The sequence below is a fragment of the Equus przewalskii genome, chromosome 32 (assembly GCF_037783145.1).
Source record: "Equus przewalskii isolate Varuska chromosome 32, EquPr2, whole genome shotgun sequence".
Lineage (NCBI taxonomy): Eukaryota > Metazoa > Chordata > Mammalia > Perissodactyla > Equidae > Equus > Equus przewalskii.
The window spans coordinates 25,871,650-25,932,597 of record NC_091862.1 but is presented as its reverse complement, the minus strand read 5'-3'; the positions used below and the strand labels follow the sequence as shown (position 1 = coordinate 25,932,597).

The 60,948-nt window shown below is 41.0% G+C and overlaps 1 protein-coding gene and 1 long non-coding RNA gene across 3 annotated transcripts; both read right to left on the bottom strand.

Moving 5' to 3' along the window:
* Positions 1–241: 241 nt before the first annotated feature.
* On the bottom strand, positions 242–44,143 carry TXLNB (taxilin beta). 2 transcript variants are annotated; one of them, XM_008518389.2, is made up of 10 exons: positions 43,954–44,143; positions 41,259–41,711; positions 33,065–33,156; positions 27,292–27,462; positions 19,876–20,070; positions 17,569–17,688; positions 13,745–13,819; positions 7,545–7,637; positions 4,929–5,024; positions 242–3,687 (listed from the first exon to the last, which is right to left on the bottom strand). In XM_008518389.2, exons 2-10 carry the CDS (start codon positions 41,695–41,697, stop codon positions 2,914–2,916), a joined length of 2,055 nt encoding a protein of 684 aa, XP_008516611.2. In that variant the 5' UTR covers positions 41,698–41,711; positions 43,954–44,143; the 3' UTR covers positions 242–2,913. The 2 variants fall into 2 exon arrangements, with proteins under 2 accessions (XP_008516611.2, XP_070459268.1); XM_070603167.1 differs by lacking the exon at positions 27,292–27,462 and having other exon boundaries at positions 43,954–44,127.
* LOC139080804 (uncharacterized) lies at positions 36,167–39,442 on the bottom strand. Its single transcript, XR_011535600.1, has 2 exons — positions 39,352–39,442; positions 36,167–36,254 (listed from the first exon to the last, which is right to left on the bottom strand). It is a non-coding gene; the product is annotated as an uncharacterized lncRNA (long non-coding RNA).
* Positions 44,144–60,948: the final 16,805 nt, after the last annotated feature.

Sequence of the window (60,948 nt, the reverse complement as noted above, 5' to 3'; positions counted from 1 at the left end):
CTTCTACACCCCCTCCTTACTCCTCAGAGTTTTTCTGAGAGGACACATGGCAGAGAAACCTGTGGAAACAGTCTCATGGGAGCCTGGTCCTGAAGAGAAACATGAGCCCTGTGAACTGTCTGACGGCTCTGGCTCCGCGGAAGAGTCTGGTTTTGCTCTCTCATTAGCTCTGGGCAGTCACCTTCTCTCTCTCTCCCTTACTCCTTCTTTCTCTTTCCCCTACCACACAAACACACCAAGATTTTCAAAGTGTTCACTCCATGTATATTCTACTCAGAGACCAAAAATTCAACCAACAATAAAATCATAGTCTTTGATCGGTATGGTTGAAACAAAGAAGTTAACAGAAGTAAAAAGAAATATAAATGAAAGTTTAAAACCTGAAACCACTGCTAGAGCATTGGAGAAGAGAAGTAACTTTTAATAGATACATAAATTATAGTTATTTAATTTTGAAAATGCCACCCACTCTAGCGTTTCTGGAAAGCAGCCTTGGCATCACTAGAAATAGTTACATGAACTTGATAAAGAACAGAAATGCTTTATTCTTCCAGGTCTTAGGAGTTATTGTTATAATTAGTAAGGCCAAATTCTAACACAAAGAACTATAATAAAACATTCTTTGAATATTAAAATAATTCTTCTAAAGCCTATATTAAGCTTTGCAAATTTCAGGCAAGTTATTGTATCTGAAACTCTGCCTAAGACATACACAGTAGTGAGTAATGTGTTGCTACAAAGCTTTTTGGATGGAAAAAAATGAACTTTGGGTATTAGAATATTTGATTTACTGGATTCCGACTCCTCTCCTGCCTGTTTCTCTTGCTAAACACTCAGACTGAAGCTTCCCTGTGATTATCTAATCTTACTCCATTCTCGGAAGTGTTGCCTCTGTAAACAGTGGAAAGCAGAACTTCCTGGATTGTTATGGTGAATATTTGGCTCTGAATTAAATGAATGTTTAAATCTCGAAGATTTCCAGTAATGTTGAATTTGGCTGGATACCCTGTGATTATAATATTTTAAGCCTTTAAAAACACGCAGGTTCTCAAATAGTGATAAGCCTTTTTCCTGCCTAGCATTTTGTTACTACGTCACTGTCTACTTCAAACAACTGGTGTGCAGTTTTGAGTTGCTGCCCCCAAGCTCTTCGTGCACCTCGGCAGACAGCCACAGGCGATACTGGAGAATGCTTTCCCGGATGAGCAGCAGAGAATCTTGCTTTTACCCATTTTTCTACTTGAGTTCCACTTTCAAGGTGGGCCTGGATTAGATCTGTTTTTCTTTCTTCCCTCCTCCTTCCCTTCTTCTCTCCCTTTCCCTCCCTCCCTCCCTCCCTTCCTTCCTGTTTCCTGGTTGCAATCTCCCCTTAGAGTAATTGATGCTGTCAGGACTCCTAGAGGTTCTTGTCAAGACCTGATAATGTAACACTCCTGCAGACAGCCCCAGGTGTTCCTAGCTTTTGCCTTCTCCTGAATTCTCACCTGTTTTTCAAGTCATTTTGAGTAGGGACCCATTTGTCCTTTGCTTTGTACTTCTGGCTGTAGAGAATTCCTCAAAGCAGAAAATGTGTTGGTGTATAAGTCTCATCATTCATATTGAGACCATGTGTAAATTTCTGTTTTGGAAAAATAATAGCTTTTACTTAGCAGTAATTGAGATGAGGGCTGGGTGTAATTTCCTGCTGCAAAGGAGGGGGCTGGGGAAAAGGAGCAGATGCTTTGAGAATATAGACTGAGGCAGTGACAGCAAGAGGTGGTAGGGACCCTCTGGAGAAAGTGGTGGATGACAGACAAGGAGGGAACTGAAGAGTCTCTGGGCCAAGGAAAGTGCTGTCTCAAGACCTCTGTAGCACAAGAGGCAGGGGGCAAGAGCATAGCCTCTTTCCAGTCTGAGGCCTCTCAGTCCTTGCATGCCCCAGCTCCCTTTTCCACTTCCCACCCTTCCCTTGCAGGAAGCCGCAAGGGGCTCGGTTGCAAGGCAACGGGCTGAGTTGTGTAGGAGAAGCAGCTGGAAGAGGTGAGCTGTCTACAGCTGAGATTGTCCCCTTTCTGTTTAGGGCTTCTGTGGCCATCTTCGTGTCTATGTGCTCAGCACAGACTGCAGTCTAACCCAACCGCTGTTCCGTCATTTGATCAATTGGTTGAAGTTATTGACCTACCATTGGGTTACTTATTTTTGCCTAACATTACATGGCCTAAATACTTGTGTTCTGAACCTATGCTGATTCACTGAGCATTAGCCTACTGTAGTACCAGGGGCAAGTAAGAGATCATTTTTTTGATTAGCATCTAAATATTTTGCATGAGAGAAATCCAAAAAGGGATGAGAGAAATGTATGCATAATGAATATATGTTTGTGTATAAAATATACACATGGGTATATATGTATATATTTACACACATATATTCACGCAATATATATATATATATATACATACACACATACACATATATGTATATATTATGTATATAATGTTTAAGTGGAACCTTGAAATCCATTACTTATTATGGTACTTATTAAATTATATATGAAAATGAATAGAACACCACATTTTCACTAGTCATATATTGTAGTGGAAGTCTTAAAACACCAAATCTTACTGTTGATTAAGAAATTGAATTAAGTACCATCTTACTGGCAAATTAATATAAATTTGCTACTCATATGCTTTGTTACCATTTGGGAAAATTATGCTATCAACCAGTATTAAATAGAAAAGCTCCAAATCAATTATATACTGAGAACAAATAGCAAAGGCTGAATGTGCTCTGCATAACATTTAAAAATGTCTTGATTCTAATTGAGTCTCTTCGATTAGACATCCCTAGCCCTTAATGCCTCTTTCAGAAGACAACCTGTTAGGAAGGATGTGAAGTCAGGGAGAACAGCCCCTGAGGGCGCGATGAGGCTTAGTCCACTCCTTCCAGGTGGCTGTCTGCCCCTGCGGGTAGCTGGGGCCCAGCTGACAGTCCCTCTGCTGCTCCTGCTGCTGCTGGGGGCTGCCTGCTGGCCTCATGATCGCGCACCCCCGCTGGAATTTGCTCACCTGCCCGGGGGGTTGGAGCAGGACCCTGTGCCTCCATGACTTTTAGGGAAGCCTCGACTGGGGACTGGGGTGCCTGACTGGAAGTTCCTGCCTGTAGCTGCTGATCAGCCTGTGCTCCAGCTGGGACATCCTCGCCTTGGGCCTCTGATCCTGACTCTGCAGGGCGATTACTGGCCCTGGAGGGAGATTCTGCCTCACTGCCTCCTTTGGCCTCAGCCTGAGGACTCACCGGAGCCAGGGGACTCTCTGAATGGCATAAAGGGCTCAGAGGAGGCTGTCCCAGCTCCTCGAGGGCCATGTTGCCATCCCCTTGAGGACAGCCAAATTCTGGCTGAAGTTCTTGGGGCTGGTTGAGGGTCGTCTCTGGATGATGAATTATCCTGAAGGCTGCGGCTAGACTTTTCACAGCATCGTGAACTCTGTTGGCTTCCTCGGCATCAGCCTCTTCCCCCATAGAAACAGCAGACTCAGGCTCTTCGTCGGAGCTGTGCTGGCCTTGGTCATCCTTCTCAGGTGTTTTTGCTTCTCGAATTTTTTTGTAGAGTTCATTTCTCTCTTCTTGTAAAGCCCGACAGAGATTCTCTAGCCTCCCGATTTTCATCACGAAACACTCATATTCTTTAGCTCTCAGTGCTTTCTGTGGTTTGAAAATATACACACACAGAAAATGACATGAAAAGCAAAGTCGTCAGGATGCCCTCTGGAGACAAGCAAAACCATTTGTCTGGGAATTTGTCTACCGGGCCCTGGGGCCTGGCCGCAGAGCGGCAGCTGCACAGACACTTGGTCAGGGACTTTACTTCTTTTTTTGTGTTGTGTGTGAGACTCTGGTAGAATTTTAATCACGGTATTCTTTTCTTTAGAAAAGAAAGATGGCAAAGCTTCTCTTTGCTTCAGTCCAGGGTTTCTGAAATCTTAAAGTAGATGAATTTTCTGCTTCTAAGGCTTAGAAAGCGTAAGCAAAAGCTTGTGGCAAAATGAATGAGATGGACTGAGACCTGGCTGCCAACAATGCCTTATCCATTCTTTGGATAAACTGCCATATGCTAATCTAGCAACTGTTTGATTTATGTTGATGAATCATCAGCACATCTCTTTGAAATTGGTTGCAATTTGGGATGAATTGTTAGAACAGTAATTATAACCAGAGAAACTCACCACACACTAATTCATGATGCTGGCTGCTCCAAGTGTTCCGTTCTCCTTTTCTCTAGAAATGTCAGTTTGTGCATGAAATCGTTCCTACTCATCTTACTCCTTCACCCCCACCTTTATGCTGCTCGGTGCCCTTTAAGATTTTTTTTCACTTGTTTACCTGGAAAGACCTCCACCTGTAAGCCTTCTCAGGTCAAGGGCCGTGTATCTTTGCCTTTATGGTCTCAAACCTACTCAGAACCTGTCAGAATATCAGTATTTAAATACCTGTTGGAGGAATTAAACGATGTATCTCCATAACTGTCTATAAAATAGCACAGACCCTGGGTGCTTGGGCCAGTACCTTCTCTCAGGATGTTCAAATCAACTAACGCATTCATTCTGCACCCGTTACAGGCCAGGCCCTGGGAAGTTCAAAGACAAGTCAGAGGCTTATTAGCCTCTCAGGACCTCACAGTCCAGCGGGCATGCTGCTGCTTTGGGGACAGCTTTGGAATTGACAAGGAGGCATGTGGTTTATGGTCACAAAGCTCTTTAAGAGTCTGGACCCACTTTGCAATTACTTTTCTTCAATTATTTTTATTACAATTTCATACATCAGATCCCAGAAAAATTCAGCTCTTTCTCGAAGGTCATCATTTGTGCTATTAGGTTATGGTTATTTTCTAAGGATGAGCACTTTGACTAGACAGGTCAGGCAAGCTGAGGGGCGAGGCTGCTCACCTCTTCAATCATGTCCAGCAGAGCTTTGTTACAGTTCTCGAACCGGGCTTTCCACGTGGCTGTGTCCTTTTCCAGCTTCTTCATTTTCTTAGTCGTCTACAGAAATCAGAGTGTTTTAATATTAATCCTGAGGAGTTAATCTATCAAAGAAGCGATTAGTTCCATATGTGATGTCAAGAAAAGCCCTTTTGTTACCAGCTGCTGAAGCAAACTCAAGTTGGATGTCAAGGACTGAAGACTAGTGAGAGGGTCGCGATTTACTTCTGAATCGTCTGGGTCAGTGGCGAACAGACTTATTTGTACTGGAGCCAATTCAGGAAAAAAGAACCACTTAGGGCCATGCTGTTTTGTTGTTGCTATTTTTTTCATTTAAAATAAAAATAGCTTCATTGGGTCCCAAGAATAAGCTTGCAATTTAGATAATGTACTTTATTGAACAGAAAGGTGTCAGTGAGAAAGGTGGCCTGGCTTTTTAGCCATTCAGGTGCTGGTGATTTCGGGCGCATCTGAGGAGGAGCCCCACGAAGCAGCTTGCTATCGCTGTCCTTACGTTTGTAGAGCGCGGTGGGGCTCACGGAATGTGATGACGCGCGTTATTCACTTCGTCCTCGAGAGAGCCCACAAGGGGCTCTGGTTCTGCTTCCACGTCCGCTGAACAAGCGGGACTGAGGCTCAGAGAAGCTCAGGGAAGCGGCAGGGTGGGCCTGGAGTCGCCACTCGCCACTGAGCGCACCGTGTGCGGCGGCCGCGGGTCCCGGCTGGGGTCGGGTGGGGTGGGGTGGGGTGGGGTGGGGGGCGTGGGGCGGACACTAGTGGGCGAAGTGCAGCCTGTCTTTCTCGAACTGGAGCCTGCCCACGTTCCTGGCGGCGGGCTCTCCTCTCGGCTCAGACGGCGAGCAGCACAGGGCGCGTGATCAGGCAGCAGCCCTGCGGCCCCTGCCGCTTTGTGCCAAGCTGCCTGCCCGAGGCTGGCGCCCTCGGAGGCCGAAGGCTGGCGCTCTGAGGAAGCTAGGTGAGCCTCGAGCAGTTTTTCAATTTGGATCATTTCTTAACCACGGTAGTAGTTTATAAATTTTTTAGGCTCATCAACCCCTTTAAGAATTTGATGAAATCGATGGGACCTCTCTCAGAGAAATGCAAATATGCGTATCAAAGTTTTTTGCTAATTCTCGGATCTACCACTAAAAGTCTGTAAATGAACCCCAGATTAAGAACTCCTGATCTTAATCTTTAAGGTTGATTTCTCTTTAAGATTTGTGGAGAACAGATTGGTGCTCACCCGAGAGGAATGGGTGGGGGAAGGGCGAAAGGGGTAAAGAGGCACGTGGGTATGTGACAGAAAGGGGTAAAGAGGCACGTGGGTATGTGACAGAAAGGGGTAAAGAGGCACGTGGGTATGTGACAGAAAGGGGTAAAGAGGCACGTGGGTATGTGACAGAAAGGGGTAAAGAGGCACGTGGGTATGTGACAGAAAGAGGTAAAGAGGCACGTAGACTTTTGGTGGTGAACACGAAGTAGTCTGAGCAGAAGTCAAATATAATGATGTACACTTGACATTTATATGTTATAAACCAATGTGACCTCAATAAAAATAAATAAATAAAATAAAAAATAGCAAAAAAAGGATTTATTCTATCTTAAAACTATGTAATTTTGAAATAAACACATTTTCCTTCTCTAATATTTATTCCAATCTTAAAACTCTATAATTTAAAAAATTTTAAAAGGTGGATGTAACAAGTGTTGGCCTACTTAAGTTTGCTCACTAGTTGTGAAATTTATCACATTTTTTATGAAAATGTTTTGAAAAAGATGTTTTCTACACTTAAAAATGGTTAATGCCAATGCTTGTTCAGAAACATAATTCTAATGGTGATTTTGTTTTGGGAAAACACTGAATTGAATAAGATTTAAACAATACATCCCACAATGACATTAGCACCTTATATTTATAAAAGAATTTTAAGTTTAAAACTCATTTAAAATATATTAATTATTTGAACTTCACACTCTTGTGAAGTCAGCAAGGGAAACAGCGTCTTGATTTATAGATAAGAAAAATGAAATTGAAGGAAGTTAGGAGAATTGTCCAATGTGACTTGATGATTATGAGCACACCCAGAATTTGAATTTAGGCTTCCATGTTCTCATTCAAGGCTCTGTCAGTTCTGTTATACTACATATCTTCTCATCGAGGAAGAATGCTTTGAAATGGTATTTTCTACTCTAATATTCTACTCTTGCATATTTATATGAAAGCTTTTTTTAATCTTTACAAGATTAGACATTTTTTGATTTTGGTATAAACAACATAATGTTAGAGTGTTTGCTTTTGTCTTTTTTTTTTTAAAAAAAAAGCTATCCATGGAGTAGAAAAAGAAAACATTCTTCCTCAGAGTGAAAATGTATCCTGGTGTTTTTGGGCTTTTCTTAAGATTAATTCCCCAGATACTTACCAATAAAAAAATACAGCCCAAATCTCATTTGCACCTGTAAATGTTTCACTATTTCGTGAAATGCACTGGAACATCTTAGTGAGAGAAAAGTGAACCCAAAGGAGGATCGCCTGTCAAAATAGAAAATGTCAGCATTCCGTGGGGGAGGAGCAACACTCACTTTATCCATTTCCTGTTTGAAAGCGGCAAACACCTCGTTGCTCTTTGTCAGCGTGCTCTGGAACTCCTCAAACCTTCCGGAGTAGAGAGTGAGCTGCAAACATGGGAAAGAGTAGGTCTATGTTTCGGCTGCTTCCAGAACGAAACAACTGGCCATTGTTCATTATTTGAGAAGAAAAATGATTTAGGGAAATTCTCAATACAGTATTAGTAATATGTTAAGTTCTTTTATTTCTCGAGATCACCCTAGGCCAGTGATCAACCTAGTGAGTATGACGGAAGTACTTCTTTAAAGAAAAATGAAATAAGATATGTCATCATCATTTCATTATAACACAACTTTCACCAACAAACATTCACTGAGCTCTGAACATATGCAGGGACTCGATACACAAAAGTGTTCCACATGCAGTGCCTGCTTTTGAGGGCCCTGCACTCCTGATGGGCAGACCATCCCAAAGATGAGCGGGCTACAGGACAGTGCAAACAGTGACAACGTGCCAAGGCAGGTGCCTGATCAGGGAAGCAGGCCAGTGTGAAGGGTGATCACATGATCCATGTTTTTGTGGAGAAGGTGAGCCTTGAACTTGGTCTGGAAGGAAGTGAGAAAGTAGACAAATGAAAAGACGTGATGATAGAAATGTGGGCCAGACATGGGCTAGGGCCACGGCCATCATGCAGCTTGTGCCACTCTGGGCAACTGTCTTCCATTTTAGATATTGTGGTCTTGTATATTTATGAATACAATGTTCTAGTCAATAGCAGTGAAATGTCCCTTTTCATCAGAATAGCTTATTATAGTAATTTTCTACAGATAGAAATAACGAGTCCTGAGGAAGGAATGCCTTTTTCTAATGTGCACAAAGAAGCATCAAATGGGTGAGCAGTGGCAAATGCGTGGCTCACTACAGGCGTCTGCAGAAGAGACTTTGTGCCTCCACACTCGAGGCTCACACGTGGGGCGGGAAGAGGGTGAGACAGGGAAGGAAAGTAAGTGCTTGATTGTTAGTGACAGTAATACAATAATAAAATCTTGCTTTTAAAAATAATTCTAGGATTGTGTGATCTGAGTGAGATTTAATATGGATGGTCCAAGTTAGGAAAGCCTCCATTTTAAAATGAGTCTTTGGTACCTTGACAGTCAGGAGGAGCCCAGGTCCTCCAACGGACACAAGAACTCCTTCGAGCAAAGTTGCAGAATCCAGCAGCAAAGAACCTGACACTGCCCTTGGTGGACGGGGACGGTTGGGTTACAGGCCAGAGGGAAGGCAGCAAGAGGCCAGCAGGGGTACCCGTGGAACTGTGGCCTCAAAAGCAGAGAAGAGGGTGCTGGGCAGAAAGCCAGCAGACTGGAGTGCTCCCGGTCTCCGGCAGGAGGCAGAGGGAGTGTGTGCGAGTCAAACTGAGAAAATTTGCTTCTCTAGAGCGGCTCATTCTCAAATAAGTCAGAACAGCAGAGATAACAGAATGATAACATAAAACTCGTCCATAGGATATAGGCTTTCCAAAGAAGAGTCAAACAACAGCTGGCCATCACTCTGAAATCACTTAGTGCCGCGAGTATGTGACAGAGCTTGGGGCACTCTGGTGGCCTAACATTTGTTTCTCATGATTCCTTGGCATCCAGATTAAAGGAGATTGGGTAAAGAGCTGAGGGAATTTATGGCCAGGAAGGTACCCAGGGTTTTACACACACACAAACAGTGCATAAGACAATACTTACTCTTGTTATGTGCAATGCACTCTTGACATATTCTATTTGTTTCATTTTTTTCAAAGTACTGACTGGGAGCCACTGAACTGATTTCAGGGCCCATGAATAGTTCCAGCCTCAATTTGGGAGGCTCTACCCTAGGTGCGCTCCCGTGGGCCCAGCTGCCTAGACTGCACATGGGCTAGCTCTAGGGTGGGAGCAACTCCAGGCAGCTCACCCTCTCTACCTTCCATCCCTAAATCTGTTCATTTGCATCCGTGGCCAAGTGCTCTTGTTAATTTCTTTTTCTTACTTCCTCCCTTTGTTTTTCCAACTTCCAAGTGATTCCAGCAGAGTTATGTGGGGGTCGCACACTGTGTTTCCCCCGAGCTGGGCCTGCCCAGTGCCTCTGCAGCCCTCTAGCTGCAGACAGGTGGGGTGGGAGTACCCGGCCTTGCTGCGTCCCGAGAGTAAGCAGCCCTACCGCTGCCCTCTGCCCCTTCTCTGGGCAAAACGCTCTTTCTGGGGTATCAGTTGGGCAGACTTTGCTTCCCTTCCCCACTTTTCTCATGGCGTGGAGAAGGCAGACCCTGAGAGCGCCTGCAGTCTCGCTCCTCACCACCTCTTCTGGCCTTTGCCAGTGACAATTTTTTTCCCCTCAACTTTTTTCTTTTCTTAAATTTTTAATTGTGGTAAAATGTACATAACATAAAATTTACATCTTAAGCATTTAAATGTATGGCTCAATAGTGTTAAGTATGTTCACATTGTTGTACAGCCAATCTCCAGAACTTTCTCATGTTGCAAAACTGAAACTCTGTTCCCATTAAACAACTCCCCATTTCCATTTTTAGTGACTGTTTTTAATATTCTGCTTTTCTTCCTATTTGACCTCTTTGTCATGGGTGGCAAGCCTGTGTGGATTACCCTTTTCTCAGGCAACCAGCTTTAACCCTCTCTGCGTACCCTCACTAAAGTGTGTGCTTCCTGTTTACTGCATGGCTGTTTGCTGGCGGGATGTTCCCTCACTCTTATGCTGACGTGATGCATGTTTGGTTTGATGTGTCATATTCTGGCTCTCGCTTTGCTAGTTCAGAGAAGCATGGGACATCCAAACTTGTCCAAAGCATCCCTGCCAGAGGCAGAAACAGGAGCAGACTATTCGAGGGTTAGTACTAACAATTGCCACAACTTTTCACTTTTAAATGGACTGAGTGACATACATATTCTTTTAACAGATCACTGAATTTTAGTCACAAACATTCATCTCACATAGGAAACAGAACTGTGTTTAAGAATTGTCTTAGCAAACTTATGAGATTTGGTTTGAGAAGAAGTCCGATCACAAGAGGAGTCGCCGAGGAATCTCCTCTCATCCTGGGTAGATAAGGTGAGGACTTGGAAGTTTAAAGACTGATGACCCGTTCTCACAATTTACTCACTGATCTTTCCCCTTGGGGAGTCTTTGTGTCTGTGTTGCTGAGTTGTGTTTGTATTGCTGACTTTTCATATCTACCGCCATCTTCATCCTTATCAATCCAATGAACACTCTATTTGTAGTGACAACTGTATCCCGTTGATCATCTCTGACATTTACTCTGTTGCCTTGGTTTGTGTAATTGAAAGCCAGACATCTCTTCCCTAAGTGAGAATCATGCCCCATACTGGCAGGCTGTTGTCTTATGAGTGAAAAGTGACTTCCATCTAGGAAAGCACGATCTGCCCTTCATATTTCTTTTGCTCAGATCATGGAAATGGGGACTAGGCTGCCCCTTCCTGTCACCTCACCCCTTCAGCACTATGCAAAATAATCTGTGATAGATTGTTTTTCAGGGTTTAAAAGTTTTAAAAATATAATTTTGATACTTTTCAAGAGGAACTTGTTTAAACGTTATTATACATAGGGATTTTGGGCCTCTATGTTCTTTTGATGGTTAAGTAATTATTGGAATTTTGAAAGCATCTTGAAGACAAAAGAGACAGACCAAGGAGAATCTTTGCCGAGGGAGCTGCATGCCGCAGAAGAGGAGGCAGGGGGAGGAGAGGGCCAGTGCGCTCGGCTCAGGCTTCATCAGCTCTGGAAGTTCTCCACGTCCACGAACTAGAGCTGAACAGGGTCTTAAGATCATCTTTTACATCAGTTGTTAAACTTTTTTGTAACTAAAGCCTCTTTTTGTGTCATAAATCTCTATATGGACCCTCACCTATGAAATATTAATATTAGCTCATACGCTAATTGTTAGTTTTTCTATTAGTATTATTATCACTAGATTGAGTTTAATTAGGCAATGTTTTTGACTCTCTCATTGATTGCTGTATCTCCAACATCTAGAACCATGCCTAGCACCTAGAGGTGCTTAATCAGTATTGGTTGAGTTATTTATGCTTATGATGGACCAGGCACAGACATAAGTGCTTTGCATACATAGCTTGAACATGAGCTGCATATATTACATATTCATTAGCTCATTTTCCTTTTATAGACATAATCAAACATGTGAATAATTGCCATTCATAGCTGCTGAGCGAGAGCTGATACAATGCCAAAAACAGCTACATTTTAGATGGTAGCTGCTGCCTCACGTGCTGTCACGTTTCGGAAATCCTGAAAAGTAATGGGCCTCCCAAAGGTCGGAGGACTCCAGGTTGGCTCACTGATCATTACAGCATCCATATTTTACAGACAACGACATTTAGGTCCGGGAGGTTTAGGTGAGTTGCACAGTCAGACAACTTCTCAGCAAAAGAGCCAGGAATCTGATCCTTGTCCCTGGACTCAGTCCAGGATTGAGAGATGGATGAGGAACACTGGCAAGTCCAGAACCCCTGCTAGGTGCTTTTTCAAATTTGAGAGGCATAGGCAGGAATTGGATCACCCTTTTATGTTTTATTTCATGGGTCATTAGAAGCCTAGATTCTGATGCCAGCTGAATGACTCACTCTCAGCCCAGAGTCTAATGGTATTAATGTAATCTCCTCAAGCCCTTTATCTTCATGGAGTGTAGAGGAGTAGGGATTGCTTGTAACAGATGATGCGCATGATGAGAATAGCTTCAAGCGTTGTCTTTTGTGCCCCTCAAGGCTCTGTCCTGTGATGGGGCAGAGACAGAGCTGGAAGCCCTGACTTGATTCTCTGGACTCCCCGCGGAGAGGCTGCACCTCCTTTCTCCTGCCTGCTCCTGGTTGGGGAGCCCCTACTGCTGACATCAGCCCCACACCATGATGTGGTGGGGTCCCTGACAGCCTAAAGGAAGACCTTGAGTTTGTAACTCGAGCCTAGTCTTTCAACTCTGGTTCCTTTGATTCTATTAATGGTAAAATATATTTTGGTTCTAATTTCTATGTAGTTAGTATTTTAAATCTATTTTGTATATTATCTCACCAGGAAAAACAATTCGTGGTTGCATTTGGTGCACACAAGGAAAAGGATGCTTTAGGAAAGTTGGATATCAAAATGTTATCTGTGTTTTTATCTATGCAGTGGTAGAATTTGTGATTTTAAGTTTCTTATTTTCCTTATTTGCTTTTTTATGAACAAGTATTCATTGAACTTGTTCATTCATACAATGAACAAGTAGTTTTTTTTTATAATGAGCAAGTATTCAGCAGTCAGCACATAAACATTTACACGTGAATTATGCAGATCTTAGTTAGTGTAGCTGCGCAGCTCTGAAGGCTTCCAGTTGCCTCACCTTCTGTGGATTTGCTCTCACTTTACGGTCCCTTTAGCCTCGGGCAGCAGGGGAGCTATAGCTCCTCAGTGGCCCTCCAGTGGCAGAACGACTGTCCTGAAATCTGACCGGGCAGTTTGCCAGGAGGGCAGAGCCCCAGGGGCACGGGAAAGACCCATAGGCCTGGCTTTCCTCCAGAGTCAGCTGTTGCTATTTTTGAGTCTGAATTGTTGTTATTTTTGAGTCTAAAATATGAATTTGTAGTCCAGTCAAAACACACACATGACGTCACAAGGCCAAATCAAAATGGCTCCTGATTTGTCTGCCATTTCCAGTCATTCGCCACTGACAAGGCCCACCTCTGCTAGCACAAAAACTTGGGCACTGACTCTATTTTTCTAATTTCCTTTTATTATGAATAGTATCAGACTTGTAAGGGCATTTTCAATGTTGACAGTTGTAGATAGTGCGTCTGAAAAGATTACCTTTTATTCTTATCTTACTAGGGTGATGGGGGAGGAGAGAGAGAGGATGTACGACCTGATAGGCGGGAACCTGGACACCAGCTTATGCTGGTTGACCGTCTTGGCGCCCTCACTTGTATGTCAACAAACCTTTTTACTGGAGGTTATTGGTGCAGAGCATTTATTTTTCTTAGATATAATATTATGTTTTCATTTTTACTTAAAAATAATAAATATGGAGTTATTCTTCATTTCCAGCTCCTGTTCCCCCTCCCCTGCCACGTGTAAGGCCTTGTGCAGGCTCCCTTTGGCTCACAGCCTCTTACTTGGGAACAGCAAGGCAAGCCCCCCGTGCACTGTGGCCCCGCTTCACCTGAGCCTGCAGGACTGTCTCCTGTTCCTTCAGCACTTTGGCCTGAAGCTTCCACTCTGCCGCCTGGTTCAGCAGCTGTGAGAGAGACAATGCGTGGAAAGACAGTCAGATTGCCTTGTAAATTGCCATTTGGTTGTAACTTATATATAAACTTAATAACTTGCTAGTTAACCCCCTTAAGTAATTTTTTGGGAACTTTGTAAAGAATCTAAGAAAGCTAAGAAAATGACTAGTCTTAAAAGTTGGATTCTCAACTAAATATTAGGGTTCTAATGGAAAAAAAAAGGGAAAAATAGTCTCCAACTCAAGCATAAAATCACACAAAATTCAACCTCCCACCAAATTCTGGAATCTTCTCTAGCAATCCTGACCAACATCATTTGGCTTCTGCTTGAACAGTTCCACAACATCCCCACCTGGGACATTGTTGTGAGCAGCTGTTCCTTTATGGCAAACCCAAAGTTTTTCTCCTCGACCACTGTGCTCCACCCTTAGTATGCATCAGAATCTCCTAAGGATCATGTAAAAATGCAGATCCCTCTCAGAGACTATGAGCTGGAAAGTACAGGTTGTGTGGACTCTGTACTTATAGCAAATACCAAGAATGGTTTGGATATTGGTGGCCGTGGTTTACATTTTGAGAAACACTGGCTTAGAAATTTGACCTATTGTTCTGAATCTTGTGTAAGGTTTACAAGATGAGCCTCATCCCTCTTCCAGAAGGCAGCCCTTCAAGTACAACCAAGGCCTTCATATCAAACATGAGCAGAACTCGGAGCTGATGGGTTAAATTGAAAACGTTGTTTTAGGCATAAAAATGACACACACATTCGTAAAACACACCATTTTAACTTAAAAATGTATGTTCATTTATTTATCAATTTTGATGTAGGGCTGTGGTCTCTGTTTGGGTATGTCTGGATCTTTTGATTGGAATTCAGAGTTTTTTTTTGTTTTGTTTTGTTTTTTTGGTGAGCAAGATTGTCCCTGAGCTAACATCTGTGCCCATCTTCCTCTATTTTGTATGTGGGACGCCTCCACAGTGTGGCTTGATAAGCAATGCATAGGTCTGTGTCAGGAATCTGAACTTGTGAACCCCGGGACACTGAAGCAGAGCATGTGAACTTAACCACTATGCCACCTGGCTGGACCCCAGAGCTTTATTTTGTTTTTACAAAAATCATATCCATAATGTGCCATACAAGGATTTATAATATTTTTTCTTTTTTAAACAATTGTGCTAGAACCTAAAGATATTTCTGAAGTTGCCTGATTGGATAATTCTCTAGAGTTTTACAACTGTCTCAGTCTTCTACAGCTACTCATATGGAGTTTGAAAATTGCTTTTTGCTATTTGCTTGCATTTAGTCTTTCAAAGCATTAAGCGTAGTTTTCCTAGAAACATCTTTCTTTCCACACTGACTTCATCAGTTTATGTGTAATTCTGTTGATGTACATGATACAAAAACCAGGACAACTGCAGAGAAGAGGCTTTCGGGCCGAGGGCTGATTCTTGGTCTGCTCCATCTGACTTAGCTGGGCCACCCTGTGTAGACATTCCTGAGGGGCTGACTGACACAGTAGTCAGAGTGCTGGGTGTCAGTGCGTCTACAGAGAGAAAGGCTGACAGCCTTGGGTAATGTGGCTGGTCAGTCAGGTGGCTGTCAGTTAAGAAGTTTCTGTTGTATTCGAAGATAGGCTGATTTAAATTTCTTTTCTTTTTGTTTATCCCCTTTGTAAAAAAACGTCCATGAGGTCCATGCAGTACTTTTGTAATCAGAACAAAAAAACAATAAAATCATTCTTTTTAAAAACTTGAAGGCATCTTTTTTTCTTATCCAAGTTTATATTTTTCCCGTGGCTTGATCCCTCCATTTGTAAAATGGGTTCTCTCTGTTCTTTGATGCCTCCCAGTGAGAGGGAAGATCAATTCTTATGGAAGTGCAGTTGACTCAGAGTATGAGGGGTCTGGGGCAGCTACGAGCAGAAGACGGGCAGCGCCCCCCTGGCCGTCTGAGCAGTGTGCGGGCAGTATCCCTGGCCCTTGCTTCCCCTCGCAGGCTGAGGAGCCCTGCCTGATGGGTGGTCCCCAATCAACAGGGAGGCATGTGGCTGCCTCTTCTGTTTGGGTGAAGAAGCCCCCCAGCTCTAACTTGATATTTCATCACTTTCAAAAAGAAGCATCAAACCAACAGCAGAATATCTATTTTCTAGGATTCTGAATAATTAAATGCTTCTTTTCTTCCTCTGAGAGCTAGGTTGTAGATGGATTTAAAAATTAATCTTTTTATTAAGAGCACATGGACTTCTGACTTGAAATTATCCAATGTCCATCAGGTTATGTTCTCTAAAATTCATGCTTTTGTTGCTACTTTTGAAAATGGAAGTTATTTTTAAATCACTATTCTAACAAATTAAAGTAATTGTAGTCTGATTTTGGGTAAATGCAAAGCTTGTGATCAAATGTTAAATGGCCAAATTTGAATAATCCATCCATTGACTGTGTCTTAAATCTCTCTCCCCAGCAACAGACACACACTTGCACCGTGGCCCTGAAACTGGCCTCTGAGTGCGCTGTCCTCTCACAGGGCCGGGCGCAGGGTCCAGGCCCACAGGGATGTGGAGTTGTGTTGGAAGTGTGACCAGCACATCCTGGTCACTCAGCAGCATACGACCTTATACAAGGTGCATGTCCTCTTTGAGCCTCAATTCTCTCCTCTGGACAATGACCCCACAGCTGTTTTGCAGCGTTTGGGGTTGACGTACGAGATGTCAGTAAAAGCCACCACTCAGCTTCTTAAACTAAAGACTCAGGAGTTGTGCTGACTCCTCCCTGTCCTCACTGTTGCCATCTTCAGTTCAGAGCCGTGCCTGTTGGTTTCACATCAAAAACATAATTTTTTGTCCATGTCCAGCTCTCCTTCTCCACTGCCACCTCCCTCAGCCAAGCCGTCCCCACACCCACTGAGACTGCTTCAGGGGCCTCCCCACCACTCTCTCCTCGCTCCCTTGCCCTTCTTGAGCTCATTTTCCACCCAGGGGCCAAATCCATCTGTTACAGATACAAAGCACATCGTGTCACTTCCTTTGCTAAAACTACCCAGTACTTTCCCATTGTATTTAAAGTCCAAACTACTTTCCAAGCCTGCAGAGTTACACAGTTTGGCCGTCTCAGCCTCTCCAACTTCATTTTGACCCTTCCTCCCACTGGGTCAATGTGTTCTTGCTTCCTCGACCTTTTCCTATTTCTGGAGGATGCCAAGCTGGTGCCAGCATTGGGCCTTTGTCACTGCTGCAGACACTGCTGCTGGAGACCGCTTCCCTGGGTCCTTCTGTCAGGCAGGGCTAGGCTCCAGCATCCTCCTCCAGGAGGCCATCCTGTGATCCAGTCTAAAGTAGGGCCCCTCCTGCTGCCTCTTCTCAGTTCCTCCTCATTTCCCCAGGAGCACTAATCATTATCTGAAGTTATCGTCCCTCATTTGTTTGCTATTTATAGCCTATCGCTGCCCAGTTAGATTCTAGTCTGCACGCTGAGACGTGGCCTTCTGGGTCTTGTCCACATCTGTCCCTCAGCATCTAAGATGGTGTTTAGCATATGACAGGTGCTTGAAAAAGATTTGTTGAATGGATGCGTGACCATTTTATGTACAAGATAGTGTAGGTACAGTGCCTCCTACTGGGCTGGCCAACTTAGTTCTCCAGGGAAGCTCAGGCTCCCTCTCCATCGGTCTAGTGCTCTAGGACCATTATCAAAAATAACTTTCTCAGTGGCTCTCAGACCCCAAGGCAGACCAGACAAATACACAGATTCAAACGATAAATACATATTCCTTTTCTTGTTTGTGTCGCTCCTCTGCTTCCTGCATCATTTCTTGCGCCTGCTCCAGCTTCGCGTCCACCAGCTTCTGCTGTAGTTCTCTGTGTTTAAATATTTTGTCCAGATGCTGAGGAAAAAATAAAGGGCACACATCAGGCTTGACTTATCGGTGCTGAAAATGTAAAATCAAGAAGTGATATTCACACAACCACGAATTCTTCAGGTTTTAAGAAGGAAAAAAAGAGGGGAATTAATGCATTGACATTATTTATAGTTTTACGCAAAAGCCATAAACTGGCGAAGGCCCTGGCAGGTTGCCCCACACAAAGATGGCTGCCGTGGGTGGCGCTGCCCCCGCTCAGCAGTGTGCACTCCAGAGGAGCGGCGCTCTCTCTAAATCTGGTGACTGTGAGGCACGCTACAGAGATGGGCGGCACAGCGGTACTCACACTTGCTTTTTGGCTCTTTCTATGAGTAAAAAACCGCTTTTAATCGCAACATTAATACGATTTATTGTGAATTCTCCTCTACATTCTTGCCTCAAGGGTTGTGAGGAAGTTCTGGGCACCAGCATGTGGCTCCGGGTCTGGGACTGGGTGGGGAGCCCCCTGCTTTCAACTCTGTTGCTCTAGGGGGCAAGATGAGGCCAAAGGTCGTGTCACAGATGAACTGATACACACACGTGCTACTGCTGCCCGCAGGCCTTTTGACCTCTCTGCTGCTTGGTGAAGAGAAGCTTCTAACTCTGCCTCGCGTGGAGAATTTCTTGGTCATCAGAAGTCTCATTGGCAAGAGGACACATGGGACTCTCTCCCTGGGCCTCACCTACAGCTGATCCCAGGAGCGGCCAGCTGATCTAAGCTGTCTGAGGTCTCTCTGGAGAGTGTGTGTATTTCCTTTCAGCTCCTTCCCCTTTGCTTTCACTCGAGCCTCTACTCTGGGGCAGAGCTGATCCCATAGGAGATGGACGCAGCATGGCTTCTGTTTGCTGTGAGGAGTCTCCTGATTCGCCTAACGGCTGCTGCCATGGTGCTGGCTCAGTTTTTTCTCGATAAAACGTCAGCATGTGGCCAACAGAGTCACTTTGACTATATTATGGTACATTTTAAGGCAGAGGTTTAAAATGTGGGTGGGATGGGGAAAGGAATATGATATATTAAAATCCTGAGGGGGCATCTGGAGTCTTAAAAACATATTAAATATTAAAAGATAATTTTGGAATAATAAACGATTCTTATAGTCCCTCTAAAGTAAACTATTGAAAGCAAAACCCTTTTGGCTTTCATGCCTGTGGATAAGAGATTTAATTTTGTGGCCTCTGCTTCCCATCTATAAAATGTGGATAATGTTGTTTTCTAGTGCATAAGATTTTTGAGACTCTTGAACGACGTATTGTATATAAAGTATAGTCTTAGCACATTGTCTGGCACAAACCAAGCACTGAATAAACAATGCCATTACTGTTACAATTATTACACTATTAATACCGTTATTAAATTGTGGGGTATATAGAATACAGACCCATAATTTAGATGACGTGGTGCTTCTCAAGAGGAAGTGTGTGAGATACTTTTTGGCTCTAAAGCGAGAGTTTTATAAGGGCTGAGAAAGACTGTTTTCAAGGATAACTGTGCTCTTGCCTACCACTTTCTTTTTTTATTATAGTTTTCTTTTTATTGAGGTCATGTTGGTTTATAACATTGTGTAAATTTCAGTCTATATTGTTATATTTCAGCTTCTGTATAGAGTACATTGTGTTCACCACCAACAGTCTAGTTTTTCCATCTGTCACCATACACATGTGCCCCTTTCCCCCTTTGCCCTCCCTCCACCCCCTCCCCTCAGGTAACTATCAATCTGTTCTCCTTACCTATGTGTTTGTTTGTTTGTCTTCAACATGTAAGTGAAATCATACAGTAACTGTCTTTTTCTGTCTGAATTATTTCACTTAGCACAATACCCTCAAGGTCCATCCATGTTGTGGCAAATGGTACAGTTTTGTCTTTTTATGGCTGAGTAGTGTTCCATTGTGTATATATACCACATCTTCTTTATCCTTTCATCCGTTGAGGTGCACTTTCTATTTATTGCCTTTGTTTTGCAGTGATTCCAGTTTGAAGAAATCTCATATGACTTCCAGCCAGGTATTTTCTAATACGTGTGTTTTTATTTTGGTTAGTAAAAGAAATCCAATCCTAAATATGAAGCGTGTGAGAGGGCTCGCCACATCTTCCTTATTAGCCAAGTCCCCACCTTCACAGCCCAGATCTGGACCTACTTACAGCGCCTCTACGTGGTTTGGTCTGGTTCTCACCTCCTCTCTGAGCTCGTACTGATCAATGATGCTTTTCAGTTTCTCTGCAAGCTCTGTGTTCTCCTGACACAGCTTCATATTTCGCTCACTCTGCTGCTCAATCTGGGCCTGGATATCCGTCAGGGTGCTCTGGAAATGATTTGTGATCTCCTTCCTTTTCTCCTCCTCCTCACGTGCCCGCTGAAGGGTTTCCTCCTGTGGATGAAAAGCAAAATATTTTGTGATGCCGGTTTGCGTGCACTCTTGGTTTATAGAACGCAGGGTTAGGTCGGTGAGAGGTGAGGAGTGTACAGGGTAAGGAAGATGTTCTCCTCAATTGTCCAGAGTTAACGTTGCTGAGCCCCCAAATAAATGTATGAGCAAAGGTTTCAGCTGTGAATACACAGCCACTCTGAGCAGGTGCAGTGAGGACCTTGAATTTGATAGTTGGTGACGAATAGGCTTGTTTTAAAGATGACGGGACTCCTGCTTAGTGAATGAACTGCAGTGATCTCTAACAAACGTGCTATGGCACAATTCTGATCTTTGGCTGTGGCCTGGAGAAAAGGCCGCGCGGTTTACTGATTGATGAGACAGAGCATGTGTTCCCTTGGTTTGGTAAAGAAAGAAGAACTATAGATCTTTATTCCTCTATCAAAATTATGGCATATTAACCACACAATTGTATTATCTAAGTTTAGTAAATATAAGTGATCACAATATAAACTTTTTCTTAATAAGAAAAAACTTTCATCCAAGAGCTTAAAAAGGAAACTAGTTGTAGATTAATTACAGTAATTAAAGAATGTGACAGGAAACCTTTGAAAATAAGGGGGATATTTTATTTCTGAAAGAACGGTCATCCCACATGTCACATAGGGTTATGGAAATGTTAAATGCAAATTCTGAATCTGAAAGCAGTAGTGAGTTTCTAATCTTCTTTAACTCTAAAATGAAATGTCTAATGTTTCTCTCTTCCACTTTGTTAATATTCAGAGTTGGAAATTAACTTTCATGCCATTTCTGTTCTATTTTCTCCTAAATCAGAACTCTCCATTCACTGCTAGCTACTAACAATGTATCTAAATTTTCCCCATATCCTGATTGATGGTTGTTGGCTTTGTGATTATTCCTTTCATTCTTTTGGAATAAAAGGGTTTAATATTGCTACATCATACCAAAGATAGAAACACTGCTGACAAGTGATACAGACATTTTAGGATTCCTTTCAGTTCTGACTAATTGTTATTATGAAAGCTTGCTTCATTGTTGGCAAGTAAAATTATATGGCATTTAGTTGCCTACCATGATCAAATTATGTAACAGGATTTTTAAAAAGACATAATGATTTAAACAGAAGAAATTGTGCAAATCTTTATTATGATGGTAGAATAATGTGATCAAAATAAAAACTGATGCTGAAAATATATGCTGTGGAAATATTTTAATTTATCAATAGATGTCCTCTTTCCTCTACAATATTAACATATTTTCTAACTTCCGATATCAGAATCATAATTTATTCATGGTATAAACATTCATTGAGTGACAATTTCTTAGGGATGTTATAGAAGATATTTGCACTTCCTAATCCGAGGAAATTAACTGAGAGGTCATTTCCCTGAACTTTGTCTGCTAACACTTTTATATGTATTTTACTAAAAATGATTATGACCATCTACGTGCCACTGAATATACACGTGATGGTGACCGTGTCCTTACTGCTCCTGATTCGCTCAGAAGTCAGCAGCTTCCTAGGTGTAGAACCACAGATCACGGCCCGAATGCCGTTTGCATTTAGACTGTTCCCCCTGTCAGTGAGCTTCCTGCTGGCAACTGGCTACAGAAAGAAGTCCCGGATGTATTAAACGCATGTGAAACCATCACAGCACCCAATCCTGGCCCACAAAATGGCATCTTGCATTTTACGTTACGTTGTTTCTCAATGAAAGAAAGATAAATCCAGCAAAATCTTATAAAACTTGTGTCTATTGATAAAGAATTTAGAATGATTTGGATGGTGTCTGAGATAAAATTTTCTTTATCAAGTGTATTATTCAAAGTGAAAATTAATAATGCCAATAATTGAAGGACTAAGTCTGAAATAACTAAGAAAACAAACTTTGTAAGCATCATTGTGCATATTAGAACTGGTGCCTGGCACATAACCCATAGGTGCCTGGTAAGTGTGTATTTAGTGAATCAATGGCTTGTTAACTTACATAGAAACATATAAGTAACTTGGACTGCGTAATTCCTATAGTCCCTTCCACATCAAAATTCTGTGATATTCTGATAACAGATCATACTCACCCCTTTATTAAAATCATGTTTCCTGAGACACTTACCCATTTCTTACTGGGCAGTTGTTTTTCAGTATAATTTGAAGCTCAGATTTATTGCTTCAAATATATGTAGTATTTTGTTGAAATAAGCCCATGTCTCAGACTTTCACTGGTCTTTTTCTAAATTATCCTAAATTGTGAGGTTTTGTGGGATTTTTTTGACTTATTGATGAATAAATTTTAATAAAGAATAGTAAAGGTTAAAATTTATGGTAGTGGAAAGGGTCTGGGTATGCATTCTCTTCCTCTATCTTCCCCAGCTCCTGGCACGTGGATTTTTGAATCAGATTCACTTATGCTGTTTCACTAGCGTGGCCAAGGAAGCTCATGCCACAGCGACCCTTCTATAGATAACAGCTGTAAACTCGGACAAAATGCAAGAAACAGCTAATTAAAGGCATTAGAGAGTCAACAAAATCAGGCAGATTTTGGAGGGAAGTTGACACCTGTAAAAAGGAATAGTATGTTGTAAGTTTCCCATTTTGTATAGCTTTTAGCTTGAGGGGAGGCTGCAATTGGCAGCTGCACAGGATGGTTAAAACTCTCATAGAAAACCTACCATCTTTCTGATCCAAAGAATAAAAGTACAGAGTTCTGGGCAACTATAGTTACTGGAAGGTGAGGGGAGATTCCCGGGAAAGAGAATCGAAGCGAGAGAGAGCCCTAAATTCTGTGAATAAACTGCCCAAATCTTTGGCTGACCCTGAACCACACATGTGCAAGGCAGACTCAAAGCAACTTAGCTAAGGAAAAAAGAAAGAAACTGAGATTTGAGCTGCTGCCCAAAAGAGATTTGGTAGTTTGGTTCTAACCAAGTTAACTGCCTTCCAAAGAAAAAAAGAATCAACATTTTTCAAGGAGTATCTTACAATCCATGTTCTCCACAACACAACATCCAGGATACAACCTGCAATGACTTGACACGAACAAGAAAATGTGACCCATTCTCAAAAGAAAAGACTATCAGAGAAGGCCTATTCCATAATGACCCAGGAGTGCAGTTATCAGAAAAGAATTTTAAAACTGGTATTATAACTATGCTCATTGATATAGAGGAAAATACTATCTCAATGAATGAAAAGATAGGGAAATCTCAGGAGAGAAAAACAGTCTGTAAATAAGAATCAAATGGAAATTCTGGAGTTAAAAGTTACAAAATATGAAATTTAAAAATCACTGGATGGACTTAGAATAGAGATGACAGAGGAAAGAGTCAGTGAATGTGATAACAAACTAATAAAATTATCTAATCTGAAGATAGAAGAGAGAAAGGATTGGTGAAGAACATGGAGAGAGACTCAGGACCTGTGAGACAACATCAAAGGTCTAACACAAATAGAGTTAGAATCTCAGAAGGAAAGGAGAGAGAGAGACTGGGACAGAAAAAATATTTGAAGAAATAATGGCGGAAACTCCCCCAAATTTGGTGAAAGACATAAATTACAGATAAGGGAAACTCAGCAAATGCCCAAGAAGAATAAATAGGAAGAAAACCGCATCTGGGCATAAAGCAGTCAAAGTTCTAAAAACCAAAGACCAATAGATAAATGACATATCACATATAAGGGGACAACAATTCAAATTATTCTTGATTTTCGTCAGAAATTATAGAGGCCAGAATATAGAATCTATAAAAGACTGAGAGAAAGAAAGAAAAGAAAAAAACCCCTTGTTAACCCAGAATTCTATATCCAGTGAATATAGTCTTCAATAATAAAAGCAAAAGAAAGACATTTTTTTTTAAAGATTGGCACCTGAGCTAACAACTGTTGCCAATCTTCTTCTTCTTTTCTTTTTTTTGAGGAAGATTAGCCCTGAGCTAACATCTGCTGCCAATCCTCCTCTTTTTGCTGAGCAAGACTGGCCCTGAGCTAGCATCCATGCCCATCTTCCTCTACTCTATATGTGGGACGCCTGCCACAGCATGGCTTGTCAAGTGGTGCCATGTCCGCACCCAGGATCCGAAGCAGCAAAGCCCAGGTCCCTGAAGTGGAACGTGGGAACTTAACTGCTGCACCGCCAGGCTGGCCCCAAGAAAGACATTTTAAAGATGAAAAGAAAATAAGATAATTGATTTCCAGCAGACTTGTAGTATAAGAAATGCTGAAGGAAGTTCTTCAGGCTGAAGGGAATGAGACAAAACAGAAAAACTTGAAGCTTCTGAAGGAATAAAATACATCAGAAACGGTAAATATCTGGGTAAATAAAAACAGTTTTTGCATTTAATTTTTAAAGAAACAGATGATTGTTTAAAGTAAAAATTATAACAAAATTATATATATATAATATATATTATATAATTATATATATTATATATATTATATAAAATATATAAAATTATATATAAAAAATTATAACGTTGTCTCACGGGCCTTATAAATGTACATAAAGGTAATACTCATCACAGTTACAGGTTAGAGGAGGGGGAAGTAAATGGACCTATTTAGTTGCAATGCTTCAATATATTATGTGAAATTACGTGAAAGTATTAACTCCAGGTGGACTATGAAAAGTTAAGAATGTATGCAGTAATCACAGAGCAACCACTATAAAGGCAAAGAGGTACAGTTAAAAATCCAACAGAGAAATTAAAATAGAATTTTAAAGGCATTCAAATAATCCAAAGGAAGTCAGGAAAAGAACAAAGGAACAGAAAACAGAGTGACAAATAGTAAATAAACAATAAAATGGTAGACATATATCCAACCACACTAATAATTACATGATATGTTAATAGACTCGTGCTCTAATTGAGAGGCAGATACAGTGAGAGAAAGTAAGCAAGGTCCAACTCTACACTGTCTCTAAGAGATGCAGTTTAATATAAAGACCCAGGTTGAAAATAAGTGGATGGAAAGAGATGTACCATGCAAACAATGAGAGTAAGAAAACGGGAGTGGCTATATTGACTTCATATAATGTAGACATCATGATAAAGATTATTACTGAAGAACCTTTCATAGTGATAAAAAAGTCTTCATCAAGGAGACATAACAATCATAAATGTGTATATACCTAATACCATTGCTTCAAAGTACATGAAGCAAAAATTGACATGATTAAAAGGAGAAGTAGACAATTCCATAATTATACTAGGAGGTTTTTAACACCCATTCCTCAGCAATTGATAGAGCAATCAGACAGAAATTTAGTAAAGACATAAATGCTCTAGAGCTAATTGTTACTTGCACGACATTACATCTATCATCTGAAGAACACACATTTTTTCCAAGTACCATGTATGTTCATTAAGATAGACCATATATGATGGGCTATAAAAATTAAACAAAACTTCTTGAGGCCAGCCTGGTGGCATAGCGGGTGGCACAGCGGTTAAGTTCGCGTGCTCCACTTTGGTGGACTGGTACAGACCTAGTACCACTTATCAAGCCACGCTGTGGCAGGGGTCCCACATATAAAATAGAGGAAGATGGGCGCAGATGTTAGCTCAGCAGGAGGAGGAAGATTGTCCACGGATGTTAGCTCAGGGCTAATCTTCCTCAAAAAAAAAAAAAAAATTAAACAAAACTTCCAAACAATCCACAAGTCAAAGAAAAAATCAGAAGGAAAATTAGAAAATATTTTGAATGTAAATCCTGATTTTGATACTTAAAATATGCATGACCTTGGACAACAGATTTTGGATTGCTGAGTCTCAGTTTCTTCACCAATAAAATGGAGATATTGATCCTCACAGGGTTGTTGTGAAGATTAAATAAGATAACGTGTAAAGCAGGTAGCACAACTCCTGGAATAATAAGGATTCTTAATTCCAATGTTCCTAACTGTAAACCAGGACTGAGGGTGTGTGGCTCTATCTACAGGGTCTCCTGCCACTGCCATCATTCGGTCCCTGAATGAGACCCAAAGAGGCCCAGACACACCCTCCCACTCCTTAAATCTCTTTGTTGATATATCTGTTGACTTAATTTCTAGCTCTTTACTATACACACTCCTGAAAGCCAGCAGATTTATAGAAACATAGAACCTATTATTGAATATGTACCTTGAGCTGAGGAGGACGCTTCCATCCCAGACCCCATCTGACCTGGGTTTTCATTGTCCCTAGTGCAAAGGCTGAAGAGATGCCAGAAGCTCATCTCCTACAACTCACAGTTTGAGAGTTGGGGTTCACCACACTGGCCTCCCACTCCCAGACATCAAAACCAATTCTGGAATGTGAGGAGCCACTGTCCTCTTGTATTTTTCTTCTTAACTCCATTGTACAAGCTCAGCAATGATCAAAATCTCTCTATTTCTTAAAGTATCGCCTTTTAAACAGATGTAATAACTATCTCGCAGGAATATTGGTGTCTAATTAATTCTTATTTGTTGAAAGCTTTAAGATCTCCAACTGGAAAAGGGATTGTAGACACATGCAGAATTATCTCGGAGAACTCGGCATCTTGCTTCCTTGAATGGAGCTAATGTCTGCGTGTAGTTGAATTAGCCACACTGCTAGAGGCTCATGCTGTGATTGATGAAGCCCACGCAGACTGCGTGAAGAGATCAGTCTATTATTTTTAGATTGAATAATTACATCTGAGGAGCCTCAGTGTTTTTCCAGTAGTTTCTTTTTTCAGCTGACTATTGACATTTTGGCTCTTAATCTTGCTTTATTATGTCAATTAGTTTTGTGTCATTTTATTTCATGTCATGCAGATTTCATTTTCATACAAAAAATCTTGAACTTTTCCAAGTTTGTAATTTAAAGAATAGAACAAAGGCTTACCTTAAAAACAAAACAAGACAAACTCAACGTAAGAAAAAGTGGGAGGAGAGGGGGCGGCACACATTTTCCCGAGGGCCTACTCTGTGCCAGGTACTACTATCTCGCACCTTACATATGTGACCTCATTTAATTTTTCCCAGACCACCCAGTGAAGTCGCAACAGTCTCCATTTTACGGAGGAAACAGGCTTGGGAGGTAAAACAATTTACTGATGGTCGCAAGTGAGCACACGGCAGGGCTAGTATTTGAACCCAAGTCTCTGTGATTCTAAAATTCATGTTCTTCCCATGGTTAGCAGAAGCTTGTGTCTATGCAGCATGCAAGAAAGTGTGTTCTGCGGACACCTGTGCTGACACATACCTTCAGAGTCTTGTTGTGTCTCTGCAGCTCCCGGCACAGACTCTCCAGCTTGCTTCGGGCGAGGACAGCTCTGCTGTGTTCGCCTTGTAACTGGTCCTTTTCTTTCTGGATTTGTGCCTGTTTCTTTTGTAAGAGTTTTAGCTTCTTTTGCTCAGTGCGATGTTCATCCAGCTAGAGGTGAGGGTGCAAAGAGGAAGGAAATGGCAGGACTCCCTTTTGAGTTGACAGAAAAGGAGCAAAAGAGGAAATGCCTCAAGTTGCTCTCGGTTGTTTGGAAAAGTTCTGCTCTTATGACTGTCCCTCTGGAATCAAATGAACCCACAAATGTCACCTTTGGAGTAGTTGTAGATACGGTTTTTCAGGCGTAACTTTCATAGGTTTTTCCTCATCATCACTATCATTGTTGCTCTCTTCCTACGTTGGGCTTCTTTTCAGTGGCCTAGAAATAGTTTTATCTTTCTTGAGTCTATTCAGCGATGCCAGTCAATATAGAAAGGCGTGTCTCAGAATGTGTAAACTGCCAGAGTTCCCCATAATGCCTTGCCTTGGGGCAAAGGTCAACAGTGTGTCTGCAGGTTCACAGTTAGTTCTCACAATTTTTACTCAAAACAAGCTTATAGCAACTATTTGTAAAAATAGAAAAGAGAAAGGCAGGCTCCTGGTAAACAGAAGATGAAATCCTCTTTATAATTTTGGGCTTTGGGTGTGGGTTGTGAGAAAGGGAGAGGAGAGAAAGTACTATCTAGCATTGATGATTTTTCACCAAAGCTTCAGAATGGCCACTGCACAACTCAGCAGCATGAATGGCAAGTATCTGTAACATGCCTTACGGCCCCCCCACCCCGCAACCTCAGTGCTTTTGGTAAATAAATCATGACACTTGTTTCTGCCAAGCCCAGGTGGGGCCTCTTCTCACCCTCCTCCAGCAGCCACAACTGAAGGATCAGAGACAGCATGGAAAATGAAACCAGTGCACCACTGGACTTTCCATTGTGGGATGCTAAAGTTCTGGGGTAGGGTTGTGTAATAAAATGTATGACATTCAGTTACATTTGAATTTCAAGTAAATAGGGAATGATTTTTTACCAAAGTATATCCAAAATATTGCATGGGACATACTTTTGCCGAAAAAATTTGTTTACTTCAAATGCAAAGTTAATTGGCATTCTGTATTTTTGGTTGCTAAATTTGGCAACATTTTTATGGAATTCTCATCGGGGTGGGAGAGTTTGGGGATCAACCTCCAGAAGCCACCAGAGATGAGCATACACTCGGGCGATGGTCTCAGCCTGTCAATCAGTGTAGCCATGTGCAGCTGGTAGCCCTCTGTCCAGAGCCATTTCCTCACTGGACCCAGTTCCCTGAGTGCCTTCATGGGGTCTAAGTGGGTAGGTACTTGTCCTAATCATGGCCTTATTGGTTCCTGGAGAGGAAGAGCCCTGGGGAGCCCCTGGGTGCTTCTGGACCCCAGGTGTTCCTCGTGCCTCACAGAGCCTGATGCCAGTGGAGACACACACGACAGGGGCCCTGATAAGTGTCTCAGTTTCCCTGTCTTGAAAAAGCATTTATTCTTTCTGAACTAGATGAACAGGACTGTCACACTGTCTTCAGTTCATATCTTATTTTACTCCCTTCCTTTCTCCCTCCTGCCACATTGATATGTCCATTTTATAACGGACACATTATAATATCCTTGCCATATTAAGCTGGGATATTCATACACGATATTCTACTCCTCATACTTATGGGACAATTTTTACTTATTAGTGAGAATTAGCATCAGGAAAAACTAGGCCAATATTACTATAAATATTGATTGAAATTGACATCCTTCTTGAGGTTCAATTGGAAAATCAATATTTTATTATATATTTCTCGTGCTAATCTGCTCGTAGAATAGATGAGGTCCTTTCATTTTGTACCATAGTTAGTAGTTAGTGGTGAAAGTTCTTTGCTTATGTTTGTACTTTAAATGACCTATTGTATTCCCGGATATTTATATACTGTCATTATTGTTACTGCCATTACAGTTTAGACTTTACCTTTTGAAGATTAAATCATGTGTCAGGGTTCCTCAGTCTGAGCACTATTGACGTAATGGGTCAGAGAATTCTATGTCATGGGGGCCTGTCCTGTGCAATCTAGACTGTTTAGCAGCATCCTTGGCCCCTACCCTCTACATGCCAGCAGCACTCCCCAGTTCTGACATCCAAAATATCTCCAGACAGACATTGCCTATGGTCCCATGGTAGGCAAAACTGCCTCTGTTTGGGGAACACTGCCCTCTGTGAGTTTATCTGATCGTCAGGAGGAGGAGATCTAACTTGTGTTTCCCACGTTGGAAGAGATGATTTCTGCTTGCTCATCAACCATTTAAGTCCTAGTTTTACTGCAAGATCATACACGTTTGAAATTTAGCTATGTCTATCTTGCTTTGCTCTAAATAAAAACTCTTAACTCTCTGATAATTTTTTTTTAGAGCGTGGCTCATTTTCTTCCAGTACTTCAGATATATGTGAATGCATATGGAGTTTCTTAATGAATGAGAGCAAGCATATTGCCACTGAATCAACTTCAGTAAAATGCTGGCTTTGTGATTTAGTAATGCACTTAGACATGGTTCTTCTGTACAATTGTAACAGGCATATAGGATTTTCATCTGCAATTTCTGTTGTTCTCGCTTTTTTTTTTGTTATTAAGTTAAAAGAGCAAAACTAATGCCAAGTACAAAGTTAGAATAGTATTAGTGATGTAACTACATAAAAATTGAGTAAATCTGCAAAAACATTTCTTCCAGGTCATTTCTTAGTTTAGTCATGAAGTGTCCTTATTTATTAATGAATACCATAGTAGGCAATCCTACAGGATTCAGAATCTATGAGGATGAGTGAGCACGAGTGGCAGTGACTCACAGCTTTGAATTTGGTGACTTACTCTGTGTTAACACTTTTATTTCAGGCACTTTCTATATTAATATCCAAATCAATGAGCAGGGAAATAGGTTTTAGTCTCCAAGTAAAAGTTTGAAATTCTTCATAATTTTTCCTTTCTGAAGAGGAAATGTAGTGGGGTTTTTTTGGTCAGTTTTCTCCAATTCATTTTTTCTAGAATGATCTTTTGGGCTTTGAAGTTTATTATAGGGCATGATACAAATGCCAAAGTACAGCAAGCAAGGCTTGAATGGAGTAGAATCTTTGGAAAAACACCCTCTGTGGGGCGATTGCTTGGCTGGGAGGTGGAGTAGGTGCAGAGAGTTTCCAGACACCATGGTGAACAGCCCTGGCTCCCAGCAAGACTGGAGAAGGGATCCTGCTCTGATGTACTGCTATGGGGCTGCAGCACCGTGAGTGGCTTCCTTTGCTAGTCTAGAATGCTCCCCAGTCTAGCCAATACAGAATACGGCACGAGAAACTGAACATGAATGGCCTAGGTATGAGTAGATAAGTTGAAGGGGCAAAGAGAAAATGATGTGGAAAATATCAAAAAGAGCAAGAATGGACAGGTGAAAACGGGGGCCATATTTTTGGGAAAAATATTACTTTGACACCTAACATTTTATGGCGTTGAAATTTTCTTACGTGGTTAATAGCCAATATTAAACAAGTTGCAATAAAATTGGTCCACTGATACTTCTTTATAAATTTCTATCATTCTTTGGAAAGCAACATGGTCATTAAAAAAAAAAGCCTTCATTCTGTTTGATTTAGTAATCTTATTTCTGGAACTTTTTCCTAAAATCATAAAAAAGGAGAAGGAACAAATCTAATGTAAGATAATGTTCACTGTAGCAATATTTGGTAAAGCAAACATTGGAAGGAATCTAGACGTCCCCAAATTAGAGAACCAGGAGATACGGCCACTTAATGGAAAATGAAATCACTTTTAGAAAATATAATCATGAAGACTATAAACTGCATGGGAAGATGTCTGCCACACGAGCCAGAAAATCAGACACCGAATTACATGGACCTCACAATGGTAATTCCAACGAAAGGCATCTGTACACATAGCAGAAACTGGAAAGCTGTGTTTTAGACTATGGGACTAGAGACATTTTTACCTGTGTTGTGCATTCAGCATTTTTCTTATACTATCGTGATGTGTTTTATGTGATTAAAAAACAATTTAGAAGTATTGTCAGCAGAGTTAAGCAATCAGCCAGTCACTCAAGGTTTCAGAATTTCTCTGGGTCTGTTGTATGACAATTCAGCATAACAGGAGGCATCAAGATAAAAGAAGAAAGGAAAGAACCAACAGGGATTACAGGATAAAGTCAGAGTGAAAACTACTCCATCAGCAGGGATAAGATGCAACCGGGGACCTGAGGGCTCCTGGGGCCTGAAGCTCATTCAGTTTTGGAGAACTTCTTTTAAAAAACACTAAACAAAAAACAAAATTAAGAAAAGAGAATTATGTCCTGAGCCTCAGAGGGGCCCATGCGAGTGGAAGACCCTGACTCCTAAGTTCCTTTAGCTGCAGGTGACCCTGCCTTCAGGAGCAGGCTGACGACTGCCAGGAGGAGTTGTTGTGCTGTGTGTGTGGACTTAAGCTGCATTCTTCTGTCACTGCTTCTCCAAAAGAAAGAAGTGAAAAAATTTTTTTAAAGAAAGGAAGCAAAAATGTGAGAGAAGTACATTGCCCAGCTCCACTTAGAGGATGCCATGTCTCAGCTGTGGGTCTCATACACCCTGGGGTGGTGCACGGACCTCAGGCCTAGCTCCTTTAGTGAGTTTTCATGAGGTTCATGAAACCAGATATGCTGGCTTCCCTGAACCCTTCTGTTTTTTCCAAGTGGCCCACGGATTCTCTCGTGCCTGGGAGGGCTTCCCTCCGTCCCAGGGGCCCTAAGTGATTGAGAGAGAGACTGTGTGGGGAGGACCTAGCACTGGGCACGAAACAACCGCATCAAAGGCCTTGCCATTTTGGGGGAGGGGAGAAGAATGTAGCTCAAAAAGAAGAGGGAAGGAAGGAAGGAAAGAGAGAAGGAAGGGAGGGAGGAAGGAAGGGAGGAAGGAAGGAAAGAAAGAAGGGAGGGAGGAAGGAAGGGAGGGTGGAAAGGAGGAAAGGAGTGAAGGAGGAAGGAAGGGAGGAAGGTTGGGAGGGAGGGAGGAAGTTGTCAAGATCAAATGAGATTGTGTCACAAGTTGAGGGCTGGGATTAACTCAACGCTCGGCCTTCCTGAGGGGACCCCCTTCAAAACACCTGGGCACAAGAACTGAATGAAAGTTTGCTTTCACATCAAGCGTATTTATCTTTTATTGCAAAGCCAAAAAGAACTTCTAAATATCCACAATTTTTAATTACCTATACTTCTCTTTCGTCCCCAAAATTATACACGTAATCGAAGGTGGAGTAGACTCCAACTCTGTCCTCTTTCTTCCTTTTGCTGTTATTCCTCAGTTTTCTGTCTCATTTTTCCTTTAAAAAAATTCTGCTTTTCTGATTCCAGCTTTGGTTTGTCTGAACTAACCAGCCATGGCCTATAATGATGGACCTGAAAACTAACAGCCTCCTTTCTTGGCTCTAATCAGAACCTGAATATTTCTGACAAAAAGAGCTCTTCAGGGGCCAGCCTGGTGGTGCAGCGGTTAAGTTTGCATGTTCTGCTTTGGCAGCTGGGGTTACGCTGGTGTGGACCTACGCACCACTTGTCAAGCCATGCTGTGGCAGTGTCCCACACATAAAGTAGAGGAAGATGGCTACAGATGTTACCTCAGGGCTAATCTTCCTCAAAAAATAAAAATTAAAAAAAATAGCTAATCAAGGATCTTACCAGTTCAGCATACTTCTTGAATAAAAAATCAAGCTTTTCTTCAGGGGTTTGCAACTTGTTCAGATTTTGCATTAGTAGGTTGGCTTCTTTGCCTTAAAAGAAAACAAAAATCATAAAGATATTTTTGAAAGTAAGTGTTGAACTTGAAGTCAGATTATACGGGCTGGAATCTCAAATTGTCTGCTTGCTAATTACCATCTAACTTTAGCCAAGCCACTTAATCTCTCAGAGCCTCAGATATAATTTTCCTCTCCTCTGAGAAAAGATGACACTTCTCTTACAGAGGAAGTGAGGATTGGCTGAGAAGTCTGGGAAAATGTGTGGTACAGTGTTGGGCTCATGCCAGATTCTCAACAAATGTCTGCTGTGACAGTAGTCCCCAAATTTTCATCCCAAGAATCCATTCTTGTTACTTCCCTCCATAGTCTAAATATTCAAAATAATTGTGAATATTTTGAAAATATGACACATGGAGTTGCCAGAATTCCAGCACAAAGCAGAGAAGCTTGACAGTCTGTCCATCTTTTTGTTTGTTTGTCTGTTTTTTTCTTTTAGTAGCTCTTTCCTCTTTTTGGGGGGGGGGGGGAATAATTCACTTCTGTGTATGAGCCTGTTCCATGAGATTTGGGTGGGAATAACTGATCATATTTCCCACAAGCAGAGACTAAAGTCAGTGTGGAGGGAAGATGGAACCCAGACGCGCAGTGCCTTTGCGACAGGACTCTTCGTGTCTCTGTGGCCAGTCTGGCCTCCAGGGCCCTCCTTTCTCCCATTCCTGCGTTACTGCTCACCTATCTGTGACGACCTCTCTGTCTAATCAGAGTAGGGAGGTCAAGTCACACAGCGAAGCCCATGTTTCCTGATATAAATTTGCTTAAGAATATTAACAATTCTGACAACCTTTATCCCAACAGTCATTGTCCCTTTGCTGGAATATTTGCTTTCATCCTGGAGAGGTAGATATATCACGGAATTAAAGTTGCCATGGAATACAGGCCATAGGACACACTTGGACAGTCATGCCTCGCTTAATGACCAGGAAGCCTTCCAAGAAACTCATGGTTAGATGATTTCGCCATTGTGGGAATATCACTGCGTGCACTTACACAAACCTCAGTGGTACAGCCTACCACACACCTAGGCTGCATGGTACTAATCTTATCGGACCACTATTGTACGTGCTGTCTGTCATTGACCAAAACATCGTTATGCGGCACGTGACTATACTAAAACATGATGCATTATTTATCCGAAATTCAAATTTCGTTTGCTTTCCTGTATTTTTATTTGCCAAATTTGGTGACTCTAATGGCATCAAAGAATTTTAGGTCTAGAAGGAACTTAAAAGAACATCCAGACAACTGGTTAGTTTTATAGATTAGGAATCTAAGGCCCAGAAAAGCACCAAGTTACATAGTTAGCACTGTCAGAGGCAGGCTTGACTCCAAAGTGTGTCTGCTTGCCCGAAACCACTAAGTCCCTCCACTCCCATGCCGAGGAAATCTAGAGAAATCAAAGGAAACTTTTTTGAAAAAAATGACCTCATTCCTAATAGCTGGTGGTGTCTATCTTTGCCCAGGGAGTCAGTTCAGATTAGAGACGTGGCCCAAGACAGGGGAGAAGGTGGGGCCAGCCGTCCCCCTCCAGCTCTCCAAGTGGCCCAGCACGCGGCCTGGAGACTGAGCCTCAGGGCTGCCCCGCGCCCCCGGGCCTGTGCTGCAGCTCTTTCTCCAGCAGCAGGGATGGACGCGCCCCGGTCACCCTTGTCCAGCGTCTGTGGAAGGTGCCACATGAAGACCGCCCTCCTGAGCCAGAGGGTCATCTATTAACGACAATAATTTAAAGACAAGAGATGTACTGCTGATCAGATTTGGGTCAGGACCCAGCACAGAGCTTGGCCCATGGCAAGTGCTCAGTGGATGTTGGTAATAACGGAACAAGACACAGCCGACTGGTGCACACGCCGTCGTGTAAATCAAACGGCTCCCGTCCTGGAGACGGCGCCCGCCCGCGCCCTGTGCTGCGCGCCGTGTCCTTCTCGGCTCTCGGGGGCGGAACCCCGGAGGGAGGCCGGTGGTCTCTTTTCTCCACATGAAGTATCTTCTCTCCTTTTTGTTAACTGTGAGAAGAGGGTTTTTAAAAAACTGTCACTCTCACTGAGGTCTCCTTCTACTCCCATATTCTGTTATTTTGTGTAGATTAACATTCAGGTGCATCAATCTATCCTTCAAAAATGAGTTCCCCTTTCAACAAAAAACCCAAGAAGTTGGAGAAAGGCAGGTGTGGCAGCCATAGATATGTGTCATCAGAGAGCTTAGTTTTTACGCTTCCACTGACTTTGCTGGACTGCAGCGCTGTGTGGGCTTACTGTGGAGGCAGGGAATGGACGAAGAGACTTGCTCATCATCTCAGAAAGGCTGTAATTACAATTCCACGGGAATGGGGCCATTTGGCGACAGTGTCAGACACAAGAGGAAAAATCGACTTCACTGAGGGACGTTTTATTGGGAGAGGATGACCTGCCTTCTTCCTAATGTGTCGTTCTAAAGCAATGTGGTTGTGAGATTAGTCGTAAAGCAAGGGACAGAACTGAAGTCCCGTTAAAGCTGGGGAGGCATGTGGTGGGCACAGGGCACCACTTGGCCAGATGCTCGGTTTGGCCTCTACACGAACGTGGAACCACCTGTGCAGCGAGAGCAACCCTGTGATGCGCGGCTGCGGCCACCGCATAGTTGTCGACTGCGGGGGTGTCGACTATAAAGGAATTATTTTTACGTCAAAGAAATTAAAAACCTTAAGTGAAAACAATGAAATTAGCCACAGAAATGTGGACTACGATTTTTCTTAAACTTTTAGCTTAGCGATAACTTTATAATAAGTTTGGTGAAAAAATATGCAGATTTAATGAGCGTTCCAAACTATGCTTTTTTTCTTCCAAAATTACCTTTTAGAACTTTGGAGCTAAAATTTGGTCGCGGATACACACCTGCCCCTCTCTTCTCCCTTCGTGATTTCCGTGTGTTCTGGCAGAAGCTTACAGCAGGAAAAGATTGTGGATGTTCTGTTTCAAGCATTAGACCCAGATTCATATTTCAGTGTGAATTTTGTTTTCTTTTTTAATAGTTTAAAAATAATAAGTGTGATACAAATAGTTCCTGAGCATCTTTTAAGGGAAATAAGATGCATGTACCTAGAGGATAGGAAGGAGAGCAGAGTTAAATTCACCCTGAACCTGGGTTCTAGAAGTGACCCTGCCATCAACTAGTTCAGTCACTGCTTTTACGGACGTTTAAAACCTCTGGGTTTCAATTTCCCTGTCTATGAAATTAGTAGCTTGATTAAATGTATTCTGAGTTCAGCCCCTGAGATTTGATGATTCCATGACTGAAACAGCTTTAATCACTTTTAGCTTGATTTAGATAACAGCGACAACAAAATTAACATTGTTTGGATGGTATATTTGTCTTCCTAAAATGTTTTGGTCTGCTTTTCGAATTTGTGAAGAGTCCCTGACCCCTCACTGTCCCCTCTCATGGTTGTGGTTTTTGTTTGTTTCTCTTGGTTTTATTGGTTCCATCAGTTTTGAAAATACTATCTGCCCCATATTTTCTAGTTGTATTGTTTTCCAATTGGCTGACATTTTATTTCTCTCGTGTTTTAGTGGCCTTGCTATGTGTATTTGGAACTTTGGCCTCTGACTCTGTTCGGGGTGGATCTGGACTTCTTATTAGGTCGGTTGATGATGTGTTTAAATTACTGGAAATTTCTGGGCTATAACTATACAGAAAACTTTCTTAACAAGAAGATCTTGGAGTCTAATAATGAAGAGATTATTCCAGGGAAAACAAAATAAAGCAAAATCTTATAATGAAAAAGAAAAACATCAGGAAGAGTAGGAGGTTGTTAATGCACCCATTCCTGACTCTGGTCAGAATCGAGTACTAATCATTTTGCTCAAGACATTTTTCTGTTCCCTTCCACCTCCTCTCAACCCTCCTCTCCTTTCAGGATCTGGCCTAAGTTCTAGCTTCCCTAGCAATCTGCTCATGAACCTTTCAGCCTCTGCTGATTCCTCTTTCCCCTGAATTCTTCTGGTCTCTCGCCATCTCTTCCAGAAAGTTTAACACTTGTATCAAAGCAACAGACTATTTCCCTCTCAGGATGAAACTAGGCAAACAGGCTAAAATGGATGAAGCAGACTATCTGGGAAAGTGACCATTCTGAGGCAGATTAAGTAAATGGCTGAAGACATTTCAGAAGACCAATGTCCTACTCAAGGTGGCCCTCAGAGGCAGAACTGAAACTCACCTGTAACTGGAAAGGTGAAACCCCTTAACTGAGCTATAGCAAACACTCCTCAACAATGGGTCGATTGTTTTTATATACCTTCAGTCCTGTAATATTAGTGAGTTCAGGTCTGCCCCTTGCTTCCTTTATAACTAATTTTACAATCACATTAACTTGTTGAGTAACCCTTTCTGCAAACTCTTAAACTCTCTAGGCTTCAATTTCCCTGTCTATAAAATTAGTGGATTGACCAGATGGATTCTGAGCTCAGAATGGACCTGTGGATAGGCTTCATTTTTCTCCAGGCTTTTCAATCAGTTCTCAATCTAAAACTCAGAAGGTATATTACATTTTATCATTGTTTTGTGCTTATGACTATGTGGTGCTTGGGAAGCCCAGAGAATGTTGTCAGAGAAGTGATTAATGAGACACTTGTGAGCCTGGAAGATGGAATGGGAAGCAATGTCAACAGAACGTGTTGTGGTGCCGTCTAACACAGAACCTGTTTTTGTTTCCTTCAGTTCAGATGCAAAGGAGAAAGTGACTCTTTCCCCCAATGTGCTCTGATGTATAATGTGTTGATTGTGGGAGGATGTGTAGCTTCTAAAGGAAACACAGGCCTTGAGTGCCTGGGTTGTAGAGATATTTCCCAAATATTCAAAGAAGTGAAAGAAGGAGATTTTTGGTCCAATAAGTTTTGGAAATGTTATAAACTATGCCCATCACTATTGGAGATTTTCATTGTTGTATATTAAAGGTCAGAGAATTTTGGTAGTGAGGAAACTCTAACATTGTCTGAAATCCCAAACGCCCAAAGTATATACTTTGGAAACTTTTGGGTTAGAGGGTCAGAATATTTCAGCATCTCAAAAATACCAGTAAAGCAACTATTATCGTGTAAATGTACAAACAATTAAAGACTCATCTTTGATCAAGTGTGTAAACAAAGTCTAAGGATGTATCTTCAGGTACAGGTTGAATGACTTACTAAAATTCTACACAGGTCCATAGAGGTCCTAAAGGAAGACTACAGCTGGTACTTTATATTTTCTCCAAAAGCGTAGAGGAAGCTCTTTCTGAAGCACTGGAACTGTTGCTTCCACAATCTATTTGTGTCAAAATTACCCAGAATGACTTGGCCCCACTCTAGACATAGCAATTCTGAATCTCTGTGTTCAGGAACAGCATTTTTGTCAAATTCTCTATTTGATTCTAATGCATAAAGTTTGAAAATCGTTGGTCTAGACCATGGTACAGTGCCATCTAATTGATAAAGAGCCAAGAAGCCTGCTAAAGTCACTGCAGACAACTGAAATAATATTGTCATATTTAGATTAGACTAAAAATGTTGTTTTGGGCCTGGCCTAGTGGTGTAGTGGTTAAGTTTGCACACTCTGCCTTGGTTGTCTGGGGTTCACAGGTTCAGATCCTGAGCACAGACCTACACACCACGAATCAAGCCATGCTGTGGCAGCATCCCACGTACAAAATAGAGGAAGACTGGCAACCGATGTTAGCTCAGGGCCAGTCTTCCTTACCCCCACCCAAAAAAGTTTTAATTCATAAAGCAGCTGAAATAGTATAGTGGTTAGAAGAATATGGTGATGGAATTCAGAGAATGGCATGGAAGGGCTAACAGCTTACACACATGTAATTAGAGTGGACCCACCTGGGCCTTCTGATGCACAAACATTGGTTCTGATCAAACACATTCAACTGAAATTTGGCAACCTGTAGATAGTGGCAGAACTAGAGCTGTGGAAGTTTTCCTTTCTCTAACATTTCTTTGGTTATTGGTAATAGTAAGGTTAATACAGAAATAATATTTGAGATAACTCAGGGAAGATAGAGTAGAACTCAGACTTGGTCATCTTGAAGTCTACCTCTACTTTCTTCTTATCCATGCCCTCAATACGATACACACAAACGCCTGTTCAGAAGCAGTTCTAGAGTGACAAGCAAAACAACTTTCCTGGTTAGGTACACTTGAAATCACTCACCTCTGCCATGTGGTTTTGTATTGTCTTATGCAAAGTTTAACAATGACGAATGCAAGGGGATATTTCTGAGATGTGTTTGACAGAAATGGAAAAATAGCTCTGTAACACAGGGCAACTTCATTCTCTTTCCCAGAGTTCCAGAACACTGGAATGATTCTAATCTTGCGATTTGGAACTTGGTATTAGCTGGGTTATTTTAATCTTTACACTGGATGGGTCAAGTATGCTATTTGAATGTGCCTTTCAGCCCTTCTTGAAAGCATTGCCAGCAATGGGTTTTAAGCATCATAGTGATGTCCTATGTCAGCACAGACATACTTCTGGATTTACAAATAGCCTGTTACTGGAGTCTGAACCCAGTTCTGACTCCAGTGCCTATGATCCTTCACTCTGCCACACTGTTTTCCAGAAATGAGTAAGACGTGGTCCCTGTCCTTGATAGATTCTTCATCCAGCTTGGGAGGCAGATATATAAATAAACAATTACTGCAGAAAATGTAATGGAGAGCTAAGGAAGGTGATACTTACTCTCCCTGCGCACCTTGGAGAACGTATCACATAGGAGGTGGCATTTGTAGTGAGTCTTTCAGTGAAATTCACCAGGGAAGGCAGACAGGGGGACTTACATGGGCAGTAACATGCTTTCACTTGTAGCTAAAAAATTAACTCTGTCACAGCCATGTTTGATGTTACAGTCCTACGTGTTCTCCCGACAGTTTCCAGTGCCTGTTCCAGCACTTATCCTGTGTAACAACTAGTTTGCATGTCTGTTTCTCTCTCCATACCTAGAGCTCCTTAACCAAGGGTCATGACAACTTATTTATCTTTGTGTGCCTAGCACAGTGCCTGAAAAGACTACGCATTAATGAATATGTTGCTGAACCAAGGAACTAACGAGAGTAAAAATATTTTCTGCAATTTTTGACATTCTGTAATTGATACATTTCTGAAGTTTTGTTAAATAAAAAATACTTTACATAGCAATAGAACGTACTACTAAGTGATCTAATAGATAATCATTCTATATACAGAACCATCCCTATATTTATATTTTGTTTAAATCCAGATTCCACTAGCTTTGCTTTAAACAGTTCCAGTTTCCTTCATCCGCTCATTCATTCATCCTAACAACCAATATTTATTGAACATCTAGCCTCTGCCATCCACCTTCCTGGACACTAGGCATCCAGTGATGTCCAAATACACACAGTCCCTGCTCTGGAGATAAAAGAGCTGGTGGGGAAGACATGCATGAACCAAATAATCACAGAAGTAAATGCACACTCTCAAATACTGATAAATGCTAGGAAGGAAAGATGCATGGTGCAATAGAAACAGAAAACAGGAAGACTATATCTAGGGGTGAGCTAAAAAGGTGCCGTTTGAGCTGTGAGCTGAATGATGAGTTAAGTGCTGGAAGGGCTGAACACGGGAATGGGCAGGAATTTCTAAGTAGAGAAAAAAGGATAGACCCAGGCCCTGTGAAGGATGGAGGATGATGTTCAAAGATCTGAAAGAGAAGGTCAGAATGTCTAGCAACTAGGCAGTGGTGGTGACAGGGGCAGAGCGTTCAGGAAGGGGATGTTGTGGGGTAAAGTGATGGGAGATAAAGCTGGAGAGATGCTTAGGGCCTGGAAGACCATGTGAAGAATTCTGGTCTTTGTCCTAAGAGCTATGGGAAACCACTGAGGACAGAGGGTAGGTGTGTAACATGCTGCAAGTCCACTTTAGCTCTGTCAAGGGGGTGTGTCTGGGGACAAGGACAGTAAGAGAAGATGTAGGGAGATCCTGAAGGAAGCTATTATAGTAATATAAATATGACATGTGGCTTCTAGTAAAGGTTGGAGGAAGTTTCCCTTTTAGGAATAATTCAAAGAAAAGTCATACATTAGAACATAACTACTTGCCTAATCCTTTTAGGATTTTCTTTTCCAATTTTTGCTCTTTATTACTGACAGGCTCTTTGGCTGTGGGTGGCTCTCCAGAAGCCAGGGGTTCTCTCTCTGTCTCTTCAGTGGCCTCCTCAACATCCGCATCCTCGTTGTCAGGTGGTTCTGGGTTCTCAGGCTGCCCCTTGACCTTGGTGGGACCCTCTTTCCCTGCTGGGCCAGCAGCAGACCCGTAGGTGTTGATGATGTCTTCTAGTTGTTGATTCAACTCTTCAGAGATATCATGAGCTGCCTGTTGGCGCTGCACGTCTGCTTCCTCCTCTGGTGGTTGGAGTGAAGTGGAGGAATCCTGATTATCTTGCTTCTCCAGGCCATTTTGACTGGGTAATGATGAACTGTCACCCGGAGGTGTCGACTGGGGTTCCCCCGAGAGCTGCACAGAGTGATGAGTCTCCATACTGGGAGTGGAATCTAGTGGGAAGCACAGTGAGGTTTATGTAGTTAACCCAGTTACACGTAAATGGTAAAGAGATCTCCACATGGATACCTTCCAGTTACAGTTGCTCACAGAGAGCGAATGTACTTCCACAAACCATCAAAATTGCAATTAGGTAAGAACAGTGGAATGCCATTTTTCCAAATCAAGTCATACTGTTAGCATATTTTTGGGTTTGGTTTTTAAATTCCAGTAGTATCTCCTATTATTGACATGAACACAGTAATTCAAGATTTGTTTTTTATGGATGTGTTTGTCATTTTGGTTAGAATGGCCAATTTGTGTTACCATTCTCTTATATAATTGTGTGTCGATTTACAATCATTGGAAGTACATGGATGTATATATTTAAAGTGTTTAAATTTTAAATATTTTGTTTTCAAAGTTAAAACATTTAATGCAAGAACCATTGGATTTACTAAAATCATTCATAACAATAACATTCCTAAACTCTATTTTAATCTATAAATAAAGATTTGATTAATATGAATACGCTGATGTAAATGAATTATTATACTGGCTATAGGAGATACTTTCTTGCTTTTCTGGTATTTTCCTTTTCCCAGATAAGTAACTGTAATTATCAATGAGGAAACGCTATTCTTGAGGTTCAAACTAGCATCATTTTTGGAAGAAGACAGAAAGTGAGGGAAAGTATAAGTTAGTACACAAACTAGTGTAAAAACATAGTGGTGCTCATAATCATAACTCCTTGAACTTAAATAACATATCTTTTGTTCCAATATAAAAACTGACTTTCCTTAGAAAAAAACATATTACAGCTTTCTCTTCTCAGTCAAGAAGCTCTAGGATAACTGAGTTTTCAATAAATAGCAATGTTTAATGAACAGGGAGCGGATGAATGAGGGAAATAGCCCACATATACTGTGGGCTCTTTGGAAATAGGGGGTGAGGCATGAGCTGAGTCAAGGGTTCCAGGGTTTGTGGCTATTATTATCATGTCTAGGGTTGCAAGAGATTTGGTTTGTGCCTGTAAGTTATGGTACATTTTATTTGTAAGTGATATCTAATGATGCTGCTGCTAATTAGCAGCATAAAAATATGACGGGGTCCTCTTAACACACAGGTTTTGATGTTGTGGTGGCATGAAAGCGAAAACAAAAACACACTGTTCTATGTACGGCACAGCTTCCTCCCCCCCGGCCTCAGGCCAGTTGATGTCAACTGCTTGAACGCCAACATGAACAGAAAATTCAACATGTAGACATTGCCACTCACGGCGCTCAGCAAGTACACATTAACTTCTAAGGAAGTACTTTTTTTCTCACTCATTTTAATTCACCAACTTTATTATCAAATGAATCAGTAAACAACTTCTCTTTCTTCATCACTGGAATTTCTTTATCACGACCCCTACTTGTTGGGCTCATTCATCTATATATAACTTATGCCTCCACTGAACTCAGAGAAAGACACATGGCACCTGCTGTCCAGCCAGAAGTTATTTTAAGCTCTTCTAAAAGGAGCCCTGGCATTTAGCACTTCATCTTTAAAAATCAAAGGAAGAGAATACGTTTTAGTGCAAATTGAAACCATAAACATTTACTGGTTAAATCCATATGTGGGTTTTAAAGTGTTAAGGAGGCATCTTAGGATGAAATAAAATCTAAAGTTAACCAAACTTCAAAGCAATGAATTTAAATTGACTGACCAGAGGAGTTTTAGTGTTGTTAGTCTAAATGCCAGTGTTTTATTTGTATTTGATTTATTCTTCATTCATCAGAGGCCATACTCATTGATGTTTTTTCTGTTAATTCCATGGTATCCTTTAAACTCATCTTCCACATTTGCTTTAAAATAGAATAACTGAGTCATTGTAAACCACAGAACAACTCAATTCCTAAAAGTAGCCTCAAGAGAAATCAACAAGAGGAAAAAAATAAAGTCAAAGAACTCTGTTACTTTTAAATAGTCTTATATTAATCGATTTTCTCACAAGAAATTATTTCTAAATTTTATCTTCTACAAACTTTATTGCCTGCCTTTTTTCTCCTCTGAGAGAGAATTTTCCTGTGTGCTGGCTGTCCCAGGAGGTCATCACACAGGTCCCTTCCTGGGCAACGCATTTAATTATAAATAAAACAATGGGAAGTTCTTCAACGGTTCACTGGAAATCTCAAAGTTACAAGTTTTGAATACCACAAACCACACCCAATAGCTTCTCACAGGGCTTGGGGGAGTGTGTGTCACACTTACCAGAAGGCAAGGAGCTAAGCAGAAAGAGAAAGGAGAGGCCAGAGGCGGCAGAAAGCTAGTGAGAGCAGCAGCAACAGCAGGAGACAGGCCCGCAGTTGTGTTCTTACAAGGGAGAGAGACCACACACACCCACACCCACACACACACACACACACACACAGGCTGCAGGAGAGCAGGGAGGGGGTGTGGCAGGGAGAGGAACGTCGTATGACGCATGAGAGAGAAATACTGCCTAGCTTCAGAAGCTGTCTCCTGGGCAAACGTCTGAGAAGGGAGAAGCAGCTGGTGGATCTTATCAGACTCCTCATGTTTTGTCCTTTTAAAAATTTAAACTCTCAGTTCATAGCCCCTTTGCCAGCACAGTTTTTCATCATTGTTCTTCTTTTGGGCAGAGATGGGTTTTTCTTCTTTCTTGGTTCATTTCCAGTGTAGTTTGTGGCTCATCTGCTTTTTTCCCCTTCTTATGCTAACCTAATTGGTGTTAGGTTTCTTATAGGAATCATGGGAAAGGAAAAACAATGGCATAACAAAAAGGAGGTCGTAGAACTACTTTAATTCTTATGTCGTTGTTTGATTTGTTTATAAAATTTGAAATAAAAATTTAGATGGCTATGTAGGCAGTGGGTTTCGTGTCATCTTCACGTCGGTGGTAATCAGCGGGACCTCGATCCCACATCCTACTCAGGGAATTGCGTCCCCATCTCAGGGGATTGCGTCCACATCTCAGGTAAGCCCTGGGGGAGGCAGTCTGCTTTTTCTTTCTTAGTTTGAGGATTTCCAACCATCCAGCTTTTCCACATCTTTTCTACCGTTTTCAAGCTTTCAACTTGCTCCTTGATCCTCCTTAGAAAAAGCACCTCCTCCTCCTTCACCATAAACTGCCTCTTTGTCTTAACCTACATCCATTCCCCTTTTCTTTCTATTTCTGGAGAATGTGCTCCCATACTTTGCAGAGCAGATTCCTCCCTCAGTGTCTACTACCTTGGGACAGGGTGGGCATTGTGACAGCCCCTTGTGGCAGGCAGAATACTGCCACCTGAAAGATTCCCATACCCTAATGCCAGGAGCTGGTGACTATGTGACTTTACATGGTAGAAGAGACTTTGCCAGTGTGTTTAAGTCAGGGATCTCAAGATGAGGGGACTATCCAGAATTATCTGGGCAGGCCCAATGTAATCCCAAGGGTTCTTATAAATGAAAGAGGAAAGCAGGAGGGTCAGAATCAGAAGAGGAGAGTTGATGACCACGAAAGAGGTCAGAGTGATGTGGGGCCACAAGCCAAGGAATGTAGGAAGTTTCTAGAAGCTGGGAAAGGCAAGGAAACGGATTCTTCTTAAGATCCTCCAGGAGGAATGCAATTCTGCAGACACCTTGATTTTAGCCCAGTGAAACTCATTTTGGATTTCTGACTTCTAGAACTGTAAAATCATAAATTTGTGTTGTTTTCAGGCCGCTACATTTGCGGTGAATTGTTTTAGTAGCAAGGGGAAACTAAAATATTCCGCCTCCAAACTTCTTCCCACCCCTTTCTCCGAGTTCAGAGGAGGCATAAGTTGTGTATAGATGAGTGTACCCAACAAGTAGAGGTCAGGATAAAGAAATTCCAGTGATGAAGACAATAAAGATGTTTATTGCATCATTTGATAGTAAGGTTGGTGAATTAAAATGGGTGAGAGAAAAAGTACTTCCAAGTTAATGAGCTCTTGGTGAGGGACAAGTAGTGCGACTCATACTGGAGTGTAGCAACTGAACCAGTCAGACCTCTCAGTAAACACAAACAGGAAGTCAGCGCTTCTCAAACACAAACAGGAAGTCAGCCATTCTCAAACTCAAGTAACATACAGATTCCTTCAGTAAAATAACAATGTTGAAATTAATTTAAAGAAAAAAAAGAACTCACCTTGACTGGACTGTTATTATATTATTATTTGTACCAATATGTACTAATATAAAAATAGTTATAAACTTTTGATGCTTTAGTTATCATGCCATACAAATTTTTAAAAATATTATTTAGTAAACCCTACAAAACCAATAAATACAATTCAAATTAACATTACTTTTATGTGACAGATAATATTTTACTGAATCCAAATTGCTACTTATAACATGGGTATGGTACTGACTGTCTGTCCTTTTGAGTTCATGGCACTGTCCTAAAATGTGCTTTGTGAAATGACTCAATTTCATCACACCTGGTCCATTCAAATTGTTACATTAGTCTCATTCATATGACCTGCCATAATTTTCATTGGACTAATGCACCTTTTACTGCTTTTTCTCATTTTCCTGCAATAATTAAAATGGTGCTACTTGGAACTAACTTGCTTTTATATACATATGATATGAAGGCACCAAAATGACAGAAATACATGGTGGCACCAAAATGACAGCTACTCCGATGATCCAGAAGAGACTCATACATTTTTAATTACAAGTGAAATGAATACAAACACACAAACTTGTGGCTCCCAAGAATCCATCTGTGGCCTGTTAGAGGCCCAAAGAACTGGAGTAGGTAAGGAAGGAAGACAAATTAATAGAACTCAGTGCTTTATTATAAAATCAACCTTTGAGCTACTGTAAGGAATACGTTTCTTTTTTGAAAATAATATTTTAATTTTAATGCAAATATTACAAGAAAGTATTTAAGACATCAAATGATGCTAAAAAGCTTATCACAAGAAACAATAATTCCTTGTCCTCCCTCCACCCTTTCCTCCAGCCTTGTTGTGCTCCCAGAGGTAATAATAGTAAACTATGGCAGGTATTGCTTCTGCAACTTTATTTGTAAACAAAACGTCTATCTTGCTGTCTGTCAACTCATCAATTTTTGACATTACCTGTTGTCTTCCCATAATGATAGATGAAGACTTAAATTATTTACACCCCTTTTCTTTGCCTCATTTCTCCATAAAACTACATCTCAATTTTTAATTCATATTCTTTGTTTCATTGTTGAAATAAAGTTCACTGCTAAGTTAGGTAGAACACTGTGATTATAGTTGCATTCTCTTTCAATTTCCTGTTTTTCCTGGAGTTAATGATTACCTTTTCTTTTCATTTGCTTAGTGTTGAGAATACTCTGTCTTCCCAAACTTCATGGGAGCTCTGTAACATGCCTCTCTAAGCTGTTTTCCCCCAGATCAAACCTGTTAGATAAGTTATACATTCTAGCATTTTCTCGGAGATATTACCCACATGCAAACACCCTCAGAGTCTTGATCTCCTGCTCCAGTCTGGGTTGGTGACTTTCTCAGGCTGCCGCACAGCTGTGGTCCCAGCACTTCCTCTGCTGTGATCCTGGGAATTCCCTTTCCTCTCTCCTGCTTCCCGATTCCCATTCTTCCTCTTTCTGGGTTTACTGCCTCCTCTAGTGACACATGTTGCCCATTGGCTTCCTGAGAAAGCAGTTATAGGAGACTGTGTGTGCCTCAAATGCCTTTTTGCTACCCTTATGCTTACTTAGCTGATAGTTTGACTGAATATAAACTTTTTACAAAGTGTAAAAAGATTTTTTTAATAAAACTTTTTTACATTTCTAGCAAATTTTTAACAGTATTATTGCCTTTTAGTTTTCAATTTTTTCTTAAAAGTGCAGCGTTATTCTTATTCCTGATCCTTTGTATGATCTATTTCTTTTTTCCTCTCTGGAAACTTTTAGGATCTTTTCTTTATCCCTGATATTCTGAAATTTCACATGATTAAATTTGATTTGGCTCTTTATTCATTTATTGTGTTGGATGCAATGGGTTTTCACTCTGGAGACCCATGCCTTTAACCCCTTCCCCCTTTATCAGTGTTCCTCACCCTGTCCTCCTCTGGGCCTCATGTGCCTGAGGCCAGAGCCTTTCTGATTAAGCTTCCCCAGAGGACAACCCTCAGGCATCCTGAAAGGGTGGAGAGAGGTTACCTGACTTTGTGAGGTGGAATAGGGGATCCTTGAGTCTAACTGTTTATTCTCCTAATTAAAATCCAAAAACCAATCAAACAAAAAACCAGTCATCAAACGATCCTCCTCTAGTCCCCGCCTTATTACTACTTTTGACAGTATCTCTGCTTGCTGAGTGCTGACCTTGAATTCTGCAGTCTTTTCAGAGTCCTCCAGGCAAATTAGCTTCTCACTTATCCGCGGCCACCCACCCCTATATCTGTCAAGCACTTTCCCTGTTGGATCATTTACCATTACGTCTTTCGTTCTAGTCCTCATTCATTGTGGTTTGGGGTTTACGGATTCAATTCTTCTGGTTTCACTGATGTTAGAGTTTCTGTTTCTGTTTCTCATTCTTCTTGTTTGCTAGTAAATTTTAGAGGAGAAAGAGGTCAAAAAGGTCTTTACAATCCTGTCTTGGAGTCAGGAAGATCTGTTTATCAGTTATAGTGGACCAGTGATGAAATGAACTTTTCCCCAAAATAAGAAGCTCCAGTTTCAGAAATATCCGATAGAGTGTGGTTGTTCTTTCTTTTAGGGATACTGTGAAAGAAATTTCTACATGGGAGGACAGGAGAATTAGATGAAATGATTCTCTTAAGATCTCTTTCAAATATAAGAGTCTTTGAATTCTATACTTTTCTACCACAGGCTTAAGGGAAACAGAAATCATAAAACAATGAAGATTATAAGCCTGAAAATCAGGCAGCTTCCATATGAATTTCATGTCTGTCTTTTAATTAGGCTATATTTTAATTTCTTCAGCTTCAATTTCCTACTCTGTAAAATAAGGACTACCTATTTTATATGGTTGTTATGACACTAACACAGTAAATGTGGTGTATGTAATGAACACATAGTCCATGTTAACGAATTCCAATAATGATGTGTTTAAGTGAAGCCTGTGAAATGAGAATTAATATTTTCCACAATAATAGCATTTTGAAATTGTTGCTGTCTAGAATCAAGTTTAAGCCTGAGGATCTATTGTCTCATTTCTTGGTTGTAGTATATACGCTTGACCCGGGTTAGATCTGGCTTGGGGTGAGGAGCAAATCTTTGTTCACTTTGTTACTACTCAAGAGACATCGCCTCTGTGTTTCTAGAATAGGAGAAGATGTGGGCTGTGGCCAGGCAGAGATTATTTTCAATTAGCCTAAATACAAACCACACAGCAAGTGACACTATTCAATTCCTATGGTGACACCTCTTTAATTTGTACCAGTTGTGTGCGATTGGTCTCCAGAAGTGAAAAGTATGTTCACATTCTACAAGAATTTTTTTTATTACTTTAAAGCAAGAATTAGTCAAAGATTGTCTCTAGTGAAGGGCAATGTGAGCTAGCTTTTGTGAATGAAATAAATCATTTGAAATTTACATAAATATTAGGTGCTATACTTGTTCTTGGAAAGAACTCCACTTTTTAAGTGGCCTTATTTAATTACATTCAAATATTTTATTCATGATAACAATTCAATCATGAATTTCTTCTTACAAATAATGCAGATACATTTTCGGGTAAGCTCCTTTACGTTGATTCTCTGGTCATCTGAATTGAGGAGATGTTGCTGCATACATTCTACTAGGGAGATTTGGCTGTCAATATTTTGTTCGAGGAAGGTCAGAATAAAGTCTGTCATGTTGCAGTAATATTGGACCTCTCATCTTTGAAAAGCGCCTCCCTACTGCATTGCTGAATGTAGCAGAGACCCAGGACTGTGTTGCCTCATCATCCGGAATGTGCCCACTGAGGGTAGAGCTGAGTTTTATCGGCTGCCAAGGGCTGCAGCAATGACATTCCCCTGGAGCAGGAGGAATGTTCCAATTGCCAAGTACTAGAAAGTGGGCTTGAAGGTCACTGACCAGAGCATGGAGACATTCCTCCCCTTTGTCTTGTCTAAAACTTGTATCATCAGCAGTCTGCCCAGCAGAGTTCCAGGCTGCTCCTTTGGATGGGGGTCTGCTTGTTGCTGCCGATTGGCAGAAAACCCTGCTGGCATTTGAATACTCAACACTGAGGGCAGAAGCACCTGAACTCCAGGGGCACAGTCTCTTTGTTGTGGTGTCATACTTCCTCTGGCTCATGTTCCCCATAGGAAACTTGGGAAACCTGTCCCATTTGAAAGAACTTTGGTCACAAGATACAGAAATTAGTGACCGCAACAAGACAGTGGTGCCGATTGACGGAAATGGTGCTTGCTGGTGGTCCTGACTTTGAGGTTGCCAAGCCACCCCTGGCTCTAGATTGGGACTCTCCTGTCAGCCATCTTTCTTCCCTCCTTCCCCTCTTCTCATGCCTCCTTGTTCTGAGGGTTGATGGCTACTGTGGGATCTGCAGAACCTTGGTGAGGAAGAGACCTCACAGATCATCTCCCCACCTCCTTTGGACTCAGAGGTCCTGTCTAAAGCCACCCTGAGCCATTCTCAGGGAGATGACACTTGATGGAAAAAATTTGCCCTTCCAAATAAGACAGCACTTTGCCAAGAGTTAACTAAAGTCTCCCACGTGACAGACCCATGATGTCTTACCACACAAGCACTGCGGCTCCTTCCAAGGGTTTGACAAAGGCATCACTTTCCAACAGCCTTTCTGAGGTTTGCTAAATAATGACTACAGGTTCATCTTTCTCTTCTCTGTTCAGTGTCGAAAGTTCTGTTGATTCCCCTCCCTAAGGGTCTTGAGTTCTTCTTTCCCCTACCTGACCGTCATGAGGCCCCTCTTCCCCTGCTGAGCACAAAGCAATTCTCAGATGGGGTCTAAGGTTGGACTTGGGCCTAAAGGAAAGCCTGTCATTTTGATGTGTTAAAAGATGGATGTGGTGGTCATCTAGTTACAAGCTGGTGAGTATTCTTCTCCTTCCTTCTTGCAATGCAGTTCTTAGCAAGAGGGTGGACCTATTTTTAAATTCTAAGTGTGTGGTCTTTTTCTCCACAATGATTTGGTGTGGTTTTGAGAAGATCTGGAACAACACAGACCCTGAAGGTGGTAGAGGCGGCCAGCGGGACCGGACTGAGTTAGCACATGCTTGGACCCTGACACCTTACTTTTTGTCCTCCTTGTTATGTTTCCTCCTACCTCCCTTCCACGGTGTGGGGACGCACAGGCTTCGTTGTTTTGGAGACAGACCATTAAGTGGTTTTGTCTATCTTCTTGCCTAGTTTTTAAGAGCCTCTCCTGCTCCTAATATCTCTTATGGTGTTGGTTGTCCCTAGACTAGATTAACTTACGTGTGTGTTGCTGAATTCAAGTTCAAAGACAGGGAAGGAGGCATCTCTTCTAGTCATCTTTAAACCATTTTATGGACCCTGTTCTGTACCTATTTTAATTTGTACCAGTTATGATCTCATACAGTAGTTGGATCGTGACGGAGCTGCCTTGTTGCCTGACTCCAGGGGGTACCATTCCAAGAAAATAAATGTTGGTGCCCCTGGGTTTGTGAACACAGTGTTCCTAGACTCAGTGTGGAACTATGGCCAGATGGAACCATGGTTTCTGTGATGCCCAAGAGAGGTTGAAAAATCATAAAAAAGCGAAGGGAAAATGCAGAAGAATCTCCTTGCTATCTGTGTAGTACCATCAATACAACTATTATTAAAAGGTAATGACAGCCTGGCCGTGGGGACCTGAGTGTCTGAGTGAACCTCTGCAGCCTCCACCGTTGTTCCTGGCACCAAATCTAAGCTCCTCTCAGGTCCCCACAAACCGCCATATATTCCTTCTCTGGGATGCCAGGAAGTCTCCCATAGATTGTTTGGAAATAAAATTAAGTCCCTCAGGTGTGATCACTACATCCCCATAGATTAGAAGAGGACAGCCTAGAAATAATGGCTCTGGGTCCTCACTGAAGGAAGTGCTGACCTGCATGTCTTGCACCGAATGGGACGGAGGCCCTCACAGGAGAAGTCTGCTCACAGTGATCGATGCTCCCACTGCCGGAGCCTGACCTTCCCAGACACGGGACAGATAACATGAACTGATTCCCCCAGAGTACACATTTAAATCTATATAATCGTAAACAACTCTGTGTGCACTAACAAAAAGGACTATCCCCTCTCCTAAAAGAAAATAAAAAAGCAAAACAAAACAACCCTTGACAAGCTACTAACATATTCTAAGTGTTTTTTTTATTAAAGAGTGGCACCTGAGCTAACATCTGTTGCCAATCTTCTTCTTTTTTTTAAAAATTCTTCTCCCCAAAGCCCCCCCAGTATGTAGTTGTATATTCTAGTTGTAGGTCCTTCTGGTTGTGCTGTGTGGGACACTGCCTCAGCATGGCCTGATGAGTGGTGCCGTGTCCACGCCCAGGATCCAAATTGGAGAAACCCCGGGCCTCTGAAGCAGAGTGCACGAACTTAACCACTCGGCCATGGGGCCGGCCCCCTAACATATTCTAAGTTTTAAAATGCGAAATTTTAAATTAAGAGATCTTAGAAACTAAAGAATGAGTGCCTTTTTGGGGGGAGGCAACAACAAGCAAGCAATTTTTAAAAATACACTTAATTGAAACTATGAAACCTTATTGGTTAAAAGCATATATGAAGAATTTGTATTTGAATATTTTGCTTGAATGAATTTATGTATATTTAGCTAAAAAATAGGACGGCAGTATCAATGTATGCATATAAAGTTAAATACATGAATTAAGCTATTTTAAATTAATACTTTTTTATGTCAGAGGTCTAAGCTCAAAAGGAGAAATTTAACTTTGTGCTAATGAGAAAAGAAATAAGGCCAAGGAGGAAATAAGAAGTGTGGTCTTGAGTAAAGTTCTGAGAGGGAAAAAAGTGCCCTTTTAAATCTGTTCTAGAGCAAATGTCCAATTCTAGAACAATGGTAGCAACAAAAATTAATCTGATGGGTTTTCTATAATATTTACTCCAAAAATTGGGTGATTTTGTATTGAAAACCTGTTACATTTCAAGAGGTAACCAAATGTATATATATATATGTATTGTATAATGAAACTGGAAAATTTAATATGATTTTGTGTTTTTCTCTACAAGGATAACGGCACAAATTAAGATTTATATATAAAAACTGAAGTGAAAATATGCAATTAACCTTATGTAAAGGTACATCATATTTCTACTCAATTGTCTTATTTTGCTATACATTCTACTTATTTTCTGATATTCATAAGTAGTTTTTGGAAGTTTGAATTCATAAAATACTAAAGTCATGAATATTTTCATTTATCTAAAGACCTCTGAGAAATTGGAATTCTATACTATGTCATCTGTAATTAAATTAAAGACATATGTGTCTTTAATAAATGTGTTTTGATGAATGAAAATTTATCAGATGATAAATAAATTTTGGATCATGGGTCAAAGGAGAGACTTTCAGTCTAAACCTCAAAAGCTTGAGTTTCATGTAATGTTATTTACATACGAAGACTTTCCTTGATCTTCCTGCAGAAAATTAGTCACTTTGAACTGGGCTGCCACTGAGTGGAAGTGATATTAACTGGGAGAATCACTTGGGTTCATAAAACGCAATAAACATTCCATGATTTACCAGGTTGCTAAGGGAATGAGGAAATGCTGCATAGCACATACAAAGAAATGCTTGTGGCTCAGGAAAGGGAGCAAGACATATTTAAAGAGGTTTACGATAAGGGCAAAATTTAGGAGAGCTAAAATTTAATGCATGCATGAAATAGAAATTGCTAGAAATTAAAGATGAGTGGGAAGAATCAATTTGCCCGGCATTTACTGGGATAAATGAATTTGTACTTTTAATTGTGCAGCAATTCCTTGTGGACCACAGATTAAAAGTCTTCGTCCTCTCGAAGTGGACTGGCCTAGCTCTTGGACTCTCTTCCAAACCCAAATATTAGCCCTAAGGAAGGAGTAGTAACTCAAAGCCTCCGCTTAAGACTGCAGAACTGACAGTGTGAGGACGCAGCGACTGCAGACTTAAAGCTGAGTGAGACCTCCTGTCTGTCAAACAAGCACCTACACAGCCACAGGAAAGAAGCAGGAAGGATGAGCCTGGAGCCCAACAGCTGGGGACGCATCCTTTCTGAGATCCCCTCTTAAAACAAAAGCAACTACATAGAAAATGTCGAGCTGCATTGATAGTGGGGTGGACATCTTGGAGCTCTTAATCAAATAAAGAAGATAAGAAATTATTCTTATTTGTGGAAGAGAAAAGGTGCTGTAATTATAAAATTCCTCAAATTAAGTAGGAACATTGTAATTTTAGAACAGAATTAGAAATATCAGTACAAAATTTAAAGGAAAACTTTCTCAGCTTTGATACTGAAATAACTAAGAACAATAATACCCATCTTGCACTATATCACCCAGTTCTTGGTCTATTTTTTCATCAAAAGAAACTGAGAATTCCTGGAGAAACATCTCTGTCTATGCTTGGCCTAGAAATATACAAGAGCTTGGATCATTTTGTGCCAGAAAGCAAGACAGCTTTCAAAGATTAATAAAGTCATCAAAAATACATCCACCTAAAAGATGCTACCACTGGTCAAGTTGTGATACTAAAAATTATAATAAATCCTCCAGTCAACTGAAAAGGATTTAGTCTATTAGAAAGCCATGATTCCCAAAGGATGAACAAAAAGAAGAAAAGTTGCATGAAGTATTTAAAGAAAGACGAAGGGGCCAGAATTGATTACTGCTGAGCATTATTATTTATTTGGCATTACTGGCTTATTTAGTGTACCTATAAAGATTACCAAAATTAGCTAATCCTAAACATATCAGTTGGAAGGCGTTTTCTGACACAAGGTGGGAATGTCAGTAGAAAGACTTCGTAACATGTGACTACAAGTCGGCGAATGCCATGGGAAGTATGCAAAACTCATTTGTGTCAGTTTTTAAATGAAGGCAAGAATGAGAAAGAATGTATCACGTGTGAACGTCTACACAGGCAAATGCTGCCACAAGGCACAAAAGGTGTCAGTTTACCTGAAGGAGCAGGAAAGGAAGAGATCAAGAGGTGACACTGGGCTGTCAGACAAGCCTCTCATGCAAATTGAAAGAAAGCCACGACAGGCAGCAGGACAAGACAAATCTTCAGACAAAATAAATGCAAATGAGAGAGACAAGGCTGAGGTGGCTAACCAAGAAACTGTAGAGGACATCCCTGCAGAGAAATTGAAAATGCAGGGAGTCCAGCCTCTGATGAAGCAAGCGAAAAGAAGCCCAGTCCAGTCGTGTCGTGTACCCAGTACCCCCAGTGGGCCTCATGTGTCTCTTCTTGTTAACCCAGAGGACTTGTATCAATTCTCTTAGAAATATAAATTTTTGGTAGCTCTGGGAGGGCATTTTAAAGGAAAAAAATTCCACCCCTCATTTTATTTTTTTCTTGTTTTACCTATTTAGGTGGGTGCTTTTTTTTAGTGCAAATCCTTTTTTAAAAGTGAATGACTGCCTTGTGTCAACTTAACATTCCGTAGGCTGCAGAAGTACAGTTTTAATAGTCTACAATATAAGTATAACTAAATAGCAACTTGAAGTCATAATTATGTATTCAACATCACAAATATTTTAAACGACTTAACTTTTTTACCCATTTTTTAAGTAGAATTGTTCCCACAAATGCCTGCTCCCTGTTCTTAGCTCTTTGTTAGAACTGTGACATCTTTGGTAGGGATCTTCCAGTTGTCCGTATTACTTTATTAACGTGTTGGGAAAGACTGGAAATTTTTGAGCATGTGGTATGTATGTATTAAACTAAGTTGGAGGACAATTAGGTCTAACAGCTTATCAATATTTTTAAATTTTGGTATTTGAGATCCGCTATTCAAGAACAGTTTGCTCACAAATCTTAAGATAGAAAGTCACTGGAAAAATTGCTATGTATTATAACTCATGAATTTTAAAATTTTCAGCATTTGTATTAAGAATTACAAATGGTTTCATAACATCTATGAGCTGATCATGAAGCAAAAATTTCTATTATGAAAAAATTAAATGGAAAGATATCTACATATTTTACGATGCTATCAACGTGTAAGTCTTTATAGTCAAAGAGATATTTACATAGCTTAAGAATTCCAAACACATCAAATTGATCATACTGGATAGGAACTGTAGATTTCTGTAGGTAGATGGAAGAATGAGATACTGTGCATAATGTAAATCTAGGAAAGTGGGCCGGGTGATAACTTCTATCAGAATTGTGGAATTATTAACATGATAACTATTCGTAGAGTTTTGCATTTATCCTCAGGTCTGGGGAAGGATCCAGGTCCTCTACCTGTTCCTAATAGTAAATAACTTCAATTAATTAGGAAAGGAATCATCTTCCTCAATAAGTACACATCTTTTAATTTCCAGGAGATTTAGAATTAAGTATAGAAAAAAATTAAAAGAATCAAAACAATTTATTAATATGAGTAAGTAGGGAATTATAAGATCTATGTAGGAAAATAGTTGTGATTGTAGCATTTCAACAAATTTCTGATTTATTTGATCTATTTGCCTATATCCCCACTAGACTGTGAGTTTCTTGGGAACAAAGATGGTGTCTTTCATCTCAACATTCTCATCACAGTGCCTGGCCCAGAGTCAGTGCCCAGTAAATTTTTATGAATGGGGTCCTGAAGGTTGTAGTGAGATTTGGTTCTCACAGTATCTCCTTCCAAAGAGATCAGAGAAGTCTGTCTCATTCTAGTACTTCTGAGCTGTCCTCATTTTGGAGGCTTCCTCCCTCAGTCATTTCAGAATGCAGGAGAAATAGAGGAAAGGATTTCTTTGATGTTTTTGATGTTTAGAGCAGGGCATGTTTACAGAGGGGAAGGTTCAAACTTCAAGGATGCTCCAGAGAAGCAGCACTTGACATCCTCTGTGAAAGGATGTGCTGTACAAAGTTCTGCCTGCCAGCAACGATGCTTGAATGCCACGTGGTTGAGGCATGGAAACAGTTTTCCTTTCAGACCCTGACTAAGCATCTGTTATTGAGAGTGAGAGAGAATAAATTTCAAACCACTTCCTCATGATAACCCTTCAAATGTGTGAAAACCATATTCCTTTTGTCTAATGATTCCTGCTTTCTTCAATTGTTCCTCATATAATACAGTCTCCAGACCTTTCCTCCTCCTGGTTTTCCTCTTGTAGTTTGTCCACGCTTCTCTACATATTGTCTCAAAGATCCAGAAATGAGCACCACATGTGGGTTCTAGCCTGACCAAAGCAGAGAGCAGGGGACCATTGCTGCCCTCTTTCTGGGCACTGCACATCCATTGCAGCCAAAATATCATCATCGGCTTGGCAGCTTTATCATATTCTTGACTCTCACAGCCAACTCAAGTCCCTGTGTTTTATGTTGTTGTTGTTTTTAATGTGATATGTTTTAAATGTGACTCTCTAATTCCGTACTTGTGTATTTGGAACTAAGTTGCTATTTTGAACCTAAGGATTTATCTTGTATCTCTATTCAACTGATAAGTTTGGCTAATTATTCCAACTTGTTTTGATATTTTGAAATGGTGATTTTACCATTAAATGTTTTACATTCCAAGATTTTGCCATCTATACTTTTGAAAGGCCTACTCCCACATTTCATCCAAGTCACTGATAAAAGTACTGAATAAGACAGGCTGAGAGATGAACCCCTTGTATAACACTAGTGCTCAACAAATATTTATGAATTCAAACTTTTCACTCTGAATTTGACAGAAGGACAAGGAGATCATTGTAGTTATTGACTCTAGTACTGTACTCAGGCAAGACTGTGCCCTTTCAATTATCCTCATAAAAGGATGTAATATACTTTCCCAAGGGATAGTTTTCTTGACTTTCTAGAAGTTTCCAGGATGATCTTATTATTTCTATTCATTCTTTTTTCTTCCCATTGATTTTTGTGCAACACAGGATTGATAGCACATGATATTTGTAGCGTCCTCTGTCAGATATCTAATGCTACATAAGAAACCACCCCAAAACCTAGGGATTTAAAACAACAACAATTTATTGATCGCATTTCTGTCAGTAGACTAGTCAATTCTGCTGGAGTCATGCTGCTGATGAATCATCAGAGTGCTAGGCTCAGCTAGGACAACTGGTGGCTGGGTTTCTCCCTCCGTGTGGTCTGTCATCACCAGGGAGGCCAGTTCAGGCTTCTTCACATGGCAGTGGCTGCATTTTAGTAGGAGAAAGACCTATGTACAAGCCAGGATCAAGCCTCTGCTTGAATCATGTTTGCTGATGTCTCTTTGGTCAAAACAAGTCACATTACCATACCCAGCATGAGCAGGACGAGGCTGAACCAAGGGTGGATCCAGGAAGTGAGATTTATCAGGGGACATTAATGTAGCATTCAGTACAAACACTTCGAAATGTTTATAGCACTTTCACAATTTAGTATATCATACCTTATAATTTATGTTTTCTTGTAACTAGCCTTAGTGAGAATCTCTGTTGCTATAAAACTTTACTTAGCATATAATACGAGAGGACTTTTCTGAAAAAGAACTGGGTATTGGGTAAGTATAAAAAAACTGAAATTAAAAACTTTCAGCCTAAGTAGAATTCATACAGATCTTCTAATTTTGAAGAATATTTTCATTAGCTTTTGTTTTAATGATGAATACCTCAAAATGTCCACTCTCCTGTGCCCGTGTTCTATTCATAGAGGGTTAAATAAAATGGATTATGTGTCCTTTTATTCTTCGGTAATCTGAACAAGTGGATTTTAAAGGCTATACTGAGTTTATTTAAAAAATTTTAATTCTTCAAAATATAGGAGCTATCAAAACCTAAAAACTAATTATATCATTTTATCAGTATAAATGTTTTAAAAACATTTTTGATAAATTGGTTTGTCCAGATGTGTTTTAAGACAAAGTTGTTCCTGATTAGACAGAAATCATAGGTCTGGGAATCAAGAGTAGAAGTGGGGTGCCCACTGACACCTGGGTCTGCTACGTTCCAGACTGTAGAATCCAGTGCTGCCGTGGGCTACAATGGTTCTGTGGGAATTAAGGCTGAGACTGACGCCTGGGTTCTCAGACCTGTAGGTGCTATTGAACAAAGAGGCAAATAGGCAGGGGAGGGGGGCCTAGTGGTTGTTAAGTTGTTTGGAGTCACTGATTCTGGCTATGAGGGCGTGTAAAATTGTTGCTATGTAATGAGGACAGGGAGAAGTATGGATGGACCTTAAGGTAGACATCTGCCCAGCTGCAAAAATTAATGAAGACCACTGAATGGCTATATTGAAAGGACCCCCAAAGTCAAACCCTGACCAACCAAGAAACTGTCTGAAAGCAAAAGGAAGATGTAATAGGTGGTGGAAGAGGGATGTCATCCATCCCCAACACCATAAATATCTTGTGAAAAGTTACAAATAGGACTACTGTAGCCTCTACTAGTATTTACTTCTTTGTTTTGCCAAGTATTCCAAGTAATCTTTGTAGTCTCTGTCCCACCACACTATTGGGTATGGATTGTGTTGGTGGTTTACTTTACAATTTAGTCCATAGTTGCACTATATAAAGACGAGATTTTTATCAAGACTAGAGGAGGAATAAGTATCATCAAGAGGTCTTCAATTTAGAGCTGAATGTAGAAACTATTGAGAATTTGGACCATTTCCCTTTGGGAAGATGAGTACATTTTCTACTCTATAATGGGTCATTGTATTATATTTGGCAGGGGTATTTATTTTAACATATAAATGTTTATATTAATATGAAGGAGGAGTGGTGCATATAGATATCAGGAAACCAAAGTGGTAGACAGCAGTGAATGCTTCCCATATTATTGGCTGCCCAACATCCAAATCTTCTTTCCATTTCAGACCTCATTCACCAATGAATCAGTCTTGGTGAGGGACAGGGTTCTGCCTACCCCTGTTAAGGTAAAGAGGACATGCATTCCACTCCCTGCTCCACAGCTAGAAGTGAACACATGACCTAGACTTGTCTAAATGCACTTCCAACTAGAACTTAGAATCTGGAGAGTTATGCAGTGATGCAAGGAACAGAGATTATTTCCTGGGATGATGGTAAGCATCCCATGGGCTGGAGAGTTTCCAGCAGTCCCAGTGCTACTACAAGAGGTTTTAGCAGCATAATCTTAATCAGAGTGTTTCTGAACCAAGACTCTTTTGATTAGATTTCCTTGCCATTTCCCAAACCTGGTTCTCCATATTTCTTGAATTCAGTAGGCTAGTTGTAAATTTCTTTCCTGTTTAAATATGCCAGAATCAGTTTCTATCATTTGAAACAAGATCTCTGAACAGTATTTGACACAGTAAAAATAATTTCCTTTTCTTCCTTGAAAACTGTAACAATGAGACTCCCCTTATGGGCTGCTGTACACAGGATGATTCTGAGAAGCCCTCTGTGGAAGTGGCAACTGACCTGAAACCCAAATGATCAGATAGAATTAGCTATTCCAAGTCCCAGGGCAGAGGGTCGAGCCAGAGGAAGAGCTGCGCCCCGACACTTCCATCCTTGGCTAGGGACCCTCTCTTTGACCTTCCTAACCCAGGCTCCATGCTCCTCCAAGCTTTTTGCTTGTCAGACCAGGGAAACTGACAACCTCCTTAGAGTAAAAAACATTCTTCATTAGTGCAGTGCTTTCCATGGGACAGTCTTTAACATTATTAAACAGAATACTTAGCATCTCGGGCTGAAGCGTTTGCATCTGGGTTCCTCCAGCCATGCCAGCGCTGTCCAAAGGGAAGCTATTAGGTTCATGACTTTGACATGCTCGTTAAAGTGATACCTTCCAAAACAGAAGGCATCCATCCTAAAAACAAATTCCTACTCCCACAATTGAATCTATCAGATGCAAATTTCTGACAGTTTAAGTATGACCATTCTGTCTCTCCTTCCAATTATAAGGCCTTTAGACCAAGCTCAGACCACCTAACTACCCAATGAAGAAGAGTTTTAATTATTAAAACGGATATTTACATGCCTTTTTTGGGAAATTTTGTTATCTTTGCCCTGAAAACCAAAATACTATTGTGTTTCACCACCAGACATCGTCAAGTCTTATTACATTTGTTTTAAGTACAAATATACAATAATTGATGAAATCATGATTTAAATAACAGTTAATCTAGAGCTAAGGCAAGGATGCAAGCTTTC

Bases quoted from the DNA above. Each gene is read 5' to 3' on its own strand.
- TXLNB (XM_008518389.2), bottom strand. From the start codon at position 41,697: ATGGAGACTCATCACTCTGTGCAGCTCTCGGGGGAACCCCAGTCGACA. The intron at 27,463-33,064 runs GTAAGATCCTTG...CCTCACCTCTAG, and splicing joins TCAAGAAGTATGCTGAACTG to CTGGATGAACATCGCACTGA. The intron at 13,820-17,568 runs GTATTTATCGTT...TCTCTCTCACAG, and splicing joins ACAAACAAGAAAAGGAATAT to CTGCTGAACCAGGCGGCAGA.